The sequence below is a fragment of the Dromaius novaehollandiae genome, chromosome 4 (genome assembly GCF_036370855.1).
Source record: "Dromaius novaehollandiae isolate bDroNov1 chromosome 4, bDroNov1.hap1, whole genome shotgun sequence".
NCBI classification, from domain to species: domain Eukaryota; kingdom Metazoa; phylum Chordata; class Aves; order Casuariiformes; family Dromaiidae; genus Dromaius; species Dromaius novaehollandiae.
Window position 1 is genome coordinate 52,414,946 of NC_088101.1, and position 68,012 is coordinate 52,482,957.

Here is a 68,012-nt window from a genome sequence, read left to right on the forward strand (position 1 = left end):
GAACACTTTGAGTCCAAGTATTTTGCATACCGCAATCAATCCTTTTAACTACCAACAGCCTGAAAAACTGCAAGATGCTAAGTGGTCTCAACTTCTACCAATGCCAACGCCAAGGGCATGGTCTGCCCACCACCAGCACACAAGCCACTACGCACCCTTATTTGAATACTCAACAGCCTCCCTCAAAGGCCCAGAGGAATCAGAACTTGCCATCGTGTGCTGGATGTTGAAAGCCTTGGGGAATGCTTACTCGAAGCATGTTTACTTGACTTCTGATTCATTCCATTAATAAGGAGTTATTGCTTGAAACTCTGTAAAAAGAGAATCTTACAGACAAGGAAACTGAGAGCAAGCTAAACAAAATATCTACCAGGAATGGGGCAAGCACAGCTGAACCTGCTTTGGGCTGGAGATGGACTAAATGGTTTCTTGAGAACCCTTCCATGAAGTGACTTGCCCAAGAACCGACCACAGAGTAACAGCAGAAGAGGTTCCCTGACTCCTGGGCTGCTGCACTTGAGGCCAAACTTGAATATGTTGCCTTTAAGCTCTAGTTCCTCTTTCCATCTCTGGTGAGCTGCCTCAAGTACTTCCCATTTTGTTAGATGGGTACTGCAGAAATTGTAAAGAAGGCTCATGCTAATTGTTCACTCTGAGAGGTCACTCACGTTCACCTATCAAGCCAGCTGGGGCTTCTGTAGGATTAAAAAAGAGAGACAAACAAGAGGATTATTAAAAATTTAACTATATACCATATTTATTATCAATCCACAGGATAATCTGATTGCTACATGAGCTCATAAAAGCTATTTCACCTTTACAAAATTAAAAAAAAAAAAATGTGCCACAAGGATGTAATAACTGCTGATAACCAAGGACTGAATCTTAAAATTATAAATTTGCTGTAGAAAAGATTAAAAAAAATTATATTCACTTTAGAATTTTACTTTGAATAAAATATTCCCCTGTATAAAAAATAAAAAAGCTTGCTCTGGTTAGAATTAGAGTATTTTTCTTCTTCTTTTTTAAATCTGGGAATTTGCATAATATCTCTGTAATAGTTTTTTTTCTTCCTATTGTACCACGCGGCATTCAAGCATAGCAGATTAGAAACAAACATGAGAAAAGCAGTCTTAAAATGTATGAAATCCACATGGGAAGTTCTACCTTCCTTTCCTTTTCTCTATTCTTTAAAGACACTTTAGCAAGAATAGCCTTGGAAAAGAATACAGGTGGGGAGGGACGTTCAATGTGCCATTAATTAGAGCAAGGTAATAAAAGGCTTTTCGTAAGTGCTTTCTTAATAAGGTGCAGAAGCAGACTGCAACGTTGCTAGTACTGCACTATGTACAATATTCACAATAGGCTTTTTTTATTTAAAAAATATTCCAGCTAGTTCACATTTTCTCTTCCATTCTGAGGCTTTCAGTTCCATCACAGCCTTGACAGCAAGAAGCGCAGCAGTACCACTTCCCTTGTGGTCGGTTGGTCCTCTTATGAAGCACTGGAACCTGCAAGTGGGCCAAAGTTCTTGTTTTTTTCCTACGTAGTAACCTTGGAAGTCCGTCTGGATTCAGGTGTACATACTGATGGCTGGAGTCCTGAGTTAAAAACACTCCGGCACCGGAGTCGGACACAATGTTTTCTATTGCCAAGGCTTCACCTTAGATTTGTCTAATGTGCGTCAAGGGATGAGCCTCTCCTAGATAAACATAAAATACAAAACCAAACAAAACAAAGCTAAAAAACACACTGTCGAAGGCTTAGCAGCTCTTGACTCTCGACTGGGTGATATCTGACGTTTTCTTGATGACGCTAGCCCGTGTCTCGCGGTCTGGTCGGCTGCTGCTAGTGGAGGCTGTGGACACTACTTGTGGCAGAGGGAGGTCTGGGAAGGGGGGCCAGGAGCTGTTGTAAGGCAGTGGGCAGCTTTCTTCTTTGATGGTGACCTGGAGGTCAGGCTTGTTGGCTACAAAAGTAGCCATGCTGGGAAGCATATGAGAAGTGTTCCTCATTCCCAGATTGCTCAGATATTGTTTGCCTTCAATGTTTTTCTTCTGCCAATGAAGTCGTCCCTAAAAAAAAGGGGAAAAAAAGGAAGGAATAAACATTATGTGAGTGAACGTGACTTGCTGAAGTGCTGCAAGGAACAAGATGAAGACAGGAACGTCCACAAACTGCATAGGAGTTACCCTGTCACTACACCCTGAGACTCTAGCTGCTGGCTTTGCATGCCTTTGCTCTCAGCCACTTCTCCCTTTCCGAAATCTTGTGTCTTAACTCTGTTGTCTGTACAGCACTCAAGCGACTCTGCCTACTCTCCTGATCGAAAATGAAAGCCTTATTCTCAGTATGCTGAGGACAAAAATGGACACAGATGCCAGAAGCTCAGAGCTTCAAATGGAAAGGTTTCCTCCATTACCAGAGAGAGCATCCTCCTGCCAGTAGGCAGCCCACAGAGACTTCACACCTTTCAAACAGCACCACCTAAAACTGTCAGCACAAAGTCCAACAGCAGCAGGTAAGGCTGCTGGGAAAACCAGTGTCACCTGATAGTGTGCCCACTGTGACGGGGTGAGGTTTGCCAAGCAAAGACGAGCACCTGCTTCTTTCCCCAGCACACATGCCACAACGGCATGTTCTGTCAGAGGAGGGTCCTCGCTGCACGTGCGGAGCCAGGGGACTCGCTGCCTCAGCCATGACTGGCCAAGCGAGCTAGAAGATTCCCACTCCCCCTCTCTCTTCCTGGCTATACAAACCCTCCTGGGGAGTCTCACTGAGCTTGTTTTTCATCTGCCCATGGAAGCAGGGAAAAATGACAGCCCATACAGCCCTCTGGTACAGGGCAGGGGAAGAAATGCTGCTAAAACTGCACCAGTAGCAGGTAGCAGATGCCAAGTGCTAACCTAGCCTCTGTCCTGCAAAGACCTCTTTTTCTGTCTCTTGCAGAATTTCAGCGATGTGACAGTCATTGAAAAAGCCATTATCAGCAGTTTGCATGCAGGCTCCACCCTAACCAAGACATGACTGACAAACCCAAGAGGGTTAGCACACAACTGTGCAACCCTCAGTACTCCAAGTAGAAGGATTCAGAGGCGTTTTGGGGGAACACAGCAAGATGGGGATTTGCAAGAGGCCTTTTGCAAAAATGCAGCTGAAGCACAGGGAGCCTGAGTGCTGAAGTCCAGTCTTCAGTGAGCTTCCCCCAGCCTCTAAATACTCATGCAGATTGACAGGTCCAGTCCTGATGGCAGCCACAAAGAAAAGGTGGCTGCTGCTTTTGCAAAGGCACAGCTCAAAAAACATTCACAGGGTGAGTGAGTACTTTCTCCATGGATTCCTTTCATTCAGCAATACCCAACTGACTTCTCAGGAAAGCTTTTTGCCTCACATACCTCATTCAAGTTGCATTCTATCATATGTGTAGCCATTTCCTCCAATTGTGTGAGTCCACATGCCATTTAAGGAAAACAAAAGGAGTATGCTTGCAACAAAGACAAAACACTCACTACCCAACAAGGTCAATGCATGAAGAGCACACACATATACACACTTACATGCACATGACAAAGCCAACTGGTTTGCTTCATATTAACAAACTAGCTGGCACTGCTCATAGTTCTGGTTCTCCAGAATATGATATATTTTCTCATGTGAATTAATCTGAGGAAGTCATATAGACATTAATTCCGCTAGACAATCATCCAAACGTTTGTCTCCCTTGAACCTTCCTAGTTTGTTTTTCTTCCCCAGCTATTACTAAAATGCACTGGTAGCCATGTTTGCAAGTGGAGAAGTGGTAAAGAGTAACTCAGGACATTGTTTTTGAGAATTTGCTCAGAAGTGCTAACAATCCAAAAAGCACTTACCTCTGCATTTTCTTCATCGCTTGGAACGCTGTCGGTCGTTTCACTTTCTGTCAAACAAAATAGAAGTAAAAATGAAACTCATGTTATTCTATCTGCAAAACCCACCTAAACTTCAAACAAGTACAATCAAACAGAGTCAAGCCAAATAATCAGAAAACAACAGAAAAGCACGGACCCTCTGCCACAGTCATCTAAAGGCTAGGCAACACAGCTTCAGTGAACAATTAGGCTGAGTTCACCTGGTTAGCACAGTCAGTATGGATACACCCTGGAAAACACAGCAGTGGAGGCGGGAGAAGTGGATCTATATTACAGCTTATATTTCTGGGCAGAAGAAAGATCTCTCTCCTGGGCAGAGTCCCACAAGCAGGGAATGCCCTCTCTCCCTTACCCTCTCTTGGCAGCTTGAGGCCTGGCTAAAGGTAAAGTCCTTTCCAAATCCGTATTTTTATCTCCCTGCAAAGCAAGAAACAACTCCACCCCAGAGGAGATAAGTGTGTTTTTGTTTCATAAACTGTTATCTCAGCCTGCTGTCTCAAAGGCTTGTTGTCACTTCTTGCACTTTATCACTGTTGTTATACCTTGCTCATTTTGTTTTCCATCACCCTTGCCCAGCGCCCCAGCATATTTCTCAACCCTCCACCCCACTCAAGCACATAGGGATGCTGTTATCTCCTGAGTACCATGGCCCCATCACCCACCTCCGTGCACACTGCTCAACATCTCTGCCAGAGCACACCACACACACGCGCGTGCATGCACACACACTCACACTCCTCTTTTCCTCAAGTAAGGCCCCATCCACAGCTAGCGCTCACTGTTCCCAGCAGCCTCCCAGCAACACCTCCCACCCCACACTCCTGCCCAACACACCTCATTCCCACCTTCACAGACTCACAGAATGGTTGAGGTTGGCAAGGATCTCTGGAGATCATCTAGTCCAACCCCCCTGCCCAAACAGGGTCACCAGAGCAGGCTGCCCAGGACCGTGCCCAGACAGTTTTTAAGTATCTCCAAGGATGGAGACTCCACCTTCAGCCTCTCTGGGCAACCTGTTCTAATGCTTAGTCACCCTCACAGTAAAAGAGTTTTTTCTTATATTCAGATGGAATTTCCTGTGTTTCAGTTTGTGCCTACTGCCTCTTTTCCCGTCACTGGGCACTACTGAGAAGAGTCCAGCTCCATCTTCTTTACACCCTCCTTTCAGATATTTATACACACTGATAAAACCCCTCCTGAACCTTGTCTTCTCCAGGTTAAACACTCCCAGCTCTCTCTGCCTCTCCTCGTATGAGGGACTCTCTGGCCCTTTAATCATCTTCATGGCCCTTTGCTGACCTCACTGCAGTATGTTCATGTCTCTGTTGTAATGGGGAACCAAGCAGTGGACCCAGGACTCCAGGTGTGGCCACACCAGGGTGGAGTAGAGAGGAAGGATCACCTCCCTCGACCTGCTGGCAACGCTCTTCCTAATGTAGCCCAGGATGTCATTGGCTTTCTTTCCTGTGAGGGCACATTGCTGGCTCATGGTCGACTTGTCCACTAGCTCAACTGCTAAAGACTTGCTTCTGAACCTAGCACCTCCACTATTCAGAGTCTCAGTTATAGCACGCAGTAAGCAGAGAAGCTGCCTGAAACATTAAATCTAATTGTGAAGCCCTATAAAGTTAACACTCTGCAGTACTTCTCATTCACCGGCCTAGATAAAGAGAGATGTGACAAGGTGATAAAGATGGCTAAATAAGCCAAACTATGGGGAGGGAGGGAGAAGGCAGAAAGTAATCTGCAGGAAAGGAGAAATGGCCCTGGAGATAGAATCAATAGAAGGAATCCACAGAGAGACAAGAAGCAGATATTTCTTGACATGAAGAAACATGTGGCAACAAAAAAGGGTGATGTAGATGAAAAGGAATCCATCCTTGATGTTTATACATAACAAAATGCTGAGCAAGAGATAGCACTATAGTTAGCAAAGACAGGGAAGCTGGCCACTCGGGTATGGAAAGTTAGAGAGGTTATTTGAATCACTGTCAAACGCAAGATGAAGCTAACACGAACAGCCTTGGCACTAAAAAAATTGGATTTCATACACATCAGTGGAAATATGAGGAAATTCATAAGGGCCACTCTCATCATTTGCCTAAGCAATCTCAGAAAGGAACAAGAGGCGTTTTTGAAATAAAACAGATTTATGTAGGACAGCTGATACCTCAGGCTACTTTTCTGTTGTTTCAGAAGAGCTAAACGAACTGTTCCTGCACAGTTGTTATGGTCAAACTCTTTCCTCCCATTCAGCAATAGCACCTGACAGAGTAAGCAATTCTACCCAGCAAATACATGAGCACAGAGGCAGGGCTCCTGCGGCTCTCCTATTGGATTTGCGTGGAGCAAAATAAAGCCAGAAACGGTCACAAGTGTGTTACAAATTTCAAGCTTCTATCAAATTGTGCAGACCCCTATCCTCACTCCTGCCCCAAAAGTCAAACGCATGCTTTAAAAAAGAAGTTCATAGATCAATTCATGTGGGAAGGGATCTCTGGAGGTCTCTAGTACAACCTCCTGCGTGAAGCAGGGCCAGCTGTGAGATCATACCAGGTTGTTCAGGGCCTTATCTAGGCTGGGTCTTGCAAACCTCTGAGAATGGAGACAGCACAAACTCTCTGGGCAACTTGTTCCACTGCCTGACTGTCCTCGTGGCGAAAAAAGTTTTTTCTTCCATTCTGTTGGACCTTCTCTCTTGTTTCAGTTTACATCTGTTGTTTCTCACACTCACCGTGCACCACTGTGAAGAGCCTAATTGTCTTCTTGATAACCTCCCTGTAGGTTTGGGCAGGCTGCTGTTAGGTTCTCCCAAAGCCATCTCTCCTCCAAGCGGAACAAGTCCCAGGTCCCTCAGCCTTTTCTCATAGGACGAGTGTTCCAGCCCCACCACCATGGTGGCCCTCTCCTGAACTTGCTCCAGTTTGTTGATGTCTTTCTTGTACTGGGGGGCCCAAATCTGGATGCAGTATTCCAGATGTGGTCTAACAACTGTTGGGTAGAGGGGGATAATAGCTTCCCTCCATCTGCTGGTCATGCTCCTGCTAATACTAGTAATGCTAATGTTGGCATTTGCTGCCAGAGTGCACTACTGGCTTGCATCCAGCTCACTGCCCATCAGGACCCCCAGAACTTTTTCTGCAGAGCTGCTCCCCAGCCAGCCAGCCCCAGCCTGTATTGCTGCATGGGGCTCTCCTTTCCCATTTGCTTTTTGCACTTCTCCCTGATGAATTTCATAAAGTTCCTGCTGGCCCATTCCTGCAGGCTTCCCAGGTCCCTCTGGAATCAACTGGTGCCTCCAATTTGGTGTCAACCGCAAACTTCATAAGCATGCACTCCACCACCTCCTCTGGTCATTAATAAAGATATTAAACAAGACACGTCCCAGGATAGACCCTCTGTGGTACTCCACTTCTTACTGGCCTCCAGCTAGAGTTACCAGGATCCTCAAGAACTGTCTTGAAATGCATTCAAAGGCATGTCAGTGGCATAAAATCATGTCTGTTCTATCTTAATATTGGGTTAGCAGCTCCTGACATAAGTTAAGCCAGCTGAAGGCCAACAAAATAGTAAGACAACATGAAGGGAGAACAGAAGTACTTCAGTCACATTTCATTTCCCTTATGCAAGTTTGTTGCATTGACTGCAGTGGAGAGAGCACAGGACTTGTGCATGTCAGGGAGTTTCTCCTGTCACCAGATCATCCCCCCTTATTGTTACAGCCCAAGCAACAACTACTCTGACTCCCAGACCTAGGTACTGACTTTTGTTTGCATTCCAAAAACTCAGATCCTTTAGTCGAGCTTAACACACCATTGTTGTGTTGACATATACAGGAAAAGTTCTGCAAGAAGCATTTGGAAAAAGAACAAATGTTTCAAAGGCCCCATCTCCCACCGCTAATAAATTAAAGCATCCCCCACCCCATCCCCCACTCCGCCTTACTCTGCAAACCCTTCTAAATGCTCTGGCCATTACAGACTAAACACATTGGGAAGCATGATCATATATCAACACGTGTCAGACTAACACTGGAGGCAATTCAAAAGAACATCACACTATTCACCCTGGCCCAAAGATAAAAATTCTTACATACATATTTTATAAAAATGTGTCTGGAAGTAATTTGAACCTAATGATTCAAAGGCAAAACCATGTGTAAAATAATAAATCTCACAAGGAACAATTTAATATTCAAGTTTGCCTAAAAAGATGACATTTCTGTTTCTATCCCAGTCTCCTGAGGCTTGCAAGTTAGCAACATGTTGATAAAAGGAAGGACAGGTTGGATCTGAAGCTTTTTCTACTTTCAAATGTGGTTTTGCCTTGCTTCCTACAGAAATAAGGCTTATATGATTGCAGGGGCTCTATATGGTGTACCCACGTGTACATTTGTGTCTGTTCTCCCCTAAGAACTTCTGAACACATTGTCAGACTTGGACAAGGGACAAATAAGTGCCAAAAACTCTAACTTCCTACCAGTTCAATGAAAACAAGGGAGTAGATAAAGAAGAGAACCCATTAGTGCCCTGACTTGGGGAAAGACTTGTTATCTCACCTCTTTTCAGATATCAGAGAATCCAGATGGGAGACAGACGTTAGAAGCCAGACTTCCACAGCTCTGCTGTTCACAGGACCACTTGTTATCAGTCACTACACGGCTGTTCTAGTCTGCAGACTATTTGTAATACACAGGCCCACCCTTCCAGGGCCCTCAGCTCCACATTTGCACTATGTATCATTAGTGCAGCCCTTAGTACTCTGCACTCACGGTGCTAGGCACCAAGGAAACACATAGCAGAGATGATCTTTCATCTTTAATAATTCAGGGTGAAAGGGGGACCCAACATATTTGCAGCATATCATTTGTACCATCAAAAATGCCCCTCTAATAAAAGATGCAAAGACCTCTCTGCATTATATCTAAAAAAGGCTTCTTTTCCATTAGTCACGGGCTAAAAACTGCAGCATATGTTTCCATCTTCAGATCGTGTACTGCTGAATCGTTTCCCAGAGTAAAATGGAGAAAGATGACTATAAGTTTTCAAGTTTCATTAGAAATAAGAAAGGCAGCAGAATAGACATTTCTGAATCTTTGCCAGCCACCCTGGAATATCCCCCTTTTCCCCAGTGGTGACCTCTGCCTCCTGCCTTGGCACTCCCTATCAAGCCAAGTGTCTTTCAAACATTTCCCCAAAAGCATGTAAAGAAAAATCAGGATGCTTACCTGCATAGGACGAGACAGGGGAGATCTGTAGGGGGTAGAGCTGGCTCATGCTGAGGGGTTGTTCATCACTTTCTGTTGTCACCTCTACCACCTGGCAAACATCAGGAGGATTGGCAACTATCACCTGTTCCTCGCTGTTGCCATCAAGGTGCGGCTGTCCTACAACTTGGGATTAGAGAAAAAACATGCATTACTCATAATACCTTGACCCTGCTGAACCTCTGATTGATTATCCTTGGGGACTGGTTGGTATTTGAATAACCTGGAGCCTTTAATTCAATCTCAGCACTTTCTTCCATGGCCATCTGCTTTCAGTGGGACTTCTAAAGGAAATCTGTGTGATTTATTTAGTTTCCAACACCTTCAAAGAAATTTCCTTTCCACTTGTGACCACTGGAAATGCCTAACTCTCCCCTGGCTCTCCTGGGAAACGTGTCCTTTGACATGACACACCAGCTGTCCAGATGCTTTCACAGGGAAGCCTGCAGCCACACTCCTCCTTCACCCAGAAACGGGGTTTCACCAGGACTTACAGACCTTGGCAAGCCAAGGTCCAGGCTGACCAGAACATCACTTGCTGGGACCAGTGAGGCTTTGAACTAGTATAAAAGTGGCTGCAAATTTCCCCTCCAAATCTCAGAGAGCATCACCACCCAGCAAGCTGCCAACATCCCATGGACTCTGGGTGCTCTGAGGTGAATTAGGCACCATAAGAGCAAATGGGTCAGAATTGGCATGCAAACAACTGGCCACATAATACACGGTGGAACTCTGATTTATGTACGACATGAATCTGCCAAGAATTTACCTCCAATTACATGCTTGTTGTTACAAATCCTTGCAGTGCCAGTGATGGCACGTAGTAAAGTATGGTCGCACCTGTAGTCTGCAATACTCATGGTCTGTGACTGAAAGCTACAGTCTGGTTAGTTATTAACAGAGGATTTTCCTATTACCCCAGGCACATAATGTTTAAGACCAAATTAACATTATTTATTTCAATGAAGTGAAGGAAGCATGGGTGCTTTGCACGTGTTCCAAAACACTTTCCAGACATTAACTATGCTACATAACACCTTTCTGAAACAGTGGAATAACCTGAGGTACCAGCAGGTTAACAGACAAAGCAAAATTACATTGAAAGCCAGAATCCCAGATCTCTACAGCTGCTTGAGACAATTTCCTCTGTGTTATATAGCTCCATTTTTTACCCAAGTCATATGAATACATGACAACTGTATCAAACCAGTGCCGAGCTGAAAGCCACTAGCTAAACAGGAACAGCACACAGGTACGGTGTCATCTCACAGGATGACTAACCAGAATACACAGCTATCCGAGAGAAAAGAAGAGCTATAGATATTCTTTCACTGGAACATAAAACACCAAGAGGAACAATCTTCATACAGGCAAATTCCTACCGATTTCAACCAGAGTTTGGAAAGATTCTGTGCTACAAAAACTGGTGCAGATGCATTTTCATGTTGTGAACTGTTGTTAGTCTTAAAAGCACTATACAATGATGAATGCAGCGGCCTATTTTAAGTTTTATGTAGGATCTATTCTGCTAGACTCTTCAGGCACCAACAGTTCATCCCACTTGGTAATATGATTCTGGAAATGGCCAATATTGGATGTTTCAAAGGACAGCATAGTTAATTCACGAAGCTATGCAATACTGAGTCATTAGAAATTCAGACAGAATATTCTTTCTGGACCCATGATGTAGAAAAATGCAGGCAATGAAACACAGCAGCTCTTGACATTCTTCTATTAAGTGACCTAATTATTTTGATTATTAATAGAAAGATTTAAGGAAAAGCAAAAGGTAAAATCTTTTCCTGGACGAACTAAGATATGCATACATGAATACACATGCATATATACACAAACTATTCCTGCCTTGTTATCTTTAGACTAGGCTAGAACAAAACTTCTTGAAAGAGAAAAGTAGTAGGTTTTTCTCCCAGGGAAAAGCTGCATTTCATTTTGTTTTGTGAAGTGCAGAGTAACTACTGGAAACTCCCCCAAACCTCGATGTGTATTTCATGAGGCAATTCCAACAAATAGAAAATTACATAGATACTTGACAGGTTTTTTTAAGAAGCCTAATCACTACAATTACTACCATTTTGCTCTAGACGTTTCATCTCCACTGTAACCAACTCTTTCTTGGTTCTGAAGCAATCTGCTTTTTATTGAGTGGGGAACAAAACATTGCCTCCCACCCCTCTGCAACACAGTCACTGTACGAGCAGGCTATCTTTTTATCTTTCTACTCAATATCTGAAGAATTCCTTCCCACCCCAAGAGATAGCTTCAGTGCAGCAACAAATACTGCTCACTTGGGCAAAATGCAACTGCTTTTCCTTAAGCTGTACTATGTCAGAAAATGTTGCAGATGCTGTTTCTGTTCTTCCTCCCTCCAGCTGACTTTCCTCATTTCTGCAGAGTTAATCTATTTTGCCTTTTTTCCCCCTATTTACATTAAAAACCTGCTCAGAGTGCTAAATAAGGATTTCTCTCTTCAGTTTGGATAAGCACCGCACTTCATAAGCCAGTAATTACACAGCAGAGGATCACAGTTACATACCCAAACCTTGTCGTTCTGCTCCTGAAAGTAGATTTGGAGCCTACTGGCAGGGCAAAGGGAGAAGAAGCTAGCCAGAGATTTCCCCTGTGAGTCCAAGGGAAAATGAAAGCCTGTAACACACAAATTCAGTTCTGCTCCTCTGAACAGGTTGCTTGGTTTTCACAGTACACCTTTGATGGGTCCTGTCCTGTAAATTACTGAGATCTTCTAAGGTATAACATGCATTCATCTCATAATAAAATTAAACAGGAGTTCAGGATATGCTGTACTGCAGAAAACCAAGCTGTCTGCAGCAAAATGACTCTCAACTGAGGTTAGTGGATGTTGGATAACATCAGATACATTCTAGATACTGTTTTAATTGATCCTTGCTTGACTTTAAGGCAGTAAAACAAAGCATTGGGGAATGAAGCTTCTTCCCTGGGGCTGTGTATCAGCCTTGGGCTATTTCAGATTTATTGATGAGTTAGTCAAGAAATATACTTCACTATTCCTTCAAGTCATAAAACCCTCTTCAATAGTAGGAGCAAAACCCATGTCCTAGTATTCTTAGAAAAGCAAGGGCTGGCTAAATAAACTGCCATAAAGAGAGGAAAAGTACTCATAAATGCCTCAACCATAAAAAAACATAAAAATACTTGAGGGGAATGACTTTACACAAAGCCCTGTGACCTAAGAAATGGATATCAAAAATAGTCACTGCACATAGTATCTGCCATCTCTGCAAACACAAGATTAACATATTTTTCAAACACTTTCTCTGTACGCAGACAAGTGGAATTCTAGAGAAAGTGCTATATGGGTTACATTTCTAGGAGCCCTCATTGCAATGACAACCTTAGCCAAAAAAAAAGCTGTCAAAAAACAGCCCAATTATTCCACCAAGAACCAATTATTTACACTGAGATGACAGCTAATTCCTAGTGTGTACAAGTTTCTAAATACAGTCTTCACTGATCTCTGCTGTTAGCTCTGTGATGTTAAGAGCTAACTCTGCTACTGAGGTACCAGTAAAAAGAACCAAGTTCCTCCATTTCATACATACATTTAAAGTCACAAATAAAATGGCACCCTATACATACCCCTTCTTGGAACTAATGGGAAACAGGGATCCAGCTCCAGCATAACTCCCACATGACATTAGCTAAAATCCCCTCCTAGCTAAGGAGCACTCCGTGGAGCGAGTTAATGCCAGGAAAGGCCACCTGAATGGAAAGGCTGGCAAGGCCTTGGCTCTCGGGAGACGCGCCTTGCCACAGCAGCACCGCTCACCACCTCTGCGAGGCCGTGGGGCTGGCCTGCAAGCAGCACCTCGTATGGGCTGGGCTAGCAAAAAAAGCGTGGGCATGATTATAACCGTGTTCCTTGAAGTGCAAAATGCTGCTGGAAAGGTCAGTTTGGCACAGCCAAAAGGGTTATGCTGGTATCACCTATTTCATGAAATTGTGTTTTAAGTCACCTGTATGCTTAGCACATATGAAAAGCATAGGAGTACTTACCTACAATGTTCACTGTACTGTCAACTTCATTTTTTATACTGGAGGACAGGAAATAGTCAGAAGTGACATCATTTAGCCCATTAATCCCAAAAGATGATTCAACTGGCTCTTGCTAGAATGAAAACAGTACAGTTGGGTCAGGTTTGATTTATTTTAGGAGCCTGGACTCAATTCATCTCTTTGTTCTGAGATGGTAATAAATCAAATGACTTCTGCCTGACATGTACCCACTGCTCCTTGTTAAACACAGTACTAAGATGAAAATTTTGGTTCTCTGAGAAGAAACCAGAGTTTATTCCATTTCCAAATCTTCCCCTCTGAAACTAAAGTTATTTTTGATTTTCAGATTTAGAGTGAGCCTTCAGAGAGCAAGAAATTAGTGTGCTATTTACTACAAGAGATTAACATTTGGAACAAACAAGGAAGAAACATTGCTTTAAACAGTGTTCTATTTAATATTCATCCTCTCTCCCTTCCAAACATGCTGCATCTCTCAGCACTCCCTGAAAGGAAGGAAGCCTTAGCTTCTGTGTAGTAATTACTGAATTCTAGCCTTCATTTTTCTCTGCAGCAAGCCTGAAAGCAAACCAAACTGTTTACACTAAATACAGCCTTTTAGATCGCATCATAAACATCACCATAGGGCAACCGTGTTGGGAAAACACCACCTGTTCTACATACACTGAGCTGCCCACAAGATGCATTTCTATACATCTGTTACAGTCAGATGAGATCTAAGAAACTCCCTTCAGAAGAGACTGCAAAGGTTCTAGTTCCATAATTTCAGGATTTCTTTAAGAAGCTATGAACACTCTTAAAGGATTAACTACAAAACCAACCTCCTCCCCTTTACTGGCTCCCTGACAAGGACTATTGGGTACAAAGTGTAAAGTCTTCTGCTCTTATTCTGGGCCAACAATGCCAACATTGAAAGTGAAGTCCTGCATTGCTGTTGACCTAGAGACATCTGCAGAGAAGGCCAGAACTGCCAGTCTGATCTGATGGCGTGTCATGCCCATTTTTACTGGCGTAAAACACTTCAGCAAGTGTAGGGCAAAGGCAAGCCTCAAGTCTTCTGGCATCAGCCCTTCACTGTACTAACCCTATGAACTTTTCTCATGGGGACAAAAGCTGTGGGGACAGTGTGACAGTTCTTTTCTGGATGCCACATGCTGCAATTGCAATCAACTCGGGAAGAGTTGTCCCTTGGACACGAGTCTCTGCCTCTCCAGCCATTAAGCAAGGCCAAAATACACATACCGTGTTCCAAGGCTCCTCTGCAAACCAGAAGAGTGCAAAGCAGCTTTAGAAGAATGGCAGCTAGGTCTGCGATAAGCCACACCGGTTGTGTCAACCCACAAGCCAAAGAATTGGAGTATCCAGTGCAAAGCTGGAAAAGATGAAATGAGCTCCTACTGATCCAGCAAGGATCACAGACTACAGAGACAGATTAGGACTGTACACAGGGGCCCTGAGCCTCCAGCACTGTGCAATGCTCCTGAAAACCCTTGGCCAATACCACAGCCCCCATGGAAATGCTGCAGGCAGAGCAACTTGCCTAGCTTTACTAAGGCTTAGTTATAAAACTATTTTGGTAGCTCCGTTAGAGCTGTAGAAACAAAAATACATCTTAGAACTCAGGTGATGACGCCAGATCCACAAAGGGACTTGGATACTGCCACAGTCAGTGTTAAATCACCTAACTTTGCTGTGTTCAAATGCCTGACGGATGCTAAATGAAAGGGGAAAGGTACCACTTAGATTAGAAAAGGTCTGATTGGGGAGCTGCACGCACAGTCAACAGGCAGCATCTCGGACAAGGCAGAACTTAAGCCTCAGGCAGGCAGCTCAGCTCTTAACTTTGCTTCAAAGGAAAGTGCCTATTTTTATTTGAGCTACTCAAATACTTATGGCCTCTTCCCATTGCTAAGTTTTCATGTTCCAACAGAAAGGCCCCATCTGACCAAAAGCCCAGGCTAGGACACTTATCTGCAAGGTGGGAGACACTTATCTGCAAGGGGGGCTGCCCTTGTCTAATGTAGAAGAGGAACTTGGTACAGTCCAGGTCTCACCTCCGCAGAGGGGATGGGCAGGGAAGTGCCCTGACCGAGCATCCTGCTCAAACCCAGCCTCACCACTCCGCTCAGCGAGGTCTGGCAGCGTTGTCCACCCCAACGGTGGTCACCTTAGGGCCTCGGGTGCCCACAGGGTCTGGCAGCAGCTACATGGGGGAGCTTAATGTTAGACTTTGTTATGCTAGTCCCTTTGTAGATCTGCCCTCTGATCCTTAGCTTCTCCCTCTGTTTATGTCACCTCACAGAATTTAACAGGTAGATCACGGAACAGCCTCCCACTTATCTTCACTGAATAGAACTTTTCAAGATAACTGCAAGGCTTGCAGTAAAAAAACGGAGATTCAGATTGCAGGAATCCACATCACCAAGCAAAGAAATTGTAAGTAGGTTTCAATGTTCAAAAATGGGTATTTGCATTAACTTCACCACCTCCTTTCCTCCCTATTATTGCCTTCAATATTCAATAGTGTATCTAATAGTAGCTGAGCACAGAACAAGTACCTATTTTAAAATCGATGCATATTTGGAAGTCAGTTCATGTATACATTTGTTAGAATAATGGAGTACAGTCAGGAATATACTGGGCCCCAGCTCAAAACCTACAAGAGGTAACTGGCCATAATATAATTAGTGGTTGGCATACACTCCTAGGTACCACTCGCAAGTATATATACATGTATGTGCTAGAAGCATAGCCAGGTCAGCTTACTGCTGCTGTAATACTTGTCTGCAGTTCAGGGCAACTGAGCTGCAGGAAGGTGCTCCCAAAAGTTGAGAGCATCTCCCTGCAGACACCTATTCCCAGGCATAATGCCATGAGTAATAATCTCCAGATATCACTGGAACTCCCACAGTAATGAGTATTTGTGAGATTAATCTTAATGAAGAGGACAAGATTGTTCAAGCACCTCTACGGCTTTTCAGGTATTTAATACTTTAACTAAAAGAAAGATTATGAAGGAAGGGAATAGCAACGTGCTGCTGCCAGCTTTGAAAGGCATCATCTGCTGCCCTGCTCTGACAAACAGAATGTACTAGCTCCCTCTGAATGCAAGTTACGATCAGAGTCACATTATAACAAACAAATGTGGTGACAAAATCGAGATACGATAGTTAAAAAGTGGTTCCTTAAAGTCTATTTAAAATCACAGATAAATAAAGCAGTATTCTGATAGGTAATTATACAAGTCACAATTGCCAGAAGAGTTTCTTCCTTCCAAATCCAATTTTAATACAGGAATTTTTCCAAAAATGGCCTCAGCATTCACCTGGCCTAGACTACATGCTGGCCACAGCATGCAGCGCTGCTTTCATGGGCTGTATCGCACAGACATGAGAACCACAGTTTTTCACAAGCAAATAGCAGAGAACTGAGTTTCTCTTCTGTTGCACAGATTGCTACATGCTACTACAGGCTATGGGTTCAGTAATCAAATCCCAGACTTCAGTGAAAAACCAAAGAACATAAACTTTATTGAAGCTTGAAAGCTTTGCAATTGACTGTTTGAAAATGGTGAAGCAAGTCCCAGTCCTGCCAGTATTTAATACTGACCATCTCAAAGAGGCCCTCAGCAGAACTGCTAAAGCTAGGAAATGCCATGCTCTGTAGGAAGTGTAAATGTGAGTTTGGGTCCATGCTCTGAATAGAAAGAAATCTCAGATATTGACTGATGAGATTTACAACTGAGTTATTCTAACTTAAAAAATATGAGCAGAACATGCAGGTCTGACAGAACTTTCCCCCTTGCCTAAATGAAAATAAATTTCCAACGCACTATGAACACAAATTAATTGCTCCAAAAGGTAGCTCCATTGTTCAGAAGCACTCCTTTCATAATTACTTTATTTCTACTTACACAGACAAACAAATAGCAAATGTACTGCCAAGCCTGCCAGTTTTCCAACCTCCAGGCATTGCAACACAAGGGCTGTATCAGCTGATGACGTCAGTCACGGCTGCAACAGGCTTCACGTTTTTTAAAAAAAAATCAAACATCCAAAGTAACTGAAGCTACTTAAGGAAACCACAAGCATGGGAGATTTGCAAATATCCACCACAAAATACTGTTGCATCTATTAAAAAAATTTGCAACAGACTGTTTTCGCAAGCTCTCACATGATTAAACAGCCACTTCTTACCTTAATTTGTTTGAATTTGTCATCCTTCTCAGACTTTGTTTTTTTTCCTGCAACAACAGAAAAGATTTCTTACAGTCCTCTGTACAATGAGATATCTTCCACTCCTTCTATATGCACTAAGTAGCACAATGTGCCTCAAAATGGCAGCAACCCATAGGAAAAGGAGAAGTCATTTTGCTTAATTTTAAACCTACTTTAAGGCCTGGGCAGTCAAAAATTCACCTTGAACATTTTGGCTTTGTGTTTCATTTTAGAAGGGCTACAAAAAAGGAGCACTGATAGGACTAATGGAAGCAATTTCAGTCAGAAAATAAGATGAATAAATTGGAACTCAGAGTGACAAACTAAAAGACAAAGCCTGAAAAGGAGAAGGAAGGGGAAGAAAAATACTCCTAATGAAAAAAATCAAAATATATGTGTCATCACATTTGAGAGACACTGTGATTGCAGCTATAGGAAAAGGGAGAACGGTTCTCGGATTTAATGTGTAAAAAGAGATCACAGTTAAATTCAACAACTATTTTTGCAAATAGTTACAACCTGGGGTGGAGGGCGGAGTGGTTTATGCAAAGTGGTTTATGCAACCACGCTGGATTTGAGAATGCAGGGGAAAAAAAAAGAGAGACCACATATGGTCCTCACAAAACCTCATGCTCCTTGGCAGGCCTCGACATTGCTGCCCCTGCTCTGAGCCGAGCAGGCCCTGCCGGGTAAGCGGAGACTGGCTGATGCAAGCTGAGCTCTTCCCACTGTTTGTGCAGATGTGCCCCATGCATTTCCCCCATCCCTACTACAAGGTAGCACTGCGAATTAGAAATGTTTGCAGCCAAATTCTTTTGCTCTCACTCATACATAAACTTAGCCACATGGCATGCAGAAAGGGTGAGGGAGAATATATCAAGGCCCCAAATACACCACAGATATACAGCAACTGGACTTGCTGCAGAATCCTCTCCCGCTACAGCCCCGAGCTCCAGAATCTCAGCTTTCATTCTCAACTTTTCTAGTTCTTACAGCTATGAGAGGAACTGACCTCAATGGAACAGAATATAGTTTAGGGAAATATGCCTGAATGTACAAAAAACACTATAGACCAGAGATCGGAAACAATGTAAAAGCAAAATTTTTCTACTTTTTCCAGATTAATATTCCTTTCATAGCCTAGTTCTGCCCCATAAATGCTTGAGTTCCTTATCTTCATTTCCAAACACATTTACTTAAGATGTTCCTTTTAGAGCCAAGTTTAAAAAAACAGCAAATTGAGCTACGGGTAAACCGAATCAGATTTTACAGCAAGACCGTGCATTTGGACTGCAAGTTATCTTTTCATCCAAAATTCCTAGGCACTGTGGTTGAGAGGAATAAGTCAATGTTTCTATCTCATAAGCAACCAACTATTCATGAGATTGACCTGGTAGTTGGCTCCTCTCCTGGCATGTGCAAGACAATCCCTAAACTAAAGTTGGGGATTTAAGCACAAGTCTTTCCTGCTTTACCAGTATTGTTCTGTGGGGGCAAAGAGGATGGTCCTTTTTGCTCATTCTTCATGGCCTAGTTTAGTTACTTAACTCAAAAAATAGTTTCATGGTTTAATGCTCTGAGGAGAGAGATATATCCCCATGATGTCAAACTTGGCAGTTTGCTCCTCGTATAGAAAACCAGGATGCTGAATTTGCACTCCCAACTCCACACAGCAGCTTCATCCCTATGTCCTTCTACAGAACCAGCTTTTCTACATTTGCTGTTCAGCCGCATCAATATCCGCCACAGCTACGCTCAAATGTGCACTGCTCCCACTCAGTTCAAAAATGCATGAGTTTACTTCTATCCTTGTCTGAAAAGAGACAGCAGTATGTCTGCCTCCAGATTCTGAATAAGCTTTACTTTGTTAAATACACTGAGGTCTAAAATCCCCCTAATCTGCATCCTTCACTGAAGGGGTACTGTAAATGAGACACAGTTCTCCCATGAAAGCTAGGGAATAGGCAGATATGGCTCTATGCTGCCTTCGTTCATTAGGATACCTCATGGGCACTGTGATTTTGGAAGTGCTACCACAGATAAACATAAAGGAGCTCCTCTCCATGGTATTCTCAGCTTCCTGAACCCATGCTTTAATTCGGTACTCACATTAACACCACCTTCAGAAAAAAATTTCTCCTGGTTCAGGTTAAGGGTGTTTGTCACACTGTAAATTTTCAGATGTTTACACTGTATCACTGTGTCATATTAAACCCTGGCCATTTTGCACCATTTACTTGGAGTCCCAGAATTTAAACAAGCTAGGTACCTGGGACTGGAATCTAAACACAATACCACTGGCTTTAATACAACTAAGAACATTTACATGAGATCACCAATTTGGGGGGGATCATATCTTGTTGATCCTCTCTCAAAGTATCTTGTTCTGCTAACAGAACATCGTCCCATTTTTCACAGAGAAGTTCCGAACTTCTGGGAAATGTCTGGATAAAAGCATCTGAGATTACAGCAGCTGAAGGAAAACTGGCACATTTTGCAGACCCCAGTATCCTCAGTAGTTTTCACTGACAAAATCATAACAATGTACCCAACACTGTTTGGATATTCACAAGCTCTCTTGTCTACCTTTTTTGGACGGTCTTTCAGATAATGGCAACATCCGGTACACCCTGAAGGCATTGTTTCCTTTCTTTATACTTTTGTCCTTCACTTCTTCTATATCAGGCAAAGAGTTCATAGCACATCGGAAGTTTGCCTTCCATGTTTTTGGATCAGGTTTATCTACTCCTGACTGGTATTTTCCTAAGCAAGAAAAGAAAGTTAGGTACATATGATGTATAATTGAAAACCTAAGGCAAATTAATAACAACATGAGTTAACTTCAAGGTATTAGCCTTCAGTTCTCAAGACAAGCATTCAAACAATAGTTTAGGTTGCAAGAGAAAGTGAATGCTGTGATCTCACTCTCATGCACATTTTTAGAACAAGATTAACAGTTTCTGCTCAAGAAAGACCTAGGGCACTGCAGATCAGATGCAACTCTACAACAGCATGGAAAAGCTTGCACAGCATTTACCTTTAGTATGTCTGGCTCAAATCCATAGAAACACATAAAGAGCCTAGGGGTCCAAGTCTACAAAGCGCTGAGCATGCTCTACTCTTGGCAGTTTTGAACCCAATCTTGTTAACATTTAAATCAATTAAGTTTTACTGTGTTCCTCAATGCAAATGAGTTCTGGCCCCTCAATAAAGCTGGAGAGTACGGACCTTGAAGGAAGCACTTAACCTCCCAGAGATTTGGAAACTTAAATTCACTCTCTGTGTTACTAAAAGCAAGGATATGAAAGAAAGAAAGAGCATCTTTAGAAGGGAAAAACAAAGTGAAGTCTGTCCTGAAAACAGAGTTCCAATACCTGTGTGAATTGCCCAGTTTCTAAATAAAGGAGCATCTTTTTCAACATCCCACCCATGTCTTGCAGCATGCATCCAGGGAATCTGAAAAATCTTCTTCTCCTAGAAGGGAAAACAAACAGGAAATGCCAACACTGACTGACTTGAGGGATTTTCTGATGACTTTAAGTCACTTATTTAAAAACACCCTTCCCGCATCTGCAAGTGTTTTGCTTCCTTCTAACACTGCTGCTGTCACTGAACTCAATAGGAAAATATCCACTGGCATCTGTTAAGGCAGAATACAACTCTAAGCATATGAAACACTCAGATGCCCCTTCATGGCAGCTTTCCAAGTTGACACATGGACAAAACATGCAGTGCTACACATTTCTAAACATTCAAATGAAGGCTGGTTTTGGCAGCACAGACACTTCTATGATTAGAAAAATCAAATATGAAAATAAACAACCACAGGAACAGAGCAAATTCAAGGGATTTAGAATTTAGCTAGTAAAATTCAGCACAGTGAAGGAAAACAATCTCTAAAATTAATAAGACAAGCTAATGGGTCATCTCAATACATCAAATATAGATACCTTTCGAGCGAAAATAAAAACCACAGGACTCCCATGTGCAGGGATGGGTTTAAAGGTAGGTGAACTTAGTTTAGAAACTTTGCGACAAGCTCTGAAATTACTGAAAAGTGGATTTAAAACAATCCAAAGGAAGAATTTTTTCACACAACAGGTAGTTAAATCAGGGCATGCCTTATGTGGCAGAAGTATAAACTGATTCAGAAACTGATCAGAAACTCATGGAAGATAATCTACTGGTGATTATTAGAGGTGACAGTTCTGGGATGGATCCTGGGTCAGATGTGTTTTATGCCATACAGCACAGGAATTAATTCCTATGTACTGACCTAAAGGGCTACCTAAGAACACACTAGGTTAATTTCTGCAAAGCCCTGTAAAATGTATTTGCTCTGCAGCCTTTCGTTTTTCTTCTTTCTTGGGAAGGGGATACATCTTCTCTGATTTCAGTGCAGGCAACCTGCACTGTAAATATCACCACAGTTTGTCCAGATTCCCTTCACAGGCAGTAAGACAAAAGCACTTTAAGGGCACAATTCGCATCTTTCTGAAGCAGCCACCTGAACTCTGTCAACTGAACCACACCCCAAAAATGCCTGTTTCTCTCCACTGACTACAAAGGACTCCAGTCAGGCAGCTCTCATTTCAGCATCTGTATTGTAGATGTCTAAGGTCAGTGAGATGAACCCTTTGCCCTTTCCCCTTCCTTCAACAACCGCTATTCTTCCTTGTCTGTCTGGTTAATATTTCACTAAATGCCAAGGTTGGGTTTATTTCCCCTCTTTTCTCTGTGATCTTTTCTTTTTTGAGCCTGCATTTTGTCATCCTTCAGCTCTTTTCTTCAATCTTTTCTGTCACTTACATTCACTTGTTTAGAACTGCATTATTCACTTCTCACTTCCCCTCCTCTCTTCTTTAATTTAGTGAAAGCGCAGATTTAACATGTTCCTCCCCATTCCCTCTCCAGCTCTCACACCCTCATTCTTCCTCTTACTCTGTTACCATCACTTCTCTCATGTCCCTTTTGCCACTTCAGTCTTCCTCCTCTATATACTTGATCATCCTACAGAGATGCTCTCCTCCTTCCCCAAGCAGAAGTTGTCTAAAGGAAGACCTGCATAACTGTATATACATAAAAACTATAGATTTTGTCATCAGCTATACAAATATCTAATCTCTTCGAAATCCCACAAGACTGCTGACCACAAAACCACCACATGTCCATGAACTCCACAGCCTACATGTGTGTTCTGCTCCGGTTCTACCTACATTCTTTTTATTTAAAAAATTACTTCTCAATTTCACCAAAAGCTCTTCTCAGCAAAGTGACTTCACCTATCTGTACTAAAACAAAAAACACACATTATCAAACATTTACCCATATCCTTCTTGGGTCTGTGCTTATTAATAATGGCATTAATAGGAAACGGCGCATCACTGCTTTTCCTTAGACTCAGCTGCACCTGCAGAGCCCTATTTCAGCACTGTTCAGCCCCCTCCATCCTCTCTCGAGGAATCACTGCTGCAACCCGCAGAGCTGTTTTGGTGAATCACTGAACTCAACACCACCTGTTACAGCCAGGATCTGCCCCAGGTCAAGCTAATACGATAGTCTGGGAACAGTCTCCTTGTTGTCCTGCTGTCAGAAAGCACTTTCTGTCCTTACTACCGCTGCATTTTCAATACATCACTGAATCCTTTAATCAACAACCTCCTACAACACGAGGAGTCTCTTTGCTCTCTGACCACGTGGAAGTGTCTCCATGCCCCAGCAGGTTTCCATAACCCACTGTGAACCCCCTAACGACATCTTTCTTGATCCCAAAAGAATGAACTGAGGAACCTCAATTTATGCATGGGCTCTATTTTGCCTCTGCTATTTTATAAACTATTCCTCCTACATCCTGGCTCTCACTGTTGTTTTGTCTGCTACCAAGCAAAGCTTTTCCCTGCATTTTCCAGAATGCCTGGCTACTTTCAAACACTGAAGTTTAAGATTTTCCATTAAGTTCTGTGCAGCTGTCCATACTGGAAGTAATGATTTCCCATTTCTTTTAAGAATACTGCAAGATACAGAACAGCATTAGAGCTGCTCAACCGTGTGCTGCTTTGTACAGCACTTTGTCACCAGACATTTGTGCAGAAGTCTATGTTTCTCTGAAGATTCAGGCTCACCTAAAGTCAAAAAGCACAACCCACAAAACTAGTGCAGCAAAACAGGAATTGCTACCAGATTCCAGTGTGCACATCAAAAGGAAAAGGTGTCACATTCTTAGAAGCAAGCAGGAAGAGGAAAACAATACCGAACACTTGCAACTCTAACACTGCAAAATTCCCTGAGCAGGAGAGTGAGCAGGAGAGTGATCACACACTAGAATGCTAGAAAAGTCATAGGACAAATTTTAAGTAGCGACATCGTCTTGATGGTAATAGTCCAAACAGCCATCAAAGCAGCAGGTTCCCTCTCTGCACCTCTTACAGCTACTCTGAATGCTTCCACTCAAATTTCCTTCTGAAGATCCACGAGGGACACTGACCTTCGTCATCCCCCTCCTCACACTACCCCCGACCCTCTCCTCAACTATGTAATTTCCCTCAGGCCTCCCAGTTGTGTCGCTCTGGGAAGGTAAACAAATTCCCTTCCTCCCTCATGCCATTCAGCAGGATAAAATTTTGCACACAAATATTTGTTTATTTTTTTCCAACCTTATACAGAGGAGTCTGTTCTGGAGGGGAAAACATTAACAATGCAGTGCAGAACAAAGCAGGAAGAATAATGTGATCAACAAAGTAGAAGAAGGGATTGGAAAAGTCAGCCGTTACCTGACTTGTCATTTAATTGAGAGGTTTAATTTCTTCCTCTAGTATACAAAAATTCCCAAGAAAATATCAGAAAAAAAGAAAAGACAGCCCATGAGAAACCTAGAATAATATTACTTCCTGTAGCGTTTAAATGCTATTTCTTCAAAAGCCGTGCACAAAAATGCCATTCTCTTCCTAATCTGATGCACGTTCTTTTTTACTGCAAACTGATTTACGCCAAGCTCTGATTTAAAAATACAAGTCCCAAAACCCTACTACTTTCAGAGTCAGTCCTGTGTGTACACAAAGCTGTGATGCACATGATACTTTCTCATAGAGTCCATGCATGGTCTTGTTTATGATCAGGACTTACAGTAAAAATAGAAATATTTTTGGCTTAATGATTCATTGCTGGAACAAATCTTCAAACATTTTTAAACAGAAGCATTCAGAAATGAAATTAGCTTGTTGAGCACAATAAAGGCAACTCAGACGGGTTGTCAAATCTGAGGGTGAGAGTAGAGAATCAGTTTAATTAACCTCAGTGCAGGCCATTTGGTCTGGTATCCTCCCTCTGGTAGGAGCCAGGACTTTGTTTTAGAAAATAATCCAATTTCAAAATACCATATTTGTAAGACAAGCATTGGTCAATATAGAGTATGCTAACTAAGGACAAAACTTTCCAACCAGCTCTTGCATGCAAAAAGTTCATGCCAGAAGGACCAGGCAGAAACTATTGTAACAACATGATCAAGATGGTGGTAAACATTACACGACACGATATGCCTTGCAAAATGCCTTTATACGCTGGTGGGCTGAACTTGAAGAATGAATCCCTTAACACAGTGGCAACCTTTTCACACTGCAGAGCAAAGGAAGCAAGTATGTTTCTGGGGTGCACTGAAAAAGGCTAAGGTAGAGTAATCTACAAAAAAGGACAATTAATAGTAAGACTGAATCTGAAATATTGTGTCCTATCAGGCTCAGAGAAACTATTTCAGAATCAAATAGGAATGTCCAGGGAAGGACACTAGAGATGGGCTGTCACCAGGAGAGAACTGACAGAGAGGTAGAGACAGCAAAGGAGAAGAATCCGTAGGGACCTGAATGTGGTATTCAAATTACAAAGACAACAGTTAAAACCAGTCTCTTCCTCCTTTTTAACTGTGACCCCATTATGCAAGAACAAGGACCTACTCAAATTCACAAGACAGCTAACTTGGGAATGGATAAAGCAATATTTATTTACCCAGTCACAGCATGTGAGAGTCACTGATGCAAGAAGTTCCGGAGAAACAAAATGTCTAGCTGAAATTTAAAGGGCTCCTGATCATTTTATGTCCACTAACATTTCTAGCTTGGAAAGACAAAATAAGAAATATCTTAATGTCATTCCTCAGTTCTGAAAATGATCACCTGAGCATCACAAATACTAGTGGAGAGAAGACACTAGACTAACTGGACCAGTGTCTTATCCAGATTGTCTATTCCTATGGTTCTGCACTTACTTTTGTACATTTCAATCATTTCAATAAGAAAGTAGCCTTTTGTAGCTAAAACTGCTTCATTCTTTTCAGTGCGGTGAATTAATCTTTTGCGTACACGTAATATTTCTGCGGTTTATTACTGTTCAAAGTCTCAAATACACTCTGTTTTATTGAGCCAATTAAAAAAAAAAATCTAATTAGTGCTGACATTTTGGAGCCCACGCTTATGTTCTCTGCAGCTCTAACACTCTCAGTAAGAGTTCCAGGCAAGGAATATTAGGTTTGGAACCTACATACATACAGGAAAAAGTTATCCTGTTTTCTCCCAGGTCCACTGCTTTGAGAAGTATCAGAGAATTCACATGTGACTGAAAGAGGAGATCATCACTTCGACTCAGAGGTTAATGAAAAATACGCTATTCCACCTCTGAAGAGCATTTGTTCAAATCCTTCTGACACTACTTGGTGAGCAATTTGTTCCCAGCTTAAAAACCTAACGGAGTCTTCAGAACAGTTGTTCTAACAACAAAGAGTTGGAGGAGGAAAAATGCTTTCAAATGAGCCACAGATCCAACAGGCAAATATAAAGAGCTTCAGATCTGGAAGGCAAGGCCAGAAGAACAGGTTCAGCAGGAAGCATTCAGCTTTGCCCTTCTTCTCTACGTTGCCCCTTTGAAAATCAGAAACACTGGTTTACTTAACACAAACTCAGACCCTGTTATAGAGTATCCACGTAGCAAACACACGCTCACACATAGACATACAGATCTTACCTTATTTAGCCATTTCAGCCCTGGTATTGTGTTAGAATTTATTTGTTCTTCCAGCCATGGGCGCATCCGCATTCTTTCGACAGGCATTGTTACCTGCGTTAGAAGGAGCTGGAGACAACAGGGGACAATGTTATTGCTTTCTAGGCACAACTACCGTTCCCCCATCTCAGCCCAAGAGACAGACAGACAGACAGACATACTTACTGAAGACTTTCAGCCATGTAATAACCACACATATAATACTGACTTTGACTTTGTGGGGGAGCCTCCCATAAAAGCAACTGAGATAATAAAGCCCTCTCTACCATAGAAAATGGTCTTCTGGTATACCTCTATTAGTAAGCCCTTTTAACTGAAGACCCATCAAATGCCGAAAGTTGTTCTGCTGATGGAGGCAGCCAACCAGAGGCACAACGGAAACCAGCTAAGCTCCTAAAGAGACCTCTTTTTGGCCCATGTACTTGCATTTGCAGAGGAGGGTTTTTCTTGCCAAGGAAAAAAAACATTAAAAAAAAAATCCCACATGCAAGAGACATCACGGTACCAGCTAACATGCTGTATCTACTAACTATAGTGTCTTCAAATGGCTGTTTCTGTCCCATGAACTTGACTCAGATTACGAAAAAGACATTTTACGTTCCAGTAATTTATGAGACAACTTTGGTTCTAGCCGACAGGAGTGCGCTCCTCAGCTTTCTCTGATCAGCCCAATCACTGGGTTTTTTAGCTGCTATTTTACATTTCGATACTGCTTAGCTAGGAAGTGAGTGGTCTACAACCATCTCAGCTGCACCAGGACATGTTATATTATTCAGTTAAGACTCAGACTAACTTCTTTCTCTCTTTCTCTCTCTCACATACACGCACGTGACCCTGATGCCATTTCCCCACTTAGACCTGTAAATTATTGACATTAGAGTCCAAAGCCTTGAACCTGAGAGAGAAAATTTCAAAAACATTAACCTATCTCAGGCACCTCTTTGAAAGTGCCAACCACCACTACGTGCAGATCAAAGCAGCACATTAAACTCCTGTGAAGCAGCCTGCAGTGAATCATTTCCACATTCAAGTACTTGCATTTAGGCTTCTTCTTCTCTCCCCACTACACCAGGTTCGGCTCCTTCCTCTCTCCTTTGTTCTTTACATCTGTGTTCTCTGCATCATTCTGCACTTCTCTGCTCTGCTGCTATTCTTGTCACCTTTGATCTTAAAAAAAAAAAAAAAGAAAGAAAAAAAAGAGTAGGCCACATATTTGAAAGCATACAGCAATGACACAAATGTAAATGGGTTTGTTCTTTTTTCCTATGGGAGTACAGGCCTCAGACAGACTAACAATTAGGCAGTACCAAGCCCACACCCAGCACAAGAGGAAGAAAAGTGTTCAAAGTTTCCTCTCTCATTGCTCTGAGGACAAGTATTTCCTGAAACTAATAAGGAATTAAAACCTGAGTACAACAATAAGGCTCTTTGATATATTCAGAGAATTTAACAGCAATTGTGCTCACACTAATTTCTCAGCAAACGTATCAGCATTTTCCTTATCGTTGTGTGGAGCTGGTCACTAGTTTCAGCCTCAACCTCTTCCACAGTTACCCCCTCCAATGACTAAGAATTTCTATAATAGCTCAGAAAGCAGTTGTGACTGCTCAGGTCCCTTACAGATGAGGTTCAGATACAGAAAATAAACCTGACAATAGCTAAATCCTTGTGCAAAGCCCCGGTGCGTGTGAGCCCCGCAAGTGAAGCTGTCCTGGGACTCGTGGCAAAGCGAGCTCTGCTTTTCCCTAGAAACCCCGTAAGTACTAGCAGCCTTTTCTCAATCACTCAGTACCATCGCCCTCCTACTAGAAGCAGGTCAAAGCTGGAAAATGCAAATGGCAATGTACTAAAAACAAAAGTAAATTTCTATTCATCTGTCAAGGAAGAGACACATACAAGCAACTATCATTTTAGATTCATTTCTTCACATAATTTCTTTAAATACATGTGCACTTTGACATGGTTCCTGGAAACATTATGTATAATCATTAGAATTCAACATATGAGTGCTCCCGCTTAGCACTGGGACACGCCTTGTCTTCTGGCTAACGAGCCTCTAAGACACAATTTCAAGCCTACTTGAATGAACTAATTAGCCAAGAGGCAAAGAAGTAATCTTTAAGGCAGTTGCGACAAAACCCACTTGGGGCGGTCAACCTGGGGAAGAAGTAAAAGCTGCCTCTGTGAAAAAGCACTGTGTTTCAGGAGGTGAGAAAGCTGTCAGCATCGCTGCTGCAAGGAGACAGAAATGGCGAGGTAGAGCTGCCTCTTCCCACCCACCATGTCCCCAGAGCTACTCCAGCTGTTCCCTGCAGGTGCTGCCACGATCACCCCCTTCTCAGCAGCATCAGAGTCTTCTCAGATTAGCCCGCTGCTATCAGCACACCCCTTCGCATCCGTTGCCCACACCAAATCAGATCAATCAGAAGTAATCAGCAAAGAGGTTTGGTTTGTGAGAGAGGAAGAGTGCGGCTCTAAAGATCTGTTTATTTGAAAGTAAAACCAAACCCAACTAAAAATAACCCTTGATGATGTCCAGCTGGAGGGAACTGTGGGCATCTTCTGGAGAAACATTTTTCACAGAGGGATGAGCACAGCACACTCCTGTTAACCAGAAGGTACCCTGTGCTCCTCTAAGCCCATGTGCTGCAGAAAACAACGCCTGGTGTCTTCAGAAGACACTCCCAGACCCTTCCCCAGCAGGACAGCACTGACCACACGGGCACTAAAACGTACTATGTTTTTTGACAGTTGCACGTCAACAGCTCCTTTGCAACCAAAAATACCGAGCCAACTGTAGCTAGTGATTGTCTGAGTGAAATGAAGGTGCCACATCTCCCCTCCAGGTCCGTCAAATGCATGTTTTATTGTATAGTAAGATGCATTAAGCTCTGCAGTGCCCTAAAAGCAGCCTCTGTCAGCCTGTATCTCAACACTTTCTCAACTCCATTAAGTATAACACAGAGGAGAGTTAATGCACCTCATTAAAAACAATTACAAGGAAGAAAAAACATGTAAGAGTTAAATTTCCCCTAGTTCCTCTCTGGGTTAGGGCCGGCGTGATATTGTTATATAAATTATTCGGGATGTGCAACACAGTTACCAAACACAGTATTAAGATTTATAGTCTCAAACAGTGAGGATTTTCTCCTCTTTCAACAGGTCACCCTGAGGAGGGCTCGCACCGTAGAACCCCACGGAGCTTACGGGAAGGGAGGAGGGAAACCTCCGAGGAACATCCCTGACAGAAACCCACAAGGCAAACAGACTCCTGATGTCTCACATTTGAATTCCCATCTTTCCTCTGAGGCTTTCCTACAGCAATAGGGGCTAAGGAGTGCACTTGAGAGTCTTATTCTAGTAGGTCCTTTCCATGCTGCTTTGTTGTTTTAATTTTTCCTGTTAGCTTCATATGGGAGAGTCTAAAGTCATCAGTGAGTAATGGGACAACCACTTCGTGCCATTAAAAGTAGTTTGAGTTGGTAAAGACCTCTGAAATCCTCCAAAAGAGACAGTAAAGGCATGCAAAGTACCACTGGCCAGCACTTAACACCAAGTCAGCTTCACCCCACATCAGAATGCACAAATTATAAAACACACATACAAAGCCAGGAACTAAGGTGAGCCACACAAAACACTATGCATGCCAAGTTCCTTCACTTCAGCGTCTCACTAGTGTTTACCCAGCAGAAAAGTAAAAAGCAAAAACAGTTGACCCTTTCCAGAGAATGAAACATTAACATTTATAATCTTAAGCAGGCCTATAAAACAGGGAGCAGCTATATATACACCTATCTCATTTCTGTTCAACATTAACATTGTACTTCCAACTCAGATACACAGCCAAGGGCCAGAAGGTATGTTTAGGTGCCTGTATTTTTTGTACAGAGACAAACAGACTCCTACCCATATTTTCAGAGCTGCCAAGGCATCCAGTTCCCACCGACTTCCCCTTCAAGCTAGCCGGCCGTAGGTACCCATCCTCTGGCCTAAGCAGACCTCACCAGAAGGCTTTGCACCTCTGTTAACCTGAACCTTAGCACCCAGGTTAACAGGGAGAAAAACGGCCCACTTGGCACCATCTTCCTCTGCCTCAGGAGAGCACTGGTAAAGTTGAGACCGTGCCCGGAGACAGCCAGGCTGGAAGGGGAGACCGGAGGGGCTGTCTGGGGCTGCACACGGACAGCAGAGCTCCAGCTGTGCTAGCAATGAAGGAGCTCCTCTTCCCCCACTCCTCCTCCACTCTTTGGGCCTATCCCAATTTGGCAGCATGTTAAGGCTACTTTTTGCACAGGCAGCTCTGTGCACAAGTCAGAGAACTCATCAGGCTTAGAAATTACACCTCTTTCTGTAAGGTTTTTGTTTGAACCCAGATCAGTTCTCTCATCCTGTTCAAAACCCTTGGGACAGCACAGCTGAGAGGGGAGTATGGGAGCAGGAACGAGCAGCTGGAGGGAAAAGGCAGGAGCTCCTTAATCCAAAAGTACTCATGAAGCCTCCCTGTTCTTAATTCACAGCTTCAAACTTGGACTGCATTGACCTCTAGCATCTCTTTGGAGAGAGCACAAGAAAACATTTATCACTCCCAAAGACCCATGATGAAATCAAACTTTCTGGCGTTATGCTGAAAACACTTTTCATTTGTTTTTTCTTCTGGTTTATAATTATCCCATGGTGGGGAGAGGAGAACAATAATCACCAAGAAACATAATCAACTGCTAATGCACATGGGACCTAAGAAAGCATCCTACAACAAAAGAAGAACTCATTTAGACGTGAAAGTAGGACTACCTCCCGGGAATTCATTTTATGAACGCTTGCGATTCTTAACAAGACAACCAATCTTAAAAAACCACAATTTTTGACCATATGCCTTAAAAATATATTAAGGCTGATAGCTCTGAGGATATCATTTCCCTTGCTCATTCCTGTCACCCACCTCTTTCTTAAAGGGGGCAAGGGTCAGCGGCTGTTGTCTTCTCAGTGGTGATGGCTTAAATTAAGATATTAATAAAATGATTCCCAAAGTGGCCGAGCAGGCAAGACATGAACCTCAGCTCAGTGGCACTTGCGAGAAGAGGACAGAGGGAGAGAGGCACCCGGCTCTGCTGGGCTGCACCGCTGGCATGGTGCCATGGGGTGGGAGGCAGTGAGGACAACAGGCCAGGGAGACAGAGGGGGCTTGCAGGGCCTCTCCGAAACGGAGGCTTTAAAGGGCCACCGGGCAGTCTGCAAGGAGCCCAGGCCAATGCAGCAAGGGTGGTCCACAGGATGCTACGGCACGACAGTTTACGAACTGATTATTTTGCCCATTTTTGAAGGTTTATTTATTGCACTAGTCATGCTAGCTCTGCAGTCAGCTCAGTTTTTTTGTTGCAACTAGATACCAGGAAAACATGGTGGAATCTACTCCCTGACAAGCTATAAACTGTCTTAATCCTGCAGACGTGACTCAGAGGAAAAGTGTTGTGGAAGAAAGACAGCACAAGATTTGCTGAAGGCAGGCCAGCATAACCCAGTTATGCACTGAGAAGCTGGGAGGAGGCCAGTCAGGAACACAGCTTCTGCTACCACATGTTGCATTTAAAAATGAACTTTCTATACTAAAATCATGACAACAGCAGCCTGTGGTCAAGCGTACAAGGAGTCAACTTCCTAAGAGAGACACAACTGAAAGAAGAGTCACAATAGTATAAGAGACAGGAGTACAGATATAACAATGTTCTTCATGAGTAATCACAGATCATTAAGCAGGTAGCTGTCACTAAAGCAACCTTAAAATGTGACAAGTCATACTGAATTTTAGCTCTACACTTCTTTGCAAAATGTATTTTGCTAAGAGGTAAGCCTTTATGTAAGACTCTTTAGAAGGAAAGTCACATCATTGGTTTATTTTTAAGGAGATATTAGAGAAAATATTACATGTTTTAAAGAGATATTTATCTTCAAAGAGATACTAGAAAAAAATGTAAATGATGTTTGGGTTACAATCTATGTATATACATAGTTTCAGATAGCTTCATTCAGTAATGTTCAGTAGAACTTGCAGCCTCTGCTAAAACATTCTGCTGGCCAATAAATTAGACTTCCCCCTCCCCCCCCCCATGACAGCAGATAACACTACTGCCCTACAGAAAGTATAACCTTTGAGAATGAAAAGCTCTTCACTAGAATTAGAGCAGCTGCAGAAAGAAAGTGAAAGCAATGGCATGGCACGTATTAAATCTGAACAATACAAGATGTTCTGTTCCCTTCAGTTTTCTTCTGTCAGCATCCGGATAACTGGAAAGACACAAAGGTTAACCCCAAAAGACATGAACTATTCTACTCCAACATCACTGATTTTTTTTAAAAAAATACTTCTATAAAAGGAAAAAGAAAAAGAAAAAAAAAATCTTCCTCCCCCATCGCAAAGTACCTGGTTGAAATATCTGCTAGTATATGGAAATATTGTTAATGGTTGTGAGAAGGGAAGGTGCGATATGATGCTCTGAGGTGTGTATGTGAAGTAGGTCACAGCCTTTCTGCACACCTGCAAAAAAAATGTTTCCCACAGGATTTGCACAGAGTTTTGCAGGGTAACTATTTCTCTTTTCTCTATAAATACAGAACTGACAGTATTAGAGAAGCAAGTTCTCTTGTATTCATGCTTGCTGATAATCTTTTAAAGTGTTCCCTGTGTTTGCTAATGCTTGTGCACTTCAGAAAAGCATCAACCACGCTGTGTGACCAAACAGATATGCTGAAATGAGACCATACTCTAATTTTAGGATTCAGAGAACTGGGTTCTGTATTTGCCCCCATGCCAAGGCTGCTCCAGGATATAAAGAAACATGATCTTACTTTACAAAACAATACTTAGAGCAAAATTCTGTCCTTTGGTCATATAGGATTTTACATACAGGACCACCCTGGCTCTTTTCAAATACTCCACTGCAAGGATCCATTTGAAAAATAAGTACATGTTTAACTATACGTGCAGAGCTCTACTTGGAAGTCAAGCTACTTGGAATGAGCGCAGACAGGACCTTTCACAATGAAGCCATGGGCTTACGGTACCAATTTACGTTCTATCCCTTCAAATATTGTTATATTCATATTTGAGATACTTCTAACACATGCCGAGGTTCAGGAAATTCAGACTTTTCCTGGGTAAGAAGACCTGCTAACGTGACCTGGTCAGTAATACTTCAAAAACATAACCAATATTTTAACTGAAACACATACAACCGAACTGCGCTCAACTCAGCTGCTCTGATTTCGCACACATGAAATCTTCCTGTCCCCAGTTTCCAGACAGGCCTCTGCCCAAGTACATTTCACATCTGCCAAAAGGAGAAAGGAAAACTTGCCACTGACACTGCAGAAGCAGAATTAACATGCCTTCTTTCTGATAACCCCAAATTACACAAATAAACATATCTTTTTTTGGAACCAAAAGCAAAACACTAATTAGGGTAGCACTAGTAAACGTGGAAAACGGGGCATATCCATTCTCAGAGCTGCAAGGGTTAAGGAAGCATTCCAAATAAAACCCTGAAGCTCTCAGAGTTGTCAAACAGACATAAGAGGCAAGAAAGTACATAAAACTCTTTAGAAGACTTTCTAGACTTGTGCATAGCTAGGTGGCAAGACCTACCCTCTCTCGTCTTTCGAAAGTACGAATGGTGCCTCTTTTGTTCCTTTGGAATACTCTATCAGTGCTACATTATTAAAGAGAGACTGGGGAAATGTCACGACCCTGCTGGCTGATTTTCTTATTGCTAAGCACCTCTTGCCTGGAGCTCTCTTCCATTTAAAATGTACCCCATGACTGACTGCTCCACAGACCCAGCTCCTGGGTTTGGCCAGAATTCCTAATCCCCACGGTAGCAATGCCAGTGTTTTTCCTGCTCTTTACTTTTAGTAAAACTTTGGCGGCACCAGCAAAGAAAAATGGCATGAGCATGCTATATCCTTCCTGTCCATCAACAAGAAAAATACCTCACCACAGGCAGGAAAAGTTGTATGGTATTTGCTCAGGTGTCTGCAGGAAGGAGACTCCATAAAAGCCGGAAAGACAAAAATTTGAGAGTAGGCAGGGTGGGAAGGAGCAGGTCCCTACAGAGCCGGGTAGGCAAACTGGGGTAAGGCATGACCTGGCCCCATTAGAAAGAACCTGCACAGGCAACCAGCAAAAAATATTTCACCTGCTCCCCTGGGCTCCCAAACCAAACACAGCATAGCTACAACAGGATCAGCGCTGGTGTGAGGAATGCTCTGTGGGTCTTCAGCACAACTCGGAGCCCACACAACTGCAATGGGTTCAAGCTAACAATAGCTACCCAACTGCCAAAGCCCCTTCTTAGTAAGGCCAGGTTGTGCCTAACCCTGAAGTGCCCACCTAGGGCTGCAGAGAGATGCGATGTAGATGGAGAAGGGAGGATGCCCCGTTCATCATGCCCCTCTCTCACGCAGCTGTGCACAGGAGGGATACACAAAGGTAAAAAGAAGAAAAATCTTTGTGTCCTCAAGTGCTGGAGGGAGAAAAAAAAAAATCCAGCCAACCCAACATACCTTTCAACAAAGGCAGCAAATACCTCAAACGTGTGCTGAAATCAGCATTACAGACTGCATGATAAACATGCCCAGGAAAACATACAATGGGAATTCATATTGTTATATACAGTATGTTTCATCAGCCCTATAGCATTTCTGTTCCACCCAAAGGCTGTTAACATGCCCTGGCTGGGATACAGACATTACACATCAAAACAGACTCCTCTCCTTGTGGTTTCCATGCAAAGCTTATTTTCCCTCAGCAGCAAAGACAGGAGTTGTTAGTTTGCAATGATCTCAGTCATCGTTAAAGATAGCCATTAGATTTGCAGCCTAGAACTGCACTGAAGAAAAGCTGTATTATTTTAACGCGCCAGAATCATTAGGCTGATTCTTGTTTCGGGACTTAGCCATTGCGAAACAATGCTTCAGCTTCTCAATAGCTACTATAAAATTACCCTTGTACTGGCTCCTCCGTTGAACATTATCATAATACCCAATGTCAGTTGTTCAGCCCATTCACTTCTTTGGCATCACAGTGATTTGCATCACCTGGGAATTTGGCCCAGATTCATATGAAATAGACTGTTAAAGACCATTTCTGCAGTATTTGTGCCACAATGACCATCTGGGCACACATAGATGTCTCCAAATCTGGTGAGAATACAAAATGATTGTCTTACTTTCAACTTTAAAAGGATACTCTGTTTCCCAGGGGGTTCTTTTGTTTGTTTCCCACCTCTTATCTTGACTGAAGATGGAGATGCCAGATTCTGATGGCATCAGCATAATAGGGGGGTCTACCTAACTGAGAGTCAACAGCATATGATTACAGAAAACTCTTCTACTGCCACCTCCTCCAGGAGTGTGCAATACAGCCATAAATTCTACCTAATTTATTTACTTTTTAAGCTTTGTTTTACCTCTGATGATTGCTCCAGATTTGTTTTCAATATCTGGGATGGCCAACTACTTCCCCCAAAAAGTTGCCTGGAAAAAAAGGTGTAATTTTTCAGCAGTACATCTGTACTTCCCGTAGACAAGTTAGGGAAGGACTTGTTTACAGTAAGAAATTTGCTGGCATGGTTGTCAAGGAATAATTAATTCCCTGCGATGGGAGCAGTTATCCCACAATCAATCAATTTTATTCTGGAATTAAGCGTTCACACAAGAATTCACTCCTAAATACCCACATAGCTGATGTCGCTCAGCCGTGTCAGTCAGCATCCTCTGAAGCCAAACCCTGTGCATTCTTAAAAGCTGTTAGGAAAACTCAGCATTTCACAGCTGATTCATAAGGAATTTTCCAGGCTGGTGAAAAACATAAAATTGTTAAGTGTCAAACAGTTATCAAGAATTACTTATTTTGTCATACCAGTGCAACTCAACAGCATTTTCCAAGTCTCTCCATAGCTCTGCTAGTCCAGGGCACTCGTAACTGCTCTGTTACTAGATCTACTGGAGACATTGCTAAAACATTTAACAAGCACACCTCATTTCCAACATGAAATTTGGGTCTCTCTGAAAAAAGTAAGACCAACTATACATGCAAGTATCTGCAAGATCAGGATCTTAACTTGTAAAAATACTTTTTAAAGCCCAGGTGGTCTTTATCTCCACGTCCTGTCTACCACTTCTCTGACCAAATGCATGAACAGTGCTTTGTAGCATGATACTACATATAGGAAAAGCAGGTACTGTAAAACAAAAGCGCTTAATCTCAGCGTTCCCTTGCTGACGGCTTGTGAGGCTCAGGCAAGATTACATTTTAAAGGCACTCAAAGAGGCAGAAAAATTCTTTCTGCCTCTAGGTAGTGAACACTGCAGAATGTGTTCAAGGAAGAGTTTTCACATTTGCTGGCCATGACCTGAACCTGATGTAATCCACCTTGCTCAGATTTAACTTGTTTCTCACAGCCAGCTTTGTTTGTACAACATACTGTTCTGCAACACACAGCAAAAACTATTTGCACACTACACTAAAGTACAATTTAATATTTGCTTAAAGCTTTCATTTTATTGTCTGGGCAAAGGCGGTTTCTACCACTGAAGTTAATAGCTAACCCACCCACACCCATACTTTTGCTACCGTAACTTCTAATCACTAGCGCAGCATCCAGATCTGAGAGCAAAATGCATAAGCTACCCCTGCTTAGCCTCACAGCAAGCACCAAGTCAGCCCTTTCAAGAAATCAGCATTCTTCCCTTCACTAATACCTGGCTATAACAGTTCAGTTATCAAAGAAAATTATATGTTCTTTGGGATCTGCAAAAAAAAAAAAAAAGCCCCTCTCCTGCTTGCTCAGAACGCTTGCTTTAGAGACAGACCACAGAACACAGACTTGGGGGCTGGAATATTTTGAATCATCCAAACTGCAAGCTGGAAACATGTCTGTCACATGCACTTATTTATGGCTACAAAAATAGCACCATGAAAGAAGCAGATGTGTGAGCACAAAAAATAACTTAAATTGAATTAAATATTAGAGACTTAAATTGAATTCATTATTACAGATACTGGCTGACACTGGGGAACTTAACAGGGAAACTTCTTCCTTTTGTACACAACACTTTGAAGGCTTGCATTTAAAGAAGTAATAAACATTAAATCTTTAATACTGACACTTTCTGAGAAAATATGATGTAATCCTCCTTTTTATACAAACTTTGCTCTTTCCACTGCCACAGGACACATAGGGACTTCTTAATTCATTCATGTCGAGATATGAATAGCTAGGACTGGTTATAAAATGTGTTCTTATTTTAAAGTTTTTGTGTTGTTCAGAGACTAAGAGCAGTGAGACAGCCTCAATTTCTGATCTGCAGCAGCTATTTCTATCCTGGTAGTTTCCTAAAATACCACTGAGCTAGAGTAAGACCACTGAACTCATCTTTATTTCTGACCTAAGCAAGATAAATATTATTAAACTAAACAAAGTTAGTCTTCATCAGCTTCCCTCATAAATCTCAAATCTTCTGAACAGTTTTGGCATCCAAAGAATTTAGTTCTGATACTAATTGTAATTACTGATTGTAATTCTTGTCAAATGTGTCAGAATAAAATCTCTGGAATTAAAATCTTTCATTTTACCCTTCTGCAGCTCTAGCAAAGCAGTGATTGTCGAAGCTTCTCCTCAAAACAAACCTGACAAACATTTTCATCAGTCCAGGCCAGGAATGTGCATTCCACACATGAGAAGATCATTCAAGCTTCTATGGCCACCCAGCGTTTGGCCATCTTTTGAATAATATGCCAGTTAGTTCTGAATGTCGAAAAGGATCTTCTAACTGGAGACTTTTCCATGGAAATCAAGTGAAACCATAGTCATTTCATGTGACCAGCAAAACTGACATCTGGTAACAGCTTTTGGTTACTGCTAATCTTTCCCAGGTCTAAGCTGATGACCCAAAGGTGAAGAAAAAAAACCCACCACATATTTTGTAACCTATCCTATTAACCATTCAAATCTTAACACAAATAAATTTCAACTACACCTACCAGCTGAATGATTCCCTTTCATCACACTGATGTTACCACCTTCATTTTACTCTGTGTATACAGTTGTCAGCATTTCAAAATGCAGCCTCCACAAATGAAGAACAGACTGCTTTTAGTACTGCAGGGCCATCACACAGACCACTAGATGAGAAAAGTGTTACCAGGCTAAGTCAGGGGGAATAACTCTTCCTCCTTACCATATATCCTGCTAAAAGAATGCTGTCATGGAAAAGTCAAAGTTACTAAGAGATGAGTTAATAAAATTGAAATTATTTTTAAAGTTCAGCTCTCGTGCTGATTTCCTCTGTGTTTATTCTTTCATTTTTTGCCAACTGGCAAATGAAAACCAATGGAGTCAGTTTCACTTTTGTTTATACTTGGTTTCAATTTTATCCTCAAGTTTTGCTTTCAGGTTTTTAACGTAACAGTGTTTGGATTTCAGATCCAGCAACAGAATTTTCCATAATTTTAAAACATTTGTCTCTCACTCCCCTCCTTTTTCCTACTGTGATATTATTTTATTGTGCATAAACTTAATAAGATGCTGTTACAAATTTGGGAAGTTTTTGGTGAGGAGATTGCTACATTTTGATTCTACAATGTATGTATGTTACATCAGATTTAATTCAAAAATTCAATATTTTCCAGTTGATTCCCCTCACAATTGCATATAAAACACATTCATACCATTTAACAAGATATCTTAAAAGAGAAAGCCCACACCATGCACTAAATGCATGTAATGTATATGCACCAAATGCATGTAAGATCTAAATGTCTTGCTGCTATCTCAACTTACTGATAAGCAAGGCATTCTCTTGCATGGCTAAAGCTGTAAGAGGTTTGCCTGTAAAGCCGTCAAGTAACATCCAATATCAATACGAATATTACAGGACAGATTTTCTCTTCTGTGTAGTCAGCAAGCTCCCCAAGTCACAGATATCCCTCCGTACATATCAAAAAGCAGAACTTAACCACACTTTATGCCTTTCTTAAACAAACCCTAAGTAATCCTTCCTTCCTTTCCTATACCACTATTAAGTATGTAACACTTCTTTTAAAAGTTCTTGAAATAATTTAAGAGCAAAAGGAAGATGGTTAGACAACATCCACTGCTGCATGCAATTCAAACTAAGAGACAGATTTAAATACTTCTGCCACAATTTTCCCCATTCCTAATACCAGGCATGCTGGTAACTACAAACCAAACCTGTAAAGGTTATGTGAAAAACTATGAAACTGTACTCTGCTCCATTCTTTAAGGGGCAAGAACCAACCCACATTTATACAGGAATTACTGTTTCTAAGCCCATCATGAAAGCTAGCAACCTGTGTAGCAGTAGCTGAATGTCAAAAATTATTTAAAGTTAAGACTTAACGCTGTACCTTGGGTGAAAGAACACATCACATGCAGGTAGATTTGCTCCAGCTGCCTGTGTCCAGGCTGTAACAAGAAAAAAATGCCTGCTTTGTACTGAAGTGTGCTGTGCGTTTTTCACAAGCAAGCAAAGGGGTCAGAAGACTTCCAACACACACAAAACCTGGACTTCCAGTATATTACATGTAAGAAACCAAATATTAGTTTCGGGTTCACCATTTCTTTATTTTCTCACTAGCTCATACAAAAAATCAGTAGTATTTTAGCAATTTACAAGAAGCTGAAAGCTGAATGAACAAGTTTTAGAAGTGCTTTACAGTCTGTCAATGAATAGCCTTTACTGAGTTTCTCAGTAATAATCCAACAAACCTTCTGAAACAGAGGGATAAATTATTTAATTAAATTATATAACTGGAATGATTTGGTCCATAAAGTTATTCATAAAGGAGGAATACACAGCTTAACAAATCTGCTCTTCTCATTCATTGTACTCAGAATCTTTCTGGTTTGAGGTTTTGTGTTTGCTTATTTTTTGTTTTGCTTTTGCACTTATGATCTCACAGAACCAAAGAGAGAATGTTTTATCCTGGTCACAGTTTATAGTGTCATAAGCTATAATAAAACTTCTGTAAACATTACCTTATGTTTTATGTCCTCAATATCACAATCACTGTAGGCCTTTGAAGAATGGAGTTTTACTGAGTCAACCTTCACTAGTCACACAGATAAGTAAGTCATACCAGAAAGACATCAGAACAACATCAGAAGTCTGCTGGGATCACAGTTCTACGTAACATGAAGTGCACACGGGATGAACTTAACCTGACTGTAGCTTGTGTCAGCTTAACAAGCACAGATTATCAAATAGGATCGTCACAGAGACACCTTTTTTTTTTCCAGAAGTTTCATAATAGCTTATGCCACAAGATTCACAGAAAAGAGCAATACATAGTCTTGCTTGTCTATGTCATCTACAAATGGATCATTTCTTATGCTCGCAATGAAGAAAATAATTCTATAAGCAGTTTCCAGAAATAATTCTTGATCAGTGTCTGCAGTAATTCTTTGTGGATATTCAGTGGTCAAAGTCTGAAATTGAACTGTTCTGACTGCTGAGTTGCATAGCAAGTTTCCCTTCCACAGATTGTCTAATCGGTCGTGAACCTACGCAAACTCTTGGCATCCATAGCATGCAGTGGCAACAAGCCCCACAATTTAGCTATGTATTGCATGACAAGCACCTTTTGTTTTGAAGCTACCTCCCAACCGTTTTATCTGGGTTGTGTTTATCTGTGTTTTTCCCCTGTTCCCTATTCACTTTCTTCATGACGCTAATGATTTTACATAACCATCTCACATCCTCTTCAGTCACCTCTTTCCAAGCTAGTCTTAGTCTGTCTAGCACTTCTTTCACAAAACTTGTTTTATACTCTTGATCACCCTTGGTGCCCTTCTCTGTATCTCATCAAGTTTTACTACATCCTTTTTTTGAGATGGGGGAACAAAAATTGCTAACACAATTCAAGAGAGGGGAGCAACATGGATTTATAATGGCATGATGATGTTCCCTATTTCATTTTTTATTCCTTCCTAATCATTTCTAGCATGCCCTCTGCTTTTTTAGCAGCTACAAGGCACACAGCTCATGTTTTCATAAGTTTATCTATGCTTTTTTTACTGAGTGAAAATAGTTGGTTCAAACTTCATCTTTGCATATGTAACGTTAGGGTTGCATTCCCTTCCCTGTGCATTACTTTTCTTTAGCCTGTACTGATTTTCATCTGCAATCTTACATCCGGACTTTCAATATAATGAGATCCTTCTGACGTCGCTGCAGTCAGCTTTTTCAGTTTTACTACTCTGAACAAGTTAGCACAACCAGCAAACTTGTCACATCACAGTTCATCCCTTTCTGGATACCTTGAACAGCACGGATCCTAGACAGACTCCCAAGGGGAACACTGGCAACCTCCTTTCACTCAGCAAACTGACCATGACTCCGTGACCTAGAGCAACCTGATCCAGCTTTGAAATTGGCCCTGCTCTGACCCCGGGCTGTGCCAAATCATCTCCAGAGGCCCAAAGAAAACCCAGGACTGTACCAGCCAGACCACACTGGCCAATGTACATGCTCAGAGATGCCTTTACAGAACTCCATCAGACTTGTGATGCACAACTTCTCCTCAATAAAAGTCATATCAAGTCACACCAAGTACCCAGTTACCCTAGAAACCTTGAAAAACTGACATCTCATTTGCCAACTTCTATTCCTCGAGTGGCAAGGCACTTTTAAGCAACAGAGGGCATACAACAGGTAATAATTGTATCAGCAACCTCATACGTAAGTTCCTTCAGAACTCCTGAAAAAGATATCACCTAATCCCATCTATCTGCTATTCATTCATCTCCTACTTCAGCTTGGGAGATATCCTCAAAAGTGTTCACTCCAAAGGAGGAAAAAAAGAAAAAAAAAGCCTTGAGCAAGTGAACCTCCTTAAAATCTTCCTCAGTGAAGTGAGACTCGAAGAATTCATTTCACCCTTCTGTTATGACTTTATCATCCCTGGGCACTCCTTTTATGCATGGATCACCTATCAGCAGGCTTCCTGCTTTTGATGCTTTTCAAAGAGGATTTATTATTTGTTTTAACACTTCTAACAATTTGTTCCACCACTCTTTTCGGCCTACCTTACTGTGTGTAACACAGGTTTCATGTTCTTTTCCACCTTCCTCATCTGGAGACAAAGCTTTAACTTTATGAAAGCTGCCTTTTTACTTCTACCAGACTCCTTTACTTTGCTTTTTAGCCTGCTTGGTTCTTTTGTGTATTTCTGACTGATGCCATGCAACTGCTCTGAGTCTTTACTACAGTGTCTTTAAAGAAACTATATGCCACCTGCAAGTATTTTACACTTTTGGCTGCGTCTCACCATTTTATTCATTTTTTCCCCTCATTTTTATGAAGATATTCTTTGGAAAACTAAACACTGTTGCAATGGCCCTTGGCTTTTATTGCTCCTGAAACAATGCTGAATCTGAGTACGTATGATCGCTGTCACGTAGCAGCTTGCTGGCATTTTGGATGTAACATTCTGAACTAAATTCTTGCCGACCAAGACGAAGCCCAGAGCTGCTTTTTCCCTGTGGGTTCCCTTACAAGCTTTGCCTAGAAAGCAGCCCTTTATGGCATTTGAAAATTTAGTTCCTGGGCAAATTTCACTGTGGAGCATGATATAATCCACATGGGGGCAACTGAAGCCTATTACTGTATTTCCTATTTTTGTAGCTTTTCTAGTCTCCCTTAGTATTTGACAGCCACTGTCCACATCCTGGTTGGGCAGACAGTCCTAGTCTATACTCTTCCTATTTAAGCCTGAACATCAGTTCAAGAGATTCATGCTAAAATCATGAGATTCATGCTAAAACAGTTGTTTATTCTTTAACAGAAAGCACCCTACCTACTACATGCGCAAGCAACTCTGTCCTTTCTAAGTCTTCTTGTAGTCTGCTGTTACAGTATCTGACCTTCCACAAACTTTGATACGCCAAGTATTATATCATGGGAATGTTTAATATCTTTTTAATATTATGGGTATGATGATCCTCTCCAAGAGAGGATGTGTCATGACAAACTTTACATTCTTCATCTGTCAGCTTTCCCCCACTGTTTAGTTTAAAACACACATATATACATACATATATACACACACACACACACATATATATATAAAAGTTTAACTTAAGTCCATAGCCTGACTGCAAATTTATCTAAATAAAGCCCATTTTTCTTCTGTATGTTCTTTCTATTCCAAAACTATTTCCAGTTCCTCTTGAATCTTAGCTCCTTTTCCTGCATCATTTTTCCAACCATGCATTAAGACGTATCTACCTCTCTAACTGCATCTGGTCCCACGTACCATAGTAAAGATCTTCATACAATGAGATTTGGGTCTTTAACTACATAACAGCCTACATTTTACTTCCCAAATCTCTTACGTACCCCTCTCTTATGTAACATGGTCTGTGATGAACAGCTCTTCTCAAGAGACTGGCTGCACATCTCCTGAAGTTAGCCACTTTTGCAGTCAGCAAGCAACTGGCTGACTGTGTGGCGCTGCAAAGATACGCATGCCAAATACAATGGCTGACCACTCCAACTACCTTTCTGCATCACCTGGGTTCCCCAGCCTCAAATGGGTACCATCAGCAACAGGAGACTGTTACCTTGCTGCGTTTGTAACTAGCTGAAGAATTGCAATGTGGAGGGCAATCACAATATCATGTCAGAGGAGTCAGTGCTCTCACACCTTCCACCATGTTTTACCAGCAAAAAGGAACCACTGCATACAAGGGCCACGAGATAATTCACCATGGGGCATTACTGATAAGGGACACAGAGGGACAGCAAAGCCTCAGGAGGGGCTGATGGCATGGAAAGATTCTTATTCAGACAGAAAGCGTCTGCATCACAGATCAATTGTGCTACTTTTATAATTATGTCACCATTTCTCTATTAGGGCAAATTTAAATACTGCTGCTACATTCACCTCTCTTCATGGTACTAACACAGACATTCTGCGAAGGATATTCTATGCAAATCTATTAAGACTCCTATAAAATAACTCTACAGATTTAAACAGTGTTTCATCTCGACAAACTGAGGCTTTAGTTTACAACTGCTCCTGCATCCAGAGACTGCAGTCTAAGAGAACTTGGCACAGTAATCTGGGCTATAAATTATAACCATACACTAACTGGGAGCAAAGTTCTGGACTCTGACACGGAAATCAATACAATTCCTTTATCTGAGCGCTGTGTATAAACAAATGAGCCTTAAATACTCCACTCTTTAGGTGCCTAACTCCCTCACATTAACTAAAATGGGAGTTAAAGGCCTAGACGTTTCTGGCAATCTGGACTGACGTACTTGCAACTCTGACCCCAGACAGAATAAGATGCTTGGAATGTGACCCACCACACCACACACAAACAAAACTCCTGTTCATAAATTTCAGAGAGATGTCTAGGACTTGGCCCTTCACTTGTCCGTGTCCTCTGAGCTGGACAGTGTTAGCATATCAAAGCATAATGAGTCAAATCACCCAGAATGTGATAACACTTTACATAAGCCAAAAAAAAAAAAAAAAGAAAGAAAAAAGGACACCATTCCTGCAAAATCAGATGGAGAGTGCAGTTCAAACTCCAATACTGTTAAATCCTTAAATGATGCAAATGTGAATACTGACCATCATGGATTCAAACTACACACTACGAAAACAAACGCTTGCTTTCTGTATCTGTGTGTACATGTAATATGTATATACACAGCTATAAAAGAGCCTGTGAAAGCCTTGCTACACAGGAACAGACCAGACTGAGGAAATACGACCATCCAAAGCCATAAGAGGCCAACTGCAGTGCTTGTGCAGGACTTCTAAGGATTTCCTCCTCCTCTGTCCCCAAAGGAACCACGAGCCGGTGAGGCGGCCCAGGGGCACCTCAGACCAGCCGCTCCGGAGCACCCGCTCGCCACCGCTGCCTGGCCCGGGACCATTTTGGAGCTCGGCCTCCAGCTCGAGCCCCCTTTCCCCCTGCTCGGGCCGCCGCGGCTGCCCCAGCGCCGCCCCCGGGCAGCCCTTGGCGGTTCAAAACCAGTCACGTCCCTCGCGCGACGCCACCATGTGCGCCTCTCCCCCAGGGGTGACGCAGGGCGCCGAGGCGCCCGGGCTCGGCGGACAGGCCGGGCCGGGCGCTCCAGGCGGAGAAGGCGGCGTGCTGGGGCGCCACGGCACAGGCCGACCCGGGGCGCGGCACCGCTCCCCGCCAGGCGACAGCGGCCCCCAGCCCGGCCCGGCCCTGCCCACGAGCGCCGCGCGCGCGGCCCGGCTCGGCCGTTGTGGCAGCGGCTGCGGCCGGGCGGCGCGCGGGGGCGCAGCCATCCTGCCTCCCCATTGGCCGGGCGGGGACCGCGTCACAAACGACCGCGGCGGAGCGGGGGGAGGGGAAAGGCCGGCGCTTGTGTAACGAGCGGCCCGTCCGCACCGCGGGGGAGGGGCGCCGCCGGCCGCCCCGCGCCCCAACCGCCCCTCGCGGCCGGGCAGCGCTGCCCTCGCCGCGCCCCACCCCAGCGGCTGCCCCGCGGGCACCCGCCGCCGCCGGCGGGCTCGGCCCTGCCCGCAGCCCCTCGCTCTCCGCCGGGGAGAGGCGGCGGCCGCGCTGGCCCGCAACAAGTGCGGGCGCGATGGGCAGGGCGCCGCCCGGGCGGCCGCAGGGCCCCGGGCCCGGCCCGCGCAGACCAACGGCCGCGGCCCGCCCTGCCCTGAGCCCGCGGCGCGGCTCCCCCGCGCCCGGCCGCGCCGCCGCCGCCCCGCTCCCAGCACAGCGCGGAAATTTAACGCTGCCTCCTTTGTTCCCGCGGCGGAGCCCCGGGGCCGCCGCTCGCCCCCGGGACGCCGGCACACACGCACATACACGCAGCGCCTCCCGGCCCGCCCGCCGCTTCCCTGCCCGCACCGCAGCCCCCCCAAAACACACACATACACGCACTCCCTTTGCGGCGGCTTCGCCTACAAGCCCCCGCGATCCCCCCAGCAGCCTGACCTTTTCTCTGTTTTTTAAAATCAGTGCGCATCTTTGCTGGAGCCGCGGACGCTTCCTGTCGCCAAGCGTTTTGTGCAAAATCCGCATACGGAAAACAGCAGCGATTAAAAAAAAAAATTACCTTTCCAGTCAGTACGTTTTCGCGGCACTTATATAATTCCTCAAGGTTACCGCTGTTGCCAGGGAGGGGGGGGGGAAGAACGCAAAAAAAAAATGGAAATGAAAACAAGGCGCTGAATAATCGCGGGAGCAAAACTAAAAGTTACTCCCTCCGCCCGGGCTGAGAAAGGTCCAGATCGAAAGCAAAACAAGGAGAGGAAGCGGCGAGCAGCCGGCGCTTGGAAATCCCCCCGCCTCCCCGCCGCGCCGGGGGCAGGGCTGCGGCGGCGCGCAGCGGCCCGGCCCGGCTCGGGGTGCCGCGGCCCGCACCGGCCCGGCCGGGCGCGGTACCGAGCCGTGCCGGGCCCAGCCGGACCGCCCGGGCCGCGGCACGCCGAGCCCTGCAAAAATCCACCTGGGAAAGTGTCTCTTTTTTTTTCCTTCCTCCCTAGCAGCAGGTGATTTTTATTTATTTATTTTTATTTATTTATTCGGGTTTTTTTCATATAAGACCCCGTCGAGGCGCTTGGGCCGTCTTGGATCGTCACAGCCCCCCCCACCCCCCCCAAAAAAAAATAACCTTGGGGGAATCCCTTCAGCTCAGCTGCTCCAACACCCATCCAACCTCTCATGCCTCAGCTCCCCCCGCCCTCCCGCTAAGGTAGGGATAACTCACTCTCTGCGGGGGGAACAAGCATGGTGGGATTAGCATTACCTTAAAAAAAGGGGGGGGGCATATGTCACAGTCCTTCAGCTTGGACGATTTCAACACGGTCCTTTGGATGCAGCTAGTCTCAAGCAGCATTAGTTCAAGAGAAAGCTCTTGGATTTCGGCAGGTTTTGCAGGCTGTCTTTGATTGTAGAGTGTATGCAGAGACAAAAGGTAGTTTGCAGAATTTAGTTAATCTGGTTGCAAACTGCAGAGTACAAACCTGAGGAGAGGTTGCATGCATCATCTCTAGCTGTACCCAAAAGTGATGAAGGAACAGGCCATGAGCACCAGGGACTCTGGGAGCTATGCAATTCACTCATTACAGAAAGTCATATATGTAGATATACAGAGGGTTACACGTCTCTTACATACATGTACACATAGATGTATACGTGCATACACACATATACTCACGCTGCCAACCTTTAAATATTCACGTAGCCAATGAAGATGAGTATCCCAGTTAGGAGGCCTGTGGCTAGCCATTGGTACACAACCAGGAGCGAAGCAAGCCAAGTCCCAGCCTGAAGAGAGCGAAGCCCCTCGCAGGGGAGCTGGCAGAGAAGGGCCCCACTTGTCTGCTGCCGGTTTTGGAAGAGCACAGGACTTGGGAGCATGCATCCCTCGGTGGTGAAATCACAGGAATTCAATGTCCTCAGATAAAGGACACGGCATACGTTGGCAAGAGTCCAATAAAGAATGGTGGAAAACTGTCAGAAAAAATAGTACCAAATAAACAGTAAGATGAAGGGCTTGGGACGCCTAACTTTAAATTAGGATGTTGACGTAAGAGATGTACTTGGGAAGGAGATAATCAGCAGAACACAGCAATACCAGGACACAGTGTGCATGTATAGGAGAGGCAGACTAGGCCCTGTCTGAAGGCAATGGTGCTGTACAGGGCCTGCTGAAAGAAACCCTCAAATCAGCTAACTCTTAGCAGCTAAAACAGACTTTTTATGGATTTATAGTCTAAATATGAAAATGATAATATTAAGATGATATCACTAACTCCCTGACCAGGTTGGAGACAGTTAGTGAGTGCGCCAAGTGTGATTAGAGAGCGGTAAAGTGATTTGAAGTGAAGCGTTTCTTACCAACCTGTTACCAGTCAGAAATAAGGTCTTGCAGTCCTAAGACTGTATAGGAGCATCAATTTGGCACTCAGAAACTGCCACGGAGCTAAACAAAACATTAGGAAACATCAGGATGGAGAGCAACAGGGAGCGTGCAGGGGTCTGCAGCATGCCTGCATCCAATGGCGCTAGCCCTCCGTCCCCCAAAAGGTATAATAGAAATGGCAAAGACTCAGCGGAAAGCATCAAGCATGACCAGAAATGTGCAATCGCTTCCACACTAGGAGTGATTGCATAGATCAGGATTTTTTAGGCTATAAAAGTGGTAACAGTACAAAAATGATAATCGAGAGACTATGATAGAGGCCTAGGCGATCACGACTAGAGAAGAATAGGGATGCATTATTTGCTTTTGTTTCTAATATAAGAACTAGAGAGCATCAAGTGAAACTAGCAGGTGGCAGATTGAAAGCAAACAGGAGGAGGTGTTTCTTCACACAGCAGGTATTTAAACAGTGGCACTACCTGCTTTAAGATGCCAAAAGTTTGCATAGGATCAAAAAGCGACCGGACACATTCACAGAAGAAAAAACCATCAAGTGCTATTAAAAGCAAACTAACTCTGCATAAAGCAGTCCCTTGAGCAATCAATGTCCAGAGGCTAGAAGCCATTCTGGGGATGCGTCAGTCTGTCCTTGCCTTGTTGTTATGTCCTGTCGTAGGCCCATGCCAGCAGCCACGGCAGGCTACGTGGGTCTCTGAGCAAGCCCTCTGTGGCTGCTGTTATATAGTCATATATTGGCATCCGGGAAGGGGGAGCAGCCTTCCATGTCTTTTCGAACTTGTTGGTAAATCAGGGCACTGAAAACATATGGTAGTTAACAAAATGTTTTCCTGAAAATATGGGCTATCTTAAGGGCCTGAGAGAAGACAAATGGACTGCTGCTGTGGCAAAGGCATCCTTAGCTTTGCTTATAGCCCGTGTTACCCTGCGTCTTGCTAAAATCTTTATGGGTTTACAGCAAATGTCAGTTTGGCAGGAATGACTTAATACAATTTTTTGTTCAACTACCTTGTTCTAAGTATTAAAAAAGGCTTAACTGTGAATGCTTCCACATTACTCAGGACGTGGGAGTTGCCCAATGCTGTTCAAATAACTCACTCTCAACAAAAGGAACAGCAGCCCGGGGTATCTTATGCAATATTGGGTGGCTGTTGTTGTTTCTAGTGTATGCTTTTAATTTGTTTACAGAATGAGCTAGCTATAAAAGATTGTAGTTTGTGTATCAGCAGATACTGTGGGGAAAATGATTACAACCATATTGATAATTTAACATCACACTCGGAAGACTGCTAATGCACAGATTGGCAAGAGTGTGAATGACATTAATTGGGTTTGGTCATATAAAACACAACTGGGCTACCTGAGAAACACTCACCAAACCCTTTAACAGAATTTGTAGCTCTTTCTCTCCATTTCTTCCTACTGATTTCATTTCATCTAAATGGGGCTCATTCAAGACCTTAACAAAGACATTTATCTCTATTGTCGTCTATCATCAGAAGTTCACAGGATATAGTAGAGGTTAAATCTTCTGTTGTGATCCTTTTATGATTTTGAAAGGTAATGAGAATTGACAGCTTCAGTTTTTTTTAACTTAACTTTCAGCAGTGATTCATTCCATCCAAAAAAAAGACTGTTACCTTTAATGACTTTGCTGTTTCAGTAAGATCTGGAAACTTTAAAATCATAAAATTTTAACCAAGAAGTGTCAAATATCCAGGGCTTTTTCTCTGCAGAGTTGCCGAAGTTTGCAGCTTACGCTATTAATCATCTTCCTTTGGGCTCTAGCTTCTGGAATCAAGTGATTCCACTTGCATCCCGGCTTTCATTCTAAAAAGATTAACGATTTTGGCCCGGCCTTAATTTCTGTGAGAAAAACTTGAAAATGTGAGTCCTTAAAGTTCCAGAAGGTAAAAAAGCCACCCAGCTTATTTTTAGAGTGTAATAATATTTAAGAAAATTTCATTTTTTGTGGGGCTTCACACCATCTTTGCATGGTGCTGGCTATACCTTCATTGTTTCAGTTCTTAAGATTCAATGTTATAGACATAGTCACTTTTTATCTACAGAATTGAAAATGAGCAGCTGAATTTTCTCACTGAGTTGAGTCCCAAGCTCATGTACTCACCCACAGCTGACCTGTTTTTTTTTTTTTCTGATATGTTAAAGTAGGAAAGTTCTACAGAGGAAACCATGTTGGTAATTTTTCATTTCGGGCAAGCCTTTATCAAAAAAAGAAATCAGTTGCAAGATTCCTATAGTCATTATTTTAATACTATTACCCATGTCTTCATGAGTAGTACCATGCCTACACTTATTTTTAATTGTGATGCACAGTGAAATTTCGTAGCAATTTTAGTTTGTGATGTGAGAAACATCCTGACAGTGATGTAATCTGTAATACTGATGTTTTTAGATACTAGTTAGTAATGAGACCTTACTTATAACAAAAAAACCCAGCCCCCAAACCAAACACTGGATTTCTGGTTGTGGTTAAGAATTTAAAGCGTTTGTATACTTTAGAGGAACAAAATGAAGTTTCATCAGGAACAGAAGGACAGGGTCAACAGCGTGTTCTCAGAGGAGTTTCTGGCGATCGTGGCCACAGCACTGGAAGGGGCACTGGCACCTCAGCAGCCATTGGGAACTGTCTGGAGTACGTAGCAGAGTCCTGGAGATACATCTGGAGTCTTTTCTTCCTTAGCCCAACATTTGTGGGGAAAAAACATAATTCACTTAAGTCCCAGTTGAGCAAATACTTGAGTATCTGCTTAAATGTAAGCACAGTCACAATTCCTTGGGTTCAGAGGGACTCTTCACCCCACTGAAGTTGTGCGTGCACATGGCAAGGAGCCTCCCCTTGGCTGCCTGTGTTTTGCCTCATCCTTCACTCAGTCTTTTTGTGATCTTTCTTCCTTTCATTTCCCACTCCAACAGTTGTGGAGTGGCGTCTAGCTTGCTCGGGCTGCTTCCACAGGCAGTTCAGCTGAGCTGTGGTCACCTGCCCGTTCCTGGTGGGACCTGGATCATGTAACCTAAGGGGACAGACATGTGGCTCCATGGCTGCAGAAGCAGCAGCAGACCCCATTGACAGCAGCAATGCTGTGTGCCAACATCACCACCTCCCTACTATTCACAGCAGCGAACACGGAGTTTCCTTAATGCATTTCAGAGCAAATTCATCCACAAGGTAATTCCTTTGTTTTCAGTTAGATTATGCCAGTGAGGAAAGCTGCCCCTGAGAGTCTTAGTATGTAAATTAGAGTATTTCTTAGTTCTTATATTTTTCAGCTGTGCTGATCTTCTGATTGCTAAGAATTTAGAGTGGGAGGGTTGTTTTGTTTTTATTGGTAATAATTACAGAAAACTGTTCCAGGATGGAAAAATCTATCTGCTATTTTAGTATTGAGAAAGGATGTTTCAGAGTGAACTCAGAACAAAATTTCTGAATTATTTAAAGAAAGGGTTCTGAATAAGTTTTTTTTTAATTAACACTTTAAACACACTTTAAACAGATCTCTGTATAGTGTCTTCTCTAGCCAGCAGTGAGTACAATTCTTGCAATGTGCCAACACCTACACCTACCAGCCAAAAAACTGACCAGTGCAAGAATAAAACCTTCCCATTGCATCTCAAAGCGTCCCACACTTTCAGCAAAGCTAAGTGCACTCATTAAGATGCCACTCTATCTAGATGTTGAGGAATTTTGTCAGGAAGTGCCAAGAGACAAAGTAATAACCCTCGACAGACATCTTTGCTATTAAGGAATTTTTACCTTCCTGATAGCATTGGTCTGGCTGTGCCCAGGTGCTGCTGAGCAGGAAGGCAGGTAAGGGAAGAGTCTGTCTTCTGAGCCAGTATATATGACATAGAAAGATACCATCGGTGGCTAGGATTTCTTTTCATTTTACTTGTCACTGCTTATATTTTGCTGCAGCACTTCAGTTCCATCATTCTGCCAAATCAGCTACTGTGTGCTGTTTCTTATCATCTTCTTTAAGAGCTGGGAGAGAAGAGAGGAAAAAAGGAATTTGCTTAATACCAGTATTGTGAGACATTATTAGTTATTCAAGTCTGTTGTTTCTTACAGCAATTTTCAGTCCTTTATAAACACGTACAACATCTTAACATTTCAGGGCTGAAGTAGAGTTTGGCAGAGAAAATGTGGACTAGAGCCAGATTGCTTCAGCAGGTCCTACCTGAAATTGATCTTTCTTACCCATTCTTTAACAGAGCATTTCACTAAAGTAGAAGCTTTCATGGCAATTTTTCCAGTGAAATTGAGGTAGAATAAAAAGATAAGTGATATATCTTCTACTGGCTTGACAAAGCAAAACAAATTCTTTTCTTCTAGAAAATAATGAGGTATTAAGAACTTTGCCTCACATCATGTGTAAACACAGGCTTTGATTTAATGAATTCAGAATTTATTTGTTATTAAAATTAGATCATATCTCTCCTTTTTTTTTGAGAGGGAGGGGCTTTCTTCTCTTTTCACTGTCTGCTTTTAAAGGATTTTCAGATTTAAAAATGCCTTTTCAGGGACACTTGTCACAGAAGAGCTCACTGGACATACTCTCTCATCAATCATCATCTGAAGCAGATAATACTGTTCAGCTAATCCTGCCAAAATCAACAGCTTTGGAGGGGAAAAGGTCCCAAGTGGTGCTAGGAAGTATTTTCTTCCCATCCTGAACAGGATAACAGAGGGACGGAGGGAGCCAAGTGGTCTGTAGGACCTTCCTCAGGCTCCCTTGGGTATCACTTAGCAGGCACTAAGGGCTGCTGTGAACAGAGCCAGACAAATGCACCCACTTAGGCTGAGCAGCATGCAGGTGTCTCCTGGTGTCTCACCCCAGCCTCCCTTGGCCCGCAGCCAGTGCACCCTTTTGCAGGGAACAGGCCATCGCTGTGCTCATACCTACCCCACAGTGCAGAAAGAAACAATTTAAGCCTTCTTTTTGGCCCATTTATGGCCTCTGTTTGGGGGTAGAGGTGTCACTTTGTCATGCTCGCTCTGTGCCAGAGGAGCAAGAAGCAGGCACTATGCTGAAGCAGCTGAAGGCATCCCAGCTGTGTAAAAAAACCTGAATTTTGCACAGATGATCCCAGAAGAAACCTGGGACAGGGGTTTGGGTGGAAATAGGCAGGATGAAGAATGGTAAAGTAAGTGGGTTTGGGTTTCTGCAGGATTTCTAGGGGAGGGAGGCCATGTTAAGGGAGAGATGCATCACTGGGATTTAGGGGCTGTGGTGGAGGAAAGGAAGGAGGGAAAAGGAGTTGGAGAGCCTCCAGGGCCTCGTGGAAGGGGCTGGAGCCAGCAGCGATGCCCGTGTCAGGAGTGGGATGGCACAGAGTAGATGGGAGGCCAGGACCAGGGAAGCCTTCAGTAGGTTGGATCTGTAATCACTGCCCTGGCAGAAAAGGCAAGGGGTGCTGTGAAACAGCCTTGCAAACCCCTTCTGAGATGGCAGCAACAGAAAAAGCATAAATAAGCAAAGATTTCTGATCAGGCGTCCCATGCCGCTGTCTCCTTTTGCTGGTGAAACAGCAATGCTCTAGGCACCCGCCTGGCTGGTCCATGCCAGCTACAGGCTCCGACACTACATTTCTGTGCAGCTACTTAAATATAGTTTGAGCCTTCCCTCTTCAGTGAGATCCCCATCTCATACTACAACATAGCCTGGATGACAGCAGAATGTGCCTCTTAAAAAAACGAGCCAATTATAAAGGTTTAGTTTAAGGCTCTTCTATCTTAAGTTGTAACAGTCACTGCAAGTTACAAATCCATTTCAAAGTCAGAGCCCTCTTTAAAACTTTGGCTATTTTGACTTTTCTAATAAGTGTTTAATTATTAATGGAAGAGTATTTTTTATATAAAGAGTCCCATCTTCTGACCACTCGCATGTGTTTGGACTGGCCACACCGAGCTCCAGAGTGCCTCTAGATGGTCTCTGCACACAGGACTGCCAGTCCGTTGTCACTGATTTGTCTTTCCGTAGACAAGACAGGGCATATCCAGGCCTAAAGCAAAAGCACATGCAACCCTTTCTGAGCTGCACCGAAATAACGGAGGCTGAGCTCATTTACTGCATCTTTGTTGCCAGCCTGTAGAGTCCAGTAAGCTCATTTTCTGAAATGTAACAGTTGGGTTTGGTGAGCTGTTTCTGGAGCGTATGACTCATCTCTCTGAAGCCCATCTCGCTACACTTCTCTTTGGACAAGTCATTTCTGTCATTCTGACCGTTGCCCCGTTCTCAGATTTGCTAAACCGGCATAACCAAGGACAGACTATTTCAGAGGCAGGATACGAGAGCGAACAGATATCAGTGTCAGAGGCCGAACAAGAATCCTTCCGTGGAGCAGTAGAAGCCAACATTAATTTGAAGTCATCTGTTCCTAGAATTTGCCATCGTTATGGGGTACTCCCGGAGCATACTTGTTGGGAAATCACCTTGGAGAGCACTGCTGTAATGCAGCTGGAAAGGCACTGTATAATTATTTATAGGGGTCCCAAAACCCTGGGTTGGGTTACTTTATCACTTTAAAATAAAGAGGTTGTGGGAGTGGAGGGAGGTGGAAGACTGTTGATTATTAGTAGAAAATATGAATAGGAGCAGTATTTTGAATGGGTTATATAATTAGTGAAATGCAATGCAGAAGTAGGGTTCCCAAAGCACTTTACCTGCTGACTTACCAAGCACAGATGAGAGAGAAGCAGACAGATAAAAAACATTACAGTGCAGGGGAGTTTTAAACAGGCAGAACTAAAATGCCCAGATATGAAAATAATCATGAGATTCATCAACCTTGCTCTGTGGAAGGGCAATACTGCTGAGTGGATTAAGTGCCAGCTCAAACTCAGGGAATTTAAGTGGTCTTCCCAGCCTTAAATGCCCAACATTAGGTTTCCCCATCACTCTTCCATGTTCTATACTGTGCTTCTCCAATATCACATTATATTTGTACTTGTGCTTTCAGGTGTCTCAAAGAAAGAAACAGCAAAAACCCAGAAGTAACTACTTAGCTCATTTAAAGCTAAGAGAAGGCAGTGGCAGACTTGCTGCCTTAGCTCTGTAAGACATGGCACAGTAGCTGAGCCTATGAACCGCACTGGACTTCAATAGTAAAGTCAGTAGGACTGTTTAGAAGAACTCAGCTCAGATGTTTGTGGTTATTATTTGCCTATTTGCACCTTGCTTTAAATAATTCAATGTGGGGTGCCAAACCCTGCTTCTAATGAAAGAAGAAAGGAATACTCCACAGGTATGTATGTTATTGCACTGATAAGCAACAGCCAGCCCCGAAGGAAAGTTTTAATATGCAGATATCAACAGCAAAGGTAAGGGCAGAGAGCTGCCAGTTCGACTCAGAGCTCCTCCTTTCTGAGTGAAGTGGCTTTATGGGAATGCTGAGTCACCTGTTCCATATATGAGAGAGCTGGAGGAGAAGTAATTATGTATAATTTCATTACATTTCTTTTTCTCCTGCACCACCATTTCACTTTTGGGGTATATCTGGCTGAACAGTCAAGAGTTCTGTCTTTTGGAAAGCATTATACACCTTGGGCTAGATACATAAATGCCTGATAAGCAGGTGTTAATAGTTCCCAGTCAGCATCAAAGAAGAAGTAATGTATCATTTCTTGGCAAGCAAACATTTAATGCACATAAACCAGTGGTAAATAGTTTGTGGAATGCTTGCAAATAACATTTACACAAAAACTATCAGCAGATCTACTAGTGTCGCTCATACAGGCTTCCCCTCTTTGTTCCAATTATGTATTTAAATTTTCACCTTCAATGTAATATTCTACACCCTGCCATATTGCACTCCACCTTCTTCTGGAAATAATTTCTCATCCTTTAAAATGTGAGTGAAAGCCATGACCTGTGCTTTTTGGAACGTTATTAGAACAGCATTACTCTTTCTGCAACCTGGGGAATTTCATGAGTGAAGAGGAGCATTTCAGGTGATCTGCACACACTTCATCTGTCCTCAACTACTACTGCTGATAGGAAATGTACAGCCTGTTGTCCAAAGCAGTTCAATTTTTAGGACCCAGCCCTCACAGCAGCAACATCTTCCACTTCTCAAAGCTACTGCAGGAAGCATGTCGTTTACACCCGTATATACGACCTGTCCTCCCGCAGGGGCGCACTCAGGGGAGCTCAGCAATCCAAGGATGCCTGACCAGGCTGGCCGATGAGGCACACCTCCTGTGTTGGGGGCCTCCCGAGATGGCCGGTGACCGTCAGGGTGTATCTCAGCCTGTCTAGGCGAGTTGCACTGCTTCTCATGCAGGCAAAAAGCAGCAACCTTTCTCTTGTCCCCGCTCTGCTTCTCCGCTTGTCTCTGGGCCAAAGCATGGTGTCCATCACCATAGGGCTCCTTTTATCCATGGACCATCTTTATTACTCTGTGCTTATGTAAACAGCCATGTGAACTACACTAACACCGTCAACATTTATCTTCATCCCCATACCGGCCCCTCACCTTTGGAAGTGTGATCTAAATCTCTTCCTCTATTTTTTGATGTTGTTTTTGCCTCACTGGTAGCAGCAACGAATGAGAGACAGTGTGGCACCACTCTCACGGCCCCAGAGGAGCCCGCCAGCGTGGGGGCATGCACGGTGCGTGCAAAGGCCGGCACGGAGGTGCCTGCAAAGGTCCAGGGCTGATGAGTGGAGCAAGGGCTGGAGGGCTCCTTGGCTCCACAGTCAGCACATAATAACTGGTGACAACTGAGGCTCAACCCGCGCCAAACCTGACCTGACACAGCTCTCTCGATTTTAGCAGGCCAAAGCCAATTACTTGTGGCTCATAATTAAGCCCCTAGACCACAGTGAGTCCTTACACACTCCCATGCATCCCAGCAGTAAATGGTGGTATACAAGTACAGCCTGCTTTCTCTGCTCATCAGTACAGTCCCAGCGAGGCCAGTAGCATTGCCTGCATTACAAAATAGTGTTTGTTGAGAACCATGAGCTAAATCCTCCTTGACATTTTTTTTCTCAGAATCACACTTTAATCTCATTAGATCTGAGTTTCGTGTTTTCCATTTTCCTATTAACACCACCAAGGGCTCTCGGTGAGCTCTGCTATATAAATTTTGCTGTGACCATACAACTATCCTTCATGTAAGCTTCAAAGCCTTCAAGTAAAAGCAGCCTGGAAATGGGCGGCACCTGTAATAATGTTTACTTATGCCTGCAATCAGTATTTGGAGTGTTTTGCAACATTTTGTGAGGGGGCAAAACAAATGATCCTCTGTTTTAGAAAGGAGGTAAATGGTGAACTCCACTGCAGATATGTTATCTGTTCCAGTTATGTAGAAATCAGGAGGTTAGTCAAAACAAGAAGCTTGGGATAGAAGTAATTTGCCTCTTTAATGTTACACTTCTTCATATCAAACCCTTGAGATGACTTCCAGAGTTTAGTGAATTTTTGGTCTAGTGTCTCCTGCAGCACTCTTGCACAGGAATATGCTGTTGTTCAATGCTAATACCTGCAGATACATTCTGGCACCTGAAAAAAATGCCTGGTCCACATTAGAATCTTATTTCCCAGCTTAAGCTTGATACCACAATGGTTTTATTCCTCTAATATCATGATTGAACTGCAGGTCTGATTATAACTGATTTGGATTTCAGTTATATCAGATTAAATCCAGAATAATACTGGTGAGTGAGATAAATCTGTCACTTCTCAGTTCTTCATACTTGTAACCTAAATGCTAGATTTCAAAACAAAAACAGTTGGTTTCATAGATTTATTATAAACCCCGTGAAATGTAGGTTTGGGGTATTTTGTTTTAAATCATCATCTCAGACATTAAAACAATGAGTCCTAGAAGGTCATGTTTTCTTTCCACTGTTCTGTTGCATATATGTTTCAACACTGTGTTACTCTCTAGAGTACTGGAAACCTTGCATGATAAGCAGTGCAAGAACAAATCACCCATGCCTGCCATTACTGTCATCCTCTCTCTGGAGAAGAAACATGCACAAGAGCAGGTTTTTTTGATAAAGGTTTGTATTTTACTTTCATTTTGTTTTTCAGCCAGCTTTCCTAAGGAAATGAGGCTTGTGGGAACGCACTATGTTTTCAGTCAATTCCCCTTTTCCCTTTTCCTCAACATCCCTAACAGATTTTTAATCTGCCGGCTAATTGCAGTCGCACATCAAGGAGACTCGCACAGATTAGCTCCTGCACTGAGAACAAGGTTGCAATGGAAGCCCAACGTCGGCCGTGGACACCGGCAGGTTTAGCCAGAAGGCGGGCAGGACTTCAGAGTGCAGAAAAAGCTCTGATCAGAGCTTACCCTTATTACGCATGGCATAAAAGGAACATAAACAGGAAGCATAAAGCCACAGGAAATTAGACTTCAGAAGTTTCCCTGTTCATAGAAGCATTATTTTTAATAATTTAATTGCTATGTTTTATGTCAGTAAAGAGTATCTGATTTCCCACTCTGCAGAGAGCTTGGAAAGAAAAAAATAGTCTCTTTGGTTTCCAATCTGTTTTACCTTTTGATTTCCACAATGTTACAACTTGGTAACACTGAGTTGTAAATATTCACATCAGGGAATCTTGAAATTCAGCCACAGAAGCACGACTCCAAACAGATTTTTTGAAGAATGGCTCCATAGGAATAATCTATTGATTTAAATTTTTTTTAGAACTTGGCATCTATGAAATTTGTTGTTGTCACTTCTGTTGTGAATGCACTTAGCTGTCAGTAGAAAGACATACTTCACTTACCCTCTATACACTTCAGTCATCAGAACAATGCTGATAACTATTTGTTTTGAAGTAAGGTGGAGAAAAACGTGCCTTTTCTAGCATTTCTCAGTGTTCATTTTAATACTTCATAACTTTTTTTTTGCTGCTTCTCTCAGCAAAATTCTATCATCCGTGAATTACACAGATGAGCAACCTCCTCACAAATCCTCCAGCTTTCAGTGGTGAGTAAGCAAGGCTCTGTGCTTACATTCTCCTCCCGCCCTTATACACCTCATCTCAGGATTCCTTCATCTGCGTCCCCTGTGCTGCTAACTCACAGACCCATTGTCGATTCCAGGTGTCACTCTTCTGCCAAATTACAAACCAGGTGGTCTCTCCAGTAATTCCTCTTGTCAGCAAAAACTCGACGTTGCTAAAATATTCTCCCTCGTCTCTTCTTCGTGTCGCTTCCTTTCTTTATCACTATGGGTCATGCTCCATCCTGTCACTCAGGCCCATAACCTGAGAGTGATCTTTGACTTGGGCCTCTGTGTCCTCACAGGTAGGACGCAGAGAGAAACCTCAGGCTTTTAGGTTCATCCTCAGTAGTGTCTGTTTGTCAATCTGCCTGCACTGTAAATGGGCAGGAAACCAGCTTAGCTGAAATTCAGCACCTGTCTAAACAAAGGACCAACCAGCTCGGGACAGAGGCAGAGCTCGCCTCTGCTTAACTACAAAATATCCTATGATCTGGCCTTTCCAGTGCATCCACACAACTAAAGCTCTTGCTCGAGAGCTCCACATCTTGGTCACTGCCAATGCTTTTCTCAGGCTTTCTGCAGATTATTTTTCAGACACAGACAGCTTTCTAAAGGTAGCTGTCCCAAGTGTTTTCCTAGCCCATCACTTTATGTCACCCCGTTCCTTTTGCATCTCTCTGCTGCTCCACTGTTCTCTTCCAAACGTAGTTCTCTAATACAGTCTGCTTCTCTTTGCTTTCAAGGCCTTTCTTGGTCCCCCTCACTCACGCTGTGAAGCAATCTTTGCCCCGTTGCCAAACAAGCACTCTTCCGCTTTCTTCCCAGCTGTGACTCACATTTGGAAGATGCTCTATAGAAGTATCTGCAAGGCTCCCGTCTCCTTTCTGATTTCTCTTCATCGTCATAACTGCAGAAAACTGCACAGCAGTTTGACAGGACTGCCTCTTCCACTGCTCAGCACCATCTCATTTTCATTTCCTTCCCTGATGGATCCACCTGTCGTTTCTTATCTATGCCTAGTTTGTGAGATATTTGAGGCCTTTAAGTGTGATGGCTTCGGGCTTTCCCAGGGCTGTGAGCTTACGTCTGCTCCCAGGGGCAGCACAGGTCTGGCAGGATCTCCTGCCCAAAGGTGGCAGTTAGTAGAACCAGCATCCATAGGTGCCTTTTGCATCGTGGATCCACAGTGCTGCTGGCAGCTCTGGGTCTCCACCCGGACCAGGAACTGCCACCCTCTGCCCTGCTGGGTCACCCTGCTCTCACACTTCCCCTCTCCTCCTCATTTGTCCTTTTCATCCTCCCAAAATCCATCACACACTGCCATTTGAACACAAATTAGTACTGATGGCTTACCTGGAGGTTTTTGCTTCTGCTGTTCAGGGCATTTCCCTGGTCTGGGGTTTTCCTCTTTTAGTCTTTTTCCCTGTTGGGTGTTTTCATATTTTAGCTCCAGACTGTCTGTGCACCCCATGCCCAATCTGCAATCCTGACCCTGAGCACTTACAGTGACTGTCCTTCCCCTCCTTAATTTTCTTTGCTCTTTGGCCCCTTCCCCCATGTCCTTCATTCCCCAGTTTTGTAAGCCAGGCTGCTTCCTCCTTCTTCCCCTCACTGGTAGCATTTTCTGAGCATTTTTTTAGCCACTTCCCCTTTTTTAGGCTGAACATGTAGCCATAGATTAATGATCATACAGCATCCTGGGCACACACTGGAGTAACCCTCTACTTCCAGCTGGCTGCCACAGCACATTTTAATCTCATCAGCAACTGCACAAACTATTTATAATCAGCTCTCTGATTACATTCCTAAGGTCAACATCCAACTTGAAAGACTCAAAGTGACTGATACACTGCTGTAAAGTATCCTCTCCCCAGCAAGGTTTCCAGAGCTGTTGTAAGATATTTAAATGCACCAGTCATACGTGCCAGCTCTCTCTCAGACCTCTCACCCCCTGTTGCCGCTGTCGCTTCCCCAGCTCTCCCTGCTACCTCCTGTTCATCCCTCTACCCTGAAGTCCCTCTTCTTTTGTGGCAGTTGGAGCAGCAGCCATCAGTGGGGCTCAGGCCCATTTGCATTCACTGGTTGCCGCTTTCAGACAAGCACCCAAAGCACCCACGGCACATGCCTCCTTCCCTACCATAAACACTCACACAAAGCTGCTTGTGGCAATGACATCTTAAAACTTAGGCTTCTCAGTAACGGCACTGCATGGTTATGCTACACTTCTTCCCCAGGAGGATTGCAGAGAGCCTTGGAAAGGTGCTGAGCCAAAACCTCCCTCCAGTTACCTGGTACAAACCCATTAGGCTCAAGGACTGAGACTCTAAACGACTCTTTTAGGAGCCTCTAAGGCACTTCACTTCACTGTAGATTTACAAATTTGGGGCATAATCTCTTCCACCTTGATTTCCATCTCAAGTGGCGGGTGACAATACCTACTTAAATCAATAGTGGGAAGTGCAGCAAAACTGCATCTCACTTGGCAGCCATATGCAAGCAAGGGCAAGGGTTACCTTAGAAAAAAGCTGATTAAAAAATACCTGGGTTGACATGCCGGTCAAAACTGTGTTACAAACTGCACACCATATAACCCGAGAAGGCCTCTTCAGCTCACTTTGTCTCTCACCCAACCAGCCATGGCTTGCCAGCACCTCAGAGCAGGGCCACGCTACTGTCTGTACCCCTTGCAGCACACGGTAACTCTCCTGTTGCTGCTGTCCCTCCCCTATCTTTGTGGGAAGGCAGACTGGGCCCTACTGCAGTCACTTTAGCAAACAACATGGCATTTCTGCAGCAGATAGGCGAGTCTTCCCTGCCTTCCCTAGATCCAGGTGGCTACACTGCCTTAAAAAAAAAAAAAAAAAAAAAAAAAAAAAAAAAGGATTTCAGCAAAAGGATTTCAGCATGACCCAAAACCCATTGTTTTTCATTAAGATTTAGGACCCAGGCCCTCAAAGACATTTCAGCTGCAGTGAGCAACAATTGCATGCTGGGTGCAGAAAAGACAATCGCCTTCCCCTGGACACCCAAATCTGCCCTCATCCTACCTCCCACACATCTTAGGAGACACTTCTATCATAATAATGCCTTATAATCTTACCCTATGCTGGGCAAGAAAAGATGGACTCTCAGGTGAACCTACATCTGCATTAAATGTCAGGCTTGAGGGTTGGAGAGGCTGCAGCTCACTTGGGGTTACTTACTGCCTTCCTGAGGTCTTACTATTAATAAAAGGCAGGTTGAACGGAGAAGGCCACACGCTCGGGGTCACCAATCTTACCTGCAGCCTGGCCAGTGGGACTGTGAGAACTGTGGTGTTTTCGAAAGGGTATAACCCATGTATGGTGAGTAAGTGACAGTCTTGTGGGTGCACGTCCAGGCTCAGGACCTTGTGCAGCAGGACCACATGCAGCTGACCCACGAAGCTTGCAGCTTCCACTGAGGCAAGGTGGGACAGCAGAGGACGAAGAACCAGCAGGGGAAGAGGAGACACAGAACGGTTAAGAGGCTCTGCAGGGGAACCGTTTTACCTGGATAAGGCAAATGCTAACAAGGCATGGTCACATCCTCTCTTTAACTGGTCTTTTTGCATTGTGTCATGCAGAAGAGGTGTGGACTGTGTGTTTGAGGAAGCTGTTTTCAGCTGAATGGGATAAAAGGGAACCCAAAAATGTTCTCATCTTAACACCAGAAGTTGACAGGGACAGAAAGAGGAAACTCTGTGTCTGTTAAGAAGGATCTAAAAAAAAAGAAATTCCTATCTAAGGTGGCTGTCAAGGTTTAGTTAGTATTAATTATGTTTTTGTATAGGAGCTGCAAGCTGCAGAGCACTAGTCATTTCCACCGCTCTCTGTAAAGGTATCATGGTTAAATAAATGGAACCAATAGTTTCTTAACGATTGTGAGGCTAACGTAGTACTCTTCATCTATACATACCTCTTTGCATCAATCTCAAATTGCTGATTAGTATTACTATAGCTTTACAGCTTTACGCACATGCAGACAAACCTGTTATCTGGTCCTTCTTTAGAGGTAATGGGACAACTTTAAATGGCCTTCTTTTTGTATAACATTTGAAGCTGGGAAGGATAATTAGATCAATTAGTTCAGTCTTCTATATGATCCATGCTATCGAACTTCACTAGCTAGCCCTATATGAAGCTCACCATGTTAGGAGAGACAGAAACATTTTGGTCTTGTGTGCTGCAGACAGAGACAGAGCCCCATCACTTGTCCAGATTCCAAATCTTACATGCAAACACTAAACAAAAACCTTTTGGAAAATGACTGCAGCACATCTTGCTTTCTGCTTGAGTTTCCTGAGCTGCTTTAATAATGTGACTGTCTTCACAACAGAACATCTTGGTCATTAGCAAGAAAAAAAGGTGTATTTTGTTTGTTTGGAAAAGTTAGATCTTAATTCTTTTTTAATGATTATCCAGGAAAATGCCAACTACACAGTTAGCTCTTTAAGACTCACAGACATAAAATTTGGACTTAGAATGCTAATTCTTATGAGAAACTTGCTTTCAGTAATCTCCACTGATGATGCAAGCAAATCAAACTATCACACTGACCTGTTTAAATACCACCACCACAAGTATGGCAGAAATGTTTTTGTTTTGTTTTAAACATTATAGGACTATCTGTGTGCTGGTGGTCCAGCGGGGTTCTGCAGTGGGAGTTGCTCCAAATTTAAGTCTAGGTCTAGAATAGCAGAGAGAACCATTTTTGCCTCAAAATGAACTGCTTCAGTTTTGCTTTGATATATAATGAGACAGGCAGAGGGGAGATTTTGTTGGAAATCAATAATGTGATGTTATCATGTATTTTGGGATGCAAGTCCCATAATGTAATAAACACTCAAGCTGACAGAAAAGAAAAAAGAAAAAAACACTTAGATGTATGAAAGGCTTGCTTCATTCAGTTTTTTTTTTTTTTAAACTATCAAAGACAGATGCATTAATGTTATTTTAGAGATTATTGTGCTATCTACAGTGACACCCTGTGGTGATGAAGCAGTAGTTTATCTCTAAAAAACAGAGAAGTTCTGCTATGACCGTCCCACTGTCTGTATTCATTAACAGGAGAAAATATACAACTGAAAGTTAGTTTTTCCTACTAATAAATACCATTCCCTATAGGATATGACTGCAGAAAAGTCAGATGCTATTACTGTTACTATCCATACTGTTAATATTTCCAAAAGTGATTCATGTGCATACTGCCTAGCTTTAGCAGAAAATAATGTAAAATTATAGTTAAAAATATAAATTGCATATAAAGCTATATTTGTAATTGAAGAAATTAACAGTGTATGTGTCCAGATGAAGCCAATTATTATATTTGGAGTCTTGAATGATTTAAGGCCTGTTTTATCAAGATAATAATTCTAAAATAGTCAAAAATAATTAAGGAGAAAAAATACAAAGAAGTATGGTGAAAAGGATGCAATTACATTCCCCCTTAGCCTCCTACAGCTGCTTGAAAGGCAGTTACAAAACTGACTGAGCCACCTCTTCTCAGTGGTACCATATAATATAAGGAGGGGCATCAGCCAAAAATTGCAGCTTTGGAGGGCCAGGATGAACACTGGGAGGGGGGGGGGGGTTCCCCCCTTAGGAGGGTAGTACAGCACAGGTTGCCCACCAAGGTTATTGTATTTTCATCCTTGGAGGTTTTCAAGACTTGGCTAGAGAAAGCAACAGCTGACCTGACCTAGCGTCCGTGCTAGGGCTGCTTTGAGCAGGCAGTTGGATGAGATGACCTCTAGAGCTCCCATGCAGTCAACATCTCTGTGACTGCGAGCAGTTACTAACCAGAGACGTGGAATCATGTAATCAGTATTGCGCTCATCGGGCTCCCAGCCTTACCAGAAAGCTAATGATCCTGCTAGTACACCAAATTCACCTACAAGAGACACAAAGGTGCTTGCCCATATCTGTAACTGATGTTTATGAAATAACGACCATTTTAAGTTTATGAGAATGTTAACAACCATATCAGGCTAAAGCCAGTGCTACTTGTGCCATTATGCTCTTTCTTACACCTTGTTGGTACTACCAAGTTATACAAACGCAACAGAATTCTACAGATATGACTGGGAACAGAAAGTGGCTCCCAAAGATTAATCTAAACGATCTTAATAGCGGAGCCTGAAACCAAAACAGAATTTCTAGGTAGATTCAAATCTAATTCTTATGAGAAAGTGTATTTTGTTGAAATCTGGGCAGTATTTTTCACTTTGTGCCTGTCGGTTGTTGTTTTGCCCAGTATTAGCCGAAGGTTCAGAGATTTGTCTTCTTCAAAGCAAGCCAAGGTTTTTCAGGCAATGACTTGGCAAGCATGCATACACATGAGTGTATGTACAAGAGAAATGTAGGTAAGATGCTAGAGAAAATTACCCCTAATGTACAGTAGTCTTTTCAGTGTTAATTTAAAATTTCAGGAGTCCATATGCATATATATATATACACACACATCCCCAACAGGAATGCATTATATATATACACAAGGACCAAGTAATTTGTTAGCCATTGCATATTTTGAGCAAGTTGCACGGGTTTTCTTTTATATGGAACAGAATACCAAAAGTGTGAATTCTGTTCTCTTGGCAGCTCAAAGACAGCTTCCATGGGACCTACCAGCATCAACATTTGACTTGATTTTATTAAAAAAAAAAAGAAAAAAAGGGGGGGAAAAAGCAAGTTTGAAATACACACTCTAGAAAGTTTTTGTGGGAAGAGGGCAGACTGATTGCATTGAATGTAAGGATTTGTTTAGCCAGAAAGGAACACTTGACCTAGTATAAAACAAGCAGCATGCACTACCTACCTTATCTCAACCTAGGACTTTATTTTCTTCATTCTTCCATTGCTTAGTATCAAATATGTTTGAAGAACAACATTGAGTAAGCCCCATTTCTCCAGTCTTGCTAGTATAAGCAGACAACCCTACTAAGAACTAAGAAGTTAGGTCTCTCATATGCCATCTTTGTTAATTTCATCATTGATTTATGAAAAGTTTGTGGTTCTGATGGCTTTTCAAATCAGAACTTTTCAAGACTAAGGTCTTTTCTGACATGATTTACACTGATGATTCAGTTAATTGTGAATATCTGTATCTTTAGGTTAGAACACTAGCTCATAGTTAGCCTGGAAACTGTGATGAAATCTGTCATAAAAACCTTCTCCAGGAAAGTGGGCTATTTCACGTCCAGTATACACTCTCTTCTACCTTAATCTTTCAATCTTTATGATTTATCCCACCAAAATCTACAGTGCTGATGAACTGAAATACCTCTGCAGTAAAAATGATGATTAAAAAAGAATGTCTGACAGATGAAACTAATCACCAAGTCTTCTCTACCTCTCTAACTTCTCTATCATTGAAACAGTGCCAGTTTAGCAGGGACAGGATCTACAACTGAATACAGAGGTTTGGGGGGGGGGGGGGGGGGAACAACCACACAGCTCTGTAAGTGCTAAGTCTTGTTACTGCTTAGTAAACAGTACTTGTTACTGTTTAATAAATATAGCCGACTTCTAAGGATGTAAGGTTTATGTATTTTTGGACACTTAAAATTCTTATTGCTGCTAACCATGGCTCAAGCAGTTAACATGCGGAGGCTGAGAGTTTGACGCATTTCATTTATAGCACATTTCAGTGGAATTTGTATTTCTTTTAACATAATGAAATGATCCCATATTATTTGTGGTAAAACATTCACAGACCCTTGGGGCTTTTTTTTCTTTTTTCTTTTTCTTTTTCGAGGAGGGGTGTCAGGTAAGCCAAAAGCAATCTAAAAGCTCTATTCTCGTTAATTACCTTAAAGGTAGATGAAGGTGCTGGACATTCAATTTACTATTACTCACCTATTGTAGGGTATGAGCACAAAACTGCTGAGTAAAATTAGAAATAATCTTGACTTAAATCTTTGTCCTCTTTAAAGGGGAAAGGAATTGTATTCAAACTTCAGAGACACCAATACCTCAAGTGACTACAATTCTTGCAAAAAATGGAACTAGAGAGCAAAAAGAAGGATCAAGATCACAGCCTTTTAAATCCAAGGTAAAATCACACCCAGTGACAGGACTTTTTCAAAGTCCTAAGAATTTTCAAAGAACTAAGAATTCAAGGAACTCCTAATTGCTTTGAAGTAGGTCAACAGAAGCACTGTCAGTCTTTTACTGCATAGCTGCTTGTTTTGATTCACAACCTACATGAGGAAGTCTACATATGGGCTTTTGCAAGTGTTATTTTTAGGTATGCTTAACAGGGACCTATTTAGGTTTTCAATAGAAACGTGGATCGTAATTCTATCACTTAAAATGGACTAGGCCTGTCTCACACTTCTATGAGAGAGATGAGGGAGAGAGAGATGAGGCTCCTCCTTTATCCAGCAGTCAGAGTATTCATCCTAGACACTTAAAAATGCCTCCTTTGCATAACTTTTGAACCTGCATTTGCCAAGTCTCAACTGCTACTTTTATTACCTGGCTATAAGGTATACAATACATTACAGACGCCTCTCCAACTTTTCTTCACCATC

At 42.9% G+C, this 68,012-nt stretch overlaps 1 protein-coding gene across 4 annotated transcripts; it reads right to left on the reverse strand.

Annotated features, from left to right (window-relative positions):
• Positions 1–729: 729 nt before the first annotated feature.
• IRF2 (interferon regulatory factor 2) lies at positions 730–46,917 on the reverse strand. 4 transcript variants are annotated; one of them, XM_064511026.1, is made up of 11 exons: positions 46,647–46,917; positions 39,934–39,991; positions 27,549–27,677; positions 26,472–26,579; positions 20,837–20,936; positions 20,049–20,225; positions 17,442–17,488; positions 13,228–13,339; positions 9,136–9,300; positions 3,870–3,916; positions 730–2,075 (listed from the first exon to the last, which is right to left on the reverse strand). In XM_064511026.1, exons 4-11 carry the CDS (start codon positions 26,556–26,558, stop codon positions 1,764–1,766), a joined length of 1,047 nt encoding a protein of 348 aa, XP_064367096.1. In that variant the 5' UTR covers positions 26,559–26,579; positions 27,549–27,677; positions 39,934–39,991; positions 46,647–46,917; the 3' UTR covers positions 730–1,763. The 4 variants fall into 4 exon arrangements, with proteins under 4 accessions (XP_064367096.1, XP_025961018.1, XP_025961019.1 ...); XM_026105233.2 differs by lacking the exon at positions 39,934–39,991; XM_026105234.2 differs by lacking the exon at positions 39,934–39,991 and having other exon boundaries at positions 46,526–46,656.
• Between the last annotated feature and the right edge of the window lie 21,095 nt (positions 46,918–68,012).

Bases quoted from the DNA above. Each gene is read 5' to 3' on its own strand.
- IRF2 (XM_026105233.2), bottom strand. From the start codon at position 26,558: ATGCCTGTCGAAAGAATGCGGATGCGCCCATGGCTGGAAGAACAAATA. The intron at 3,917-9,135 runs GTAAGCATCCTG...TTTGTTTGACAG, and splicing joins CCCTGTCTCGTCCTATGCAG to AAAGTGAAACGACCGACAGC. The intron at 2,076-3,869 runs GTAAGTGCTTTT...CCTTTTTTTTAG, and splicing joins GCGATGAAGAAAATGCAGAG to GGACGACTTCATTGGCAGAA.